This window comes from Leptodactylus fuscus, chromosome 1 (assembly GCF_031893055.1).
Source record: "Leptodactylus fuscus isolate aLepFus1 chromosome 1, aLepFus1.hap2, whole genome shotgun sequence".
Classification (NCBI taxonomy): domain Eukaryota; kingdom Metazoa; phylum Chordata; class Amphibia; order Anura; family Leptodactylidae; genus Leptodactylus; species Leptodactylus fuscus.
Window position 1 is genome coordinate 116,179,329 of NC_134265.1, and position 72,089 is coordinate 116,251,417.

A 72,089-nucleotide genomic window follows, 5' to 3' on the forward strand; every position below is an offset into this window, starting at 1 on the left:
AAACAGATCACAAGTCCCCATTCCCCCGTCACTTTGCAAAGTAATAATTTCCATGTCCAAATCCATTTCTTTTCTACTTGTGAAATCTCTAAGCCATCAGCAAGGAGGATAGTTCACATGAAAACTAATTACATAAAATCAATATTTAATCACAGCACAGCATCCAGATCTGGTGGAAAAAAAATCCTTTTAAAATCTACTGCAATATACAAATTGGCTTCCTCCTCCTTTAATTTACACATGCCAAGGCTTAGATTCTACTTTATTTATTTATTAGGGTTTATTATTTCATTCGAGCACAATTTTATGGATTACAGATTTATGCCTGGCCCTGCTACACTTTAAGTGTACAACAGATAGATTTATTATTAGATTATTTATTTTATAACGCACACATACCCATACACGTATTAACATATAGATATATCTATGTTAATAGCTAGAAATATGTAGATAGATAGATAGATAGATAGATAGATAGATAGATAGATAACAGAAAGATAAATAGAATGGGAGATATGTGCAGACCAAACACACACATAGGACTGTATACATACTAATCTAGTGGATAGATAGATAGATAGATAGATAGATAGATAGATAGATAGATAGATAGAATGGGAGATATGTGCAGACCAAACATATCATATGCACACGACTGTATATATACTAATCTAGAGGATAGATAGATAGATAGATAGATAGATAGATAGATAGATAGATAGATAGATCGATCGATCGATCGATCGATCGATCGATCGATCGATAGATAGATAGATAGAATGGGAGATATGTGCAGACCAAACACACACATAGGACTGTGTATATACTAATCTAGTGGATAGATAGATAGATAGATAGATAGATAGATAGATATGTGCAGACCATACACACACACACACGACTGTATATATAGTAATCTAGAGGACAGATATATAAGATAGATAGACAGATAGATAGATAAATAAATAGGGAGATATGTGCAGAGTCAGACCATACACATACACACACACGACTGTATATATACTAATCTAGAGTATAGATAGATAAATAGATAATGCGTAGAGATATACCTAACATTATATACCTGTCTTTAAGAAATACACACACATCCTGATATATAGACATATATACCTACTATATTACATGCATTGCAACACAAACATAAATGTATCCTGCTACAGAAATGGATCATGAGATAGAAATGATAGATATAAAGATAGATAGACATTGGATTATAGATAACATAATGTTTTTTTTTTGCATGTAACAAAAGATGTTGCGTTGTATAATTGTGCCCTAGAAATGAGTGTGCAGGAATATTACTGTGGTGGTAACTTTGGTGCTTGTCCCTGTATTGTCTGTGCAGTTCCTGCAATGGCGGGTTAGGAATTTATTCTGTCCAGGATTATGAGAATAGATATTCCATAGGAGATTACTGACATGGAGCCAAATTTGTGTATTATACCTGCATGAGTCAGTGACGGTCCTGTAGCCGATACATTCTATATACATACACCTAAACATATAGAAAGCCACATCCCAATACATATACATCTCTCTCTATATATGAGAAAAGTGTTCGAAGTTTAGTCAGAAGAGCACGTCTGTTCCCAGCACACGGACCTGTCATGAGAGTACAGTAAGTGGCATGTTCCTGTGCCCGCTCATTGTGCCAGCTGTATGGTGTGGCAGAGCCGGTAACAAAAGGATACAGGCTCAGCGCTGTTCCCCGGTCGGCCGCCGCAGGACAGGCAGCAGGCAGCGGTGTCCTATCACTCCTTATAGTAGTGTGTAATTGTCTGCCGGCGCTAGGTGTTCGCTGCTCAGCGCGGTATTGCGGCCGGACCACCTTAAGGCCTTGGCCCCGCCCCCTCCGCGCGCCGACATTGGCTGCAGCCGCTGTGAGGGATTCATCGCTGAAATGCAAAACTTGTTGCTGCTCTGTGGGGCTGAGGAGACACACACAGTGCGGAGCTCACACCGGCGGCCGGACACCGCGCAGCAGCAGCTACTACAATGCAGGTGTCACGTCTGAAAGTTGCAGCCAGTTGGATGTGGATTTAGCGGGGAGCGTCCTATGTGTTTTGTGCGGTGCCCTGGACTTGTGTTTTGGTGGGCGCTCTGCAGGAGGAGTGTTTATTTGTGATCTGGCAGGCCGGGCCCTATCACATTACACCATGTGAGCTGAGCCGTGCGGGCTTCACACTCAGCATCCCCGCTCGCTCGCACTCGGCTCCCTCCACAGACTGTGGCTCCCTCTATAGACTGTGGCTCCCTCTATAGACTGTGGCTCCCTCCGTACACTGTGGCTCCTGTGATCACCGGACGGGACTGTCATGACTTATTGATCCGCCCCTGGAATTATGTTTGGGCTGGAGCAGTTTGAGCCACAGATCAATAGCAGAAGCGCTGGCCAGGCAGACAGGAGCTTCCCCCAGCCCGGGCTGAACATGAGCTCTCACTTCAAGAACCCTGCATTCCACTCCGGGGGGACGTCTGCCGCTGTCGACCCCTCCATAGGAGCTATGAACGAGCCTTCCATGATGGGCATGAACCTCAACATCAACGGGGAGCCTTATGGGTACCATGCCAGGGGGCACTCCGACATCCACGCCGGTGGGATGCAGCCGCAGCCTGTCCATGGTTTCTTCAACAACCAGCAGCAGCAGCAGCAGCATCACCACGGGCACCCGAGCAGCCACCCTCACCAGCATCATCCTCACTTCAGTGGCAACTTTGGTGGTGGTCCTGATGCCACAGCATCTTGTTTGCATGGTGGTCGTCTTATGGGTTACAACAATAATCTGGGGAATCAACAAGCCTTTGGTGAAGGCTATGAACAGATGGCAGAGAACCAGACAGGAGAAGGCTTTGCACAGCAGAGAACAGGTAACCTACCTGAATTTCAGCACCCTAACTCCACTGCCTCTAACCATGCTGTCCCTGCACCCTGCCTGCCCCTAGACCAGTCTCCAAACCGAGCTGCCTCCTTTCATGGGCTTCCTTCATCCACCTCTTCTGATTCTCACAGTTTGGAACAAAGGAGGATCCACAGTCAAGGGGGAGTTGATCCACTGGAATACAATTATCCCAGCGATGGTCCAGCAGGACATTTTGAGGTACCCGTGTTTTCTCCTTCTGACTCTGAGGGGCATTATGGTGCTGGGAGACAGGTTTCTGCTGGGTCTTTTCCTGGTGCTTCTGTTTTGCCAAGACCTCCTGGGATAGTGGGCATGTCTAAGGTTCACCCACAGCAGCAGCATGGGGTATTCTTTGAGAGGTTTGGAAGTGCCCGTAAAATGCCTGTGGGCATGGAGCCTGCGGTGAATGCCAGGCATCCCCTTCTGCAACAACAGCAGCAGCAGACAGGTTTACTTGCCAGACAAAACTCATGCCCGCCAGCAATTACCAGGCAGCAGCAAACAGAAGGCAGTACCTCAAACCCAAGTCTGCCAGACAATGGACCAGTAATGCAGAACCAGCATTCACAGTTTGAGTACCCTATTCAAAGACTAGAGAACAGAAATATGCATCCTTATTCTGAGTCAATGTTCAATATGCAGCAGGGACCTCCTCAGCAACCTCCAAATCAAAGATTGCAACACTTTGATGCCCCTTACATGAATGTTACCAAAAGACCCAGGTTTGACTTTCCAAATAACCATGGAGTTGATAACTGTGCCGCCTGGAATAACAACAGCATTCACAATGCTGGCATGGACAGTCACCTTTCTCCTTCCACCTATCCAGGACTACCGGGTGACTATAATCCCCAAGTGCCAGAAAGCTTCCCCCCTGGTCCAGCATTGCAGCATCCTGGCCCAGATCATCAGTCCATACAACAGAGACAAAATGCAGCAATGATGATTAAACAAATGGCTTCCAGAAACCAACAACAGAGAATGAGACAGGCTAATTTACAGCAATTGGGCCATCACGGGGATGTTAATCAAAGCAGCATTGTCCATGGAGGTCAAGTGGGGAGTATGCCGCAGACTAACTTTGATCGTGAAGGGGGAAGGATTGGAAATTTTGACCCCCAGAATCCACATGTGGGCCAGGAAAATGCTTGGTTTCCTGGACCTCACCCACCAGGAGATATTCTGCAAAGGAGGATGGGTGGGTCGAGTATCCCTGCTGATGCTGCTTCCCATGATATAAATTTACAGCAGAGTGGGTCAAACATGCTTTTTAGACCAGGTGTCAATAGGATGGGTCTTCAGGAGTCATTGGGGATGCCGGGAGAGGGGCATGTTCAGGCCTTGCATTCTCCAAGTATGCACTCACAGTTTGGAAACAACATAGCTAACTTATCTCAGATGCAGTCACCGGGTGGTGGGGTGAGCATGAACAGTACTCCAACTGACCGAAGAGGACCCCCAGATTTCACAACACCTGGGATAGGACAGCAGTCAGCATTTCCATTTGTTGGATCAAATAGACAGTCAACACCGCATAATCCGACAGGTGTAAATTCATCTCCAAGTTCTTACCCACCTCAGTCAGATTTCCAATCTAACCAGCGCTCCACAGCTAGCAAACTAGGGGCACTTTCCTTAGGTTCATTTAATAAATCTGGTGCAAAAGAAAATATCTTTGGACAAAGCTGTTTAGCTGCCCTTTCCACAGCATGTCAAAATATGATAGCCAGCTTAGGTGCCCCAAACCTCAATGTAACATTTAATAAAAAAAGCCAAGCTGAGGGGAAAAGAAAGCTGAGCCAAACAGAGAATGAACTGAATAACAACAGTGGAAACAGCACTAGTTCTGAATATTTCCCTGGGGGCTCCTCTCAAGCCAGTCAGGGGCCTGGTGCTTCTAGTAACAACAGCAAACCTGCAGGGCAAAATGGGGCATCTCAACCTACACAGGGGGAAACAAGCCTTTCCCCAAACTACAATATTGAAGTGACTCCTGGCAATGATGGCAAACCAGTGACTGGTGGTGGACGTGGGAGGGGTAGGAGAAAAAGAGACAGTGGACATGTGAGCCCGGGTACTTATTTTGATAAGTATTCCGCAGACAGTGGGGGCGCTGTGGTGAGCCCAGGGCAACAGGGTCCGTCTGCAAATACAGTTGAACCTGGTGGGACTCCACATGACAAGCCTATGACTTCTCCATCTTGGGCTAAAGGTAGTGAGCTACTACTTGGTGACCAACCTGACCTCATGTCATCTTTGGACAGTGGCATTCAAAGTGTGACTAAATCAGATAGTAGCTCACCTCATGTTGACTTCTCTGAAGATGTCAACACTACATATGGCAATGAAGATGAAGTTTCTTCTAGTTCAGATAACAACATATCTAAACCAAGTAACTGTCCTTTGGTAACAGGGTCTCCAAAAATTCAACGGAATGAACATGGACTGCTTAATGGACAAAAACCAATGGGTCTAAATATGCTAAATAACACTACCTCTCTCCCAGACAGTTATGGGCTGAGCAGTACTGGGGCTGGTCACCCTGGGACTCCAGGGATGGAACAGGTCCGCACTCCAACCAGCACATCAACCCAGGATGAGATCCACCCTCTAGAGATACTGCAAGCACAGATACAACTTCAGAGACAGCAGTTCAGCATTTCTGAAGACCAGCCCTTGGGGATGAAGAATAAAAAAACTGACTGTACTGCTCAAAATGTGGACAGTGAATTGAACAGTTGTTGCTCTGACAATGTCAAAAATTCTATGAGTACGATAGACCTTGACTCTCTCATGGCAGAGCATAATTCTACCTGGTACATGCCTAATGAGAAATCATTGATGGAGGGAGAAGAGGACGACAAATCTATCACACCTTGGGATAAATCAAAGAGCCAACAAACCAACAAAGAAGGTATATACATTTAATTATACACGTCTGCTTTCACAGTGTTGTCATGTTCTCATTTTATTTATGCTACAACTAAAGCCTGTCTTCCTTGCCAACGTGAATTCATTTGCCAGTGACCAGGAAATAAATTACCGCCAATTAGTCCTCTAATTTTATATTCCCCCATAAAGTGTGTGCAAGCATTGCTTACTATACATAGTTCATTAAACAGCCTCACATTTACTATCAGGCTGCAAACTTAAGAGGGCAGCATGAAGGCACTACCAGGTAGCTGTATATCTCCTCCAAAATCAGCACATTTGGATGGGCCATGACAGAGTGTGAGGAGCCATTCATCCCACAAGCCACATTTCATAGCAGACAAAAGAGGAACTATTCTTTCCTATTCTGGCCCTGATAAAATGCTATCAGTTAATTAATAGGAGCCGCCTGCAGGGCAAGGACAGAGGGGAATCAATGTTTACAGGTCAATTTAGATATATAGCCCCTCACCCTATACTCTGTAGCAGGGTAGGCTACTTGCACTCATACAGCTCTGCATTGTTTGAGGTTACTTGAGGGCCAATGTGCTTTTTTTTTTTGCTAGTCACCTAAGATGCTATATGATTTATCTCTCTGTTAAGAACCCATGCGGAAGTCTATGTAAATTGTACAGTTTTTATTGTGTGTGTGTTGATATTGTATACATCCATATGTATAGGTGCGCACACATGCAATATGATGTTTCTGGATTCTATGGGATGTGTTATTGAATAATTTTATTCATGTTGAATAGCTTTGTTATTCTAAAAAAAAAAAAAAAAAAAATCTACATGGTTTCAGACAACAAAAAAAAATTCTGTAATGTATTTATTTCTTGCATCAATATATTTTGTATGTTCTTGAAATGGAATCTAATATAACTTTATTTTCACAAATTTCCAAGCTTATTGTCATTTTATTCTTTGCCCAGTGTGAATTGTAGGTAGTGTATAATATACGTTGTCAATGCTGCGTGTGGACTGGTGACTGGTCATTTTAGATTGATTCACTGTTACAAGCGCAAGGTGAAAGAAAAGCATTGCCTTTAATCCAATCTCTTCTATAAATAGGCAACACTTCATTCAATATTGTAATACTATGGGAATCCCAGTTTGCTTTCTAAATAGCTGATTTCTCTTACTGATGGGCTGCAGTCTAGCATTTACTGAAGAAGACCATTAGAGGATCAAAAAGACTTAAGATATTAGGGAATAGGTTAAGGGGAAATAAAAAGAGAGTTTGGCTGGTTTAAAGTGTATCATTTAATAGCCATGGTTTTGGTTGGCTTTACAGCTTTGGGTTTTGAAGCATGAATAGAAGCCCCCGCTGGTTGCCTCTTTGTCCCTGTTTAATGCTCAGCTCAGGAGGGCCACTGTTTGAGGAAGGAATCTTTAGCATGCATAGCACAGCAGACTGGAGCACATCAGCATTCCCCATGCTTTGCTCCCGCAACAGCTTCAATTGGTGAGCTTGGGGCCCTTCATCTTGATTTTTAAGTGGGGCTTCCTATGGCAGTGCCCTCCACTTCAGTCATGGTATGCTATGTATATACATAGATAGAATATATTTTACCTTTTTTTTACTGTTTAATGTGTAATTTAATTTTACAACACACACTTGGTACAATACAAATCAACAACAATCAATAAATGACAACAGAAATGTATTTTAATAATTATTAGATTTTATTAGGGCATCATCTACAGTCATCAAATTATTGCATAGGAGAAAGAAGTTGAACATCAGGTTTTATTTAATAAAGTATACATATTGTTTAATGGCATGTGACAGGCCAAATTATCTGTGCATATATATATATATATATATATATATATATATATATATATATATACACACATATATATATATTTCATATACATATAATTTAGCCTGTCACATGCCATTAAACAATATGTATACTTTCTTAAATTATATATATATATATATATATATATATATATATATATATATATATATATATATATATATTATAAAAAATGGAGGTTGAATGAATGTGGATACAGATTAAGTAACATTAATAAATATTTTGGTCACTGGATAATAATAAATATTTACCACACATTTATTTCTGAATATTTACTATTATTATCCGCTGATTTAAAACGAAATATTATATCCCCTATTAATTTGAGCTAAATATTGATAAATATTTAATAAGCTCCATGGCCAGAAGTGGTCAGGGATACTGAGACACAATTACTATAGAGACACAATGGAGTGCAAGGGTTTCTGGGATGTTACATTTGATAAAATCCACTTTATGCCAGTAACTAGATTGGTCCTTACTTTGTCTATACAAATTGTTAAACCCAGTCAGTGTCCAACAATTGCTCTCTGTTCTTTCTCAAAGCCATTTTCTGTTTATTATGAATGGCCACAAGCATTTAACCTTCCGCCATAACCTTTGCACTTCAGTGGCGTATTTTAATTTAACACAAAATAATTCAACTTTGGGTACAGGGATACACATGAAAACATTAAATAAGATTTGTGTCTTTATCTATATATAATCTCAGTGAATATTGGACATTTCTCCAAATTCTTTCTTTTCCAACACACGTTAGTTAATACCTGCAGGCAATTTTCTATGGAGGAAACCTTCATTCTGCTTCACAAAGAAATGGTTGTTTTTGTCTTGGAGGTGTGTGTATGTGTGGGTCCAGCAGTGTGAGGGTTAAATCCATTATGTTTTTTTTTCCCTTAAAATTCCTAAGGTCTCTGCAAATGCCTTCATTTGACATTTGCTCTGCAGGAACATGTAACTTAAAACCACACAGGTGTTAATCGAGCTGGATGTAAATGGATACAAGTTACACTGGATGTTTATTATCACGTGGATTTTTTGCCTCTTTATTTTCAACTCTTTTGCCTCCTGTGTGTGAATTTCTTTAAATTGGCCCCAAATCTTAAGTAACGGTCCCCTTCACGTGTGCGTTCTGCCTTATACACACAGATCATTTTCTCTAAGCGGCCATAACTTTGTGGATTTCAGTCAGTTCTGGGAGATGTAGAGTATCTTTTTATTGGCTGGAATGTATGCGGAACAATATGTATAAATAGATTTTATGTCACAGATTAGGATGCCCTTCTTTTATTACCCAGATAATAAGCGGTTTTGTGGCTCTTTTAAATGTAAAATAGTCATCTATGAAGGATTTGTGTGCAATAGACTTGATGTCTTTTAATAAATGATGTAGATGAGCTGATTGCAATGATAAAGAGCAGACACAGATAATTCTCCCAGAGCTCAGCGCTGATCTTTTTATGTCATACTGTATGGTGCATGCTAAACTTTTTTTCATAATTAGCCATCTTACCCCATGGGCAATTAAAGTATGTCTAAATTTCAATAGCGGCAGGGCATACTCTGTGACAAATTATAGTCATTAGCAAAAATGCTGTTAAATGTAATTTAAATTGCTTTTTATTTATTGACTTTCAAGACTAAAGTAGCTGAATATTTTTACATATTGTTTCCTGTGAAAAGACAGAAAGGAGAAAAAAATACACCTATGTGGTATAATGATCCTGGACATGGTCTTAAATACATTTATATATTTACAGATTTTTTTTTATAATTTTTTTTTTTTTTTTTTGTAGCAATAGAACGTGCTTATGATTTACCAATAGGAGAATTTGCAGAGAAATAAATATATTCACTGTATTACATGTTTTTATCTTTATTTTTTTATTATTTTTATTTTGCATTGGCGAGACAATTGTGGACTATTGATGTGCTCCATACATGTATTGTGTTTTTGAGAATCCAATGACATGTAATGATACGAAACCCTCAGTAGCAAACTTCCAAACTGTGATTCCTTACAAAGCACCTTGATAGGCGAGATGATATTTTTGATGTATTCATTAATAATTGAAGAAGCTCCAAAACTGGCACTTGTAAATGAATACATATCCCTTGCCGTACCAGGCATCCCTCTTAGATCTGTCAAATAGTAGCTAGATTTTATCACTCAAACAATACAGTATAGTAAATAATATGTTACATATAAATATGTTTAAATACATTCTGTCTATATTTATTTTTGAAGGTAGTAAAATCCCATATTGTCATGGAATCGTATGATACTGAGTATTAATCTAACATTTTTAGAATTTAAATACATATGATTGATGTGTGTATATATATATATATATATATATATATATATATATACACCACACACACGTATATATGAAAATATATATATATATTTATTTATAAATAAATAGATGTAGCTATATGTATACACACACACTTACATTGCAGATGTGATAATGATTACTTAAAATATAATATATCAATATAAAATACAGTATATTTTAATATATATAAATTACATAGCATGCACAACTTTTTAGAGTATGATTATATAATTTATGTTTTTTTAGTCTGAAGCGATTGTGATGATTCTTATTTTACTAAAAGATACTAATATATAAAAATTACCTAAAACCTAACACCACCCCAGAAATACAGGCAGACATGAAATAATAGATAAGATGCCAAATCATAAGAGGTAGGTATCCTTACACGAGTTCCAGTAATTGTCACAGGAATATATTTTCTCCTCTTCACTCAGTGTCCCGCCCACTTATACGTCATTAAAAGCAGAGGTCAAAATTCAATATTCTGATCCTTTGCTTTCTGTATAATGAGCTGTCAAGGATTAGCTGAGAGCAGTTGAAAAAAAATGTTCCATTATACGAGAGCATTTTGAAGACATCAACCCCTTAAAATGCAGTTGTAATGTCATAGCAAGAAGCCCCAAAAAAACAAATAATCTGGTAAAAAAAAAAAGAAGAAGTTTAAGAAGAAATTAGTGTGTAACCTGAACAAGACGTAGATCTGAGCAAGAAAAAAATATATAGCTTGGCTTTCACAATCAATTTTCTAATTTTTTTTTTTTCAAAAACATTTTCTAAAATATGTAACAATTGTTTCCAAGTCGCTGAAATTAAAATGATTTAGAATACTAAGATATGTTTATGGGATAGTATACGATTAGTCCTCAAACTGCATAAATAGGTGTATTGTAATCATTTTCTTAAACTGAGTTTTCATTTCTTATTATAAATAATGTATTTTTTTTTTTAAATATTATAACCTGATATATTATTCAGTAGCATAATATATATTTCATATATCCTGCTTAATTTATTGTGTGGAGTATTTGTGCCCTTTTAGTATAAGAAGCAACCATGAATAGCTAAAATAATTTTTGGAACGTATAGTACAGTATTATATTTATATATTTGAGATGGCGGCTGTATTCAAACGTGAAAATAGAAAAAAAAATCCTGTTTTCGTTACAAAATTGTGTAATAATAGAAAAATAAAAAAAGCAAGCATTAAATTAAAATGCCCTTACGCCTAGTGTAGGTAACATGAGTAAAATGTCAGACTTTTCTGTGTTAGTGTCGAGCCTAGACCTTTCTACTGCTCTTATATAGCTGCAGTAAGTTGTGAAGAGGGGTGAGAGATGGCAGAAGGAGATGTGACCTTCATTATATGTATCATCCATTTCCCAGTCTTTCTGATAATCTATATTGGTTTCCATTAGTATAGGAGTGACTATAATGCACAATAAGGTAACCATTATCCACTCTTCCAGTCAATAGTGTTTGTATGAAGAAGTAATTAGTCTACAGTATTCTATTATGTTCTGACAAAATCTCCAGACCTCACTTTATAGGTGACTGTTCCATTGTCTCTCTATCATTCACCTGCAGCAATATTTCATATCTTGTCCTCTAATCGACTCTGAAGGACTCAAGGACTCAATATATTAATGAACATAAAACATCACAATATTAATTCTATACTTTTTTTTCATTACTCCTCATATAATATGTAAGCTTATTCTTCTAATTCATTACAGCGTCCTGGATTTTTGGGGTAAAATGGCTGTACATAGTAGCAAATGGTGAACGTGTCAATATATGTTATATTGCTAGAACTTTTGCTGACGCTTCAGCAAAAGTAAGAAATGTAACATTTTCGGGTAGTTATTCCTTTTAGTGAAGTAAATGCTGTTAAATAAGATCATCGACGTGACAGCACTGCTTAGGGGGAGAGGTTGTGGTGTCTGAATTACACCAACTATACCTCATTCATTTGTTGATTTTCTTACATTTCAATGTCCTAAAAGCAAATATCACCCAAGTCATTTTTAATAATAAATCAATCAGTTCTCCTATATATTGTGAATAGCTGTTTTCCATACCTGATGAATAAAAATTAAGAATCTCTCCATCATTTTTTTGCCAAGGAAGAGCTACTCCTCCATCCTGGCAGGCGGCCTAGTGACTCCCTTCTACATAATGCAGCAGGCAACACTTGAGTGCTTGTCTATGGTGGAGTCACACCCAATGGCACAGTTTCCAATAAGGTGGAACAGTGCCATTCTTTTGATAGCATAATTTAGAATGCCATTGGTTTCTCACCCAAAAAAGTGACTGATACTTTATTTCCCGTTCGAGATGATCATATCAATAGCAATATGCTCCAATGGTCTAAACGCCAAGTGACGACTATCCAAAAATTAAAAATAGATTGAGACATATCATCATACATTTGGACTTTGCAGTTCAGTGAAGAAACCGTGCCAACACTGTCTTGATTGTAAATAGTTACACAATCGTGTCTTTGCATTAACCATATTGCCTACTCTATGACATATCACAGCAAAGCTAGGAACCCATAGTAATAGCTATACTAAGTTATCACAGGACTTATTTTCTTGTTTAAGTGTCAGTTTGGCTTTCAGTACTTCATGTCGATGTCTATTGAATCTCGATCTCCGTGTAAAGGCAGCAGTGGCACCATTAAAATAACATAAAAAACTGTCACATGCCTCAATGCAAGTACTGAAATGGTGTCCTTGCATCGAGATGCAAGAAAGGAATAAGAGCTGGATGTCAAAAACAAAAGTGACACGGTAAAAGAAGCTTCTATTTCTTCCATATGTGATAAACCTTAATGCATCTTAAAGCACAGCTTATGTAGTGCAGTACGCAGCGCTCCTTTACCGTGGCAAAATCTGCAGATCATTTTCAAGCAGTGGAATAGGTCCGATGAGATTCCTTCTAGAGTCCAGACATAAGGGGTTACACTTGTCTGCGTTGCTGCTGTTCTAGGTTTACTGTAGATCTGCAGACTATATCCATAAATTTTCATGGAAGGATGAATACTCCAGTGCTATCATTTTCCCACCAAGAGGTGACGTGACAAATTATTTCTGTAAAAAACAGAAGAAAACCATGAGATATGAATAGCATAGAACTAGTAAAAGTTACTTGCGTTCTCTTGCCTGTATTTTAGGAAATCATGATCCAGAACTAATGCGCCAATTCGGTTCTATTGCATGTTAATGTCAATGAATTGCATAACAATCTGAGGCGCCTCAGGGTGTATTTACACCGTGCCAAATAATACAGCAGAGAGCCCCACCATTATCTGCCCCCCAAATACATAGTATTCTGCCATCATTTTACAACCGCTATATCTTTTGCCACAGTACTGTAATTGGATTTTCTGCACCATGTAAATGCGCCCTAGGGTGCACCGATTTCTCTAACAGTGCTATGTGTAAGCCTAAATATAACATTGTGTGATTTATTAAAGCCCATATGCACAGAAAATTTGTCTAAAAAAAAACATTTATAAAATACGGTAGATTGTAATATCGAGATGACGGGGTAATATTGGGGTCCATTGGAGTAATAGGAGAAAAAATCTTTGTTTCATCTATGCATTGGGGTAAATTGGGGCAGAGATGTAACTACTTAAATAGTTTTTCAACAATTTTTTTTTTCAATTCTATTTTTTTATTACAGATGTTTGTACTGTAGTGTCCCAGGTTAATAACCCCACATGTGTAATTCTGTGGTATGATGGTGAAAGACATACATGAAATATGAAAGTATTCCATGTGCCTATGCCTTATAATATACAGCACTATATGTCAGGAATTATTAAGGGTAATATTGTATTGATAATTATTTCAGATTAGATTTCTCCAGGATTATTCTGCCATCTGTACTATTTGCGAGGTTTCTGTGAAAATTTGCTGAAATGAAAATTATCATTCAAACTTTAATTTATGGAAATAAACATTGCTAATATATACAGAAAGTATAGAATTATTAGTTAATTATGTCTCGCCAAGAGTTGCAATTGTTGACACATTTTCAGCTCACACTTCACTTGATGGGATTTTATCACCTTTATATATTACTTATAGATGGGATGTTTGGGTAAATAGGTAAAGAAATGACACATTTTAGTGTTACATATGGATGAGGTGTGACATTCAGTGTGACAAGGTGCAGCTCTGAGTGCTTGATAGACATGGCAGACAGCAAAAATTGGTGCTAAAATATAATGCCCTGTGCAGTCTAAGTAATACATACGTTACATGTCTCGCTCATATGATGTGCAGCTAAAATTAGCCATAATGCTTTATTTGACATGAAATTTTGTGGTTTAACTATCGGTAGTCTGGTCAACGTTCCATGGGCATAGAAAGGTGTTTTTTTTTGTTATCAGTAGTAAAGTTGCAGAGAAATTTTCCATTATAAGAGCATGAATACTATAAAATCAATGATTATTTTTACTAGCACATACATGATCATACCCTTTCTGTTGGCTGGTATTGGGGCAAAGCACCAAAGATACGGGCCATGCTTTTGTCTGGCCACTAGTTGCCGCTTCCACATTCACTTCTTTGTGGAGAAGGCAAGTAAGTCTTGCTAAGTTAAAGATGCCTCCAACTCCTTATATCTATATGTTTCAATATCATCTTGATATCGTAGGGTGATAATGTTCTGTCCTTGGATTTGTTACCCCGCTATGTATTTGCTGCCTGCAGCAGTGACGTGTTGTGTGTAGTGAAAATGTAAGTTTATTGCAGTTTGTTTGATTTTTGTAGCATTTAGGAGCAAAAAAACTCCTTATCTATATTTACATGGAGCATCCAAAGTATAACGTCTGTCCACAGAGAAAAATATTACTGCATGCCCAATGATTTCTACATTTGATATACGCTATGTTGTAGTACAGACAGCTGTATCATTTGGTAATAAAGTAGATTTTACATGTTTGTGCTCTATAACTATTTAGAAAGAGGATGATGATAGTTATCCTTGTGTGTACTATAAACATATTTACCCAAATTCTGTTCTGGAATCTTACTCTCTCCCTAAAAGCACTTGTGTATACATCACAGTGTACTTCACAGTCCTTTCATTCACTAACCTGTAGCTTTTCTGTTCTGTAGTTTACCCCACAGATTAGAAAATAGGATTGGTGATTTATTTGGTAATGGGAATGCTAAATTCTTACACTCTATACCCAGCACTGCATATACAGTACATAGAAAGTACAGTACATACATTACATATACAGTACTCAAAATGGGGTTGCTTTGTGGAGCTGGTTCACACTTGCAGGCCCACTCCTTACTTTGTTAATGTTCAGGTGCCTGTGGTGAAAGAAACCTTACACATTTTTATGCCACACATAGGGAAAGTGCACAGGTCTGCCTTCATGGGCCCCACAGCAGCCGCGTGAGTTGACAATATAATATATATTACCTAACATGTACTGACTAACTGATGCTTTTGCGCACTGTTTGTAGTTTGCTGCTGGTATAGGTTTATTCCATTGTTGGGGTTTGGGTATTTTCAGTAACTTTTTAAAAACTTAGTCAAAACATGTAGTCAGATGATTTGGGCATATTTAACCCTTCTTACCGCAGCAAACTTTAAATTTTCCTTCTCCTTCCAAGAGCCATATCAGTTAGGGGGCATTCACACTACCATTGGTGTCCGCACAGCAGTGTCCGTGGCTATTGTCCATGCAAAATTTTAGCAACGGTCACTAGCTGGTCCGTTTGCAATTTTCATTCATTTCAATGGGATTTTATCTTGTGTCCTTTAGTGACCATTTACAACCATGTCCATTTTTTCAAGCGGACAAAAAAATCCTACATGCAGGACTTTTCTGTCCGTTTGAAAAAACAGTAAGTGTCCGTTATTTTTTTTACATTGAGGTCTATGGGCAACGGACATATAATGGACAGTAACTGTCCGTTTGTGTCCGTTATGATAGATGTTTGTTTTTTTTGTTTTTTTTAAACGGACACCTTCTGAGCGGACACCAACAGTAGTCTGAACCCTACATTAGGCTAAGGCCCCACGGGCTGTAATCGCAGCGCTAAAGCGTGATCGCATTGCGGTTCTTTCCGCAGCGTTTTGAAGAGAAAGTTCACAAAGTTTTCCTCTGCGGACTTTCTCTTCCCATTATATCCACGGGAAAGCTGCCGACGTTTCCGTAGATATAATTGACATGCTGCGATTAAGCGCAGCGTCTCCGCTGTGGGCAAATCGCGGCGTTTACGTCCCGTTGGGCCCCGGCCTTACACTTTTTTGTTGACATATGGCGGCTTGTTTTTTGTGTCTACTAGTACCATTTAAATGTTCTCTACAATCTATTATGAAACAGTATCAAATATTTGATTGTTAAGTGAAGTGGTTAAAAACACAATTCCAATATGATTTTTTTTGGTTTAATTTTTTGGGGAATCTGCTTTGAAGTAAAAATACAGTGTTAGCGTGACAATTATGTTTTATTACCTGTAAATAAAAGAAAATTTAACTTTTTTTCTTAAAACAAAGGTTTTTTTCATTGCCATATTCTGAAGCTTGAAACTTTTTTTTTTAAATCTCTGGATACAGAACTGAGTAGGGGAGGACTTATTTTTTGCAGGACTAGCTTGAGTTCTTTTATTGCTTTGGGGTATTTTATCACCTTTTTTTTTATTTACTTCTTTGAGGGGCAGTGAAGCAACCAAAGAACAATTACAGTATTGGAATATTTTTTCCTTTACAGTGTTCACTAATTTTATTAGTTTTGACATTTTGGGAGGAGGCAATACCTAATTTATAAATCTTTTTTTTTCTTTTATATGCAAAATGGGGAAAGTTTGTTATTTAAATGTTTAATATTTAATTTTTGAAATATTTGTAAAAACTTTATTTCATATTTTGAAATGCTTGTTTTTAGGTCTTTAATATGTGATCATTTGATCATTGGATCCTTTGCTGTTATAACAACCATTTGGAGAAGAGGGCCAGATAGAGGACAGAGGGAGCCTGCTCCCTCTGTGAAACTGCTGAGATGTCATTGTCACAATTAACCATGGTATCTGAGGAGTTAAACTTCCTTGCTTTAGTGCTGTAAGTTACTGGCAGTAGTCTTCTGTATGATATACAGCCAGCACCCACCATGTGTGGATTGGACACTGCTCCTGAGTACGTTGTGTACGACTGGACTGAGATGATGAGGTGCATGTATATCAGGAATGGGTTAATAAAGAGAGTCTCTCTGGCCGCATAAAATATTGTTGTGTTTCTTGGACCTTTTAGGGTCAGTGCACACAGAGTTTTTTGGCGCTGATTTTGACACTGAATCCACCTCAAAATCAGCCTCCAAAAAAAGCCTCCCAATAGAGTTCTAAAACACTCTGTGTGCACTGACCCTTAGGACTAGGTTGTCCCAAGCACATCTTCGGTATGGTTCAAGCAAACACACCTTTGATTCCACAACTATGCTTTCTGGGTTTATTTCTGACACTTGTGAATATTTCCTGAATATGTTTGATCATCAGGATGTTACCTGCTAACCAGCCTTGAGGTATGTTCATGGACCCTGCTCTGCACAAAGTTATATATTAGCTGAAAGTCATATGCTATGTATCACTATCTAGAGTTTGTAAGATAAGTAAACCAGTCGATATTCTTACACATTTGCACAAGTCACCACCTAGAGATTGTAGAAAGCAGAAAGTTCTGATGGTTATACTCGCACCTAGATGACTGTGCTGAACACGTCCTGTTAGTAAAGTAGCCCATTAATCTGTAACCCAGTGCAAGGTTGTTTGAGAGAACTCAATGGCAGTTCTTTTATGAATTAGCTGCATTGATTGACATCCGTTTGTAAGAAACTACGTCATTGATCACTGGCACCTACAGTGCAGTCTCTGTCACACAGCAAATAGTTCTTTCCCTCTCTGAATGATACTCAATGTTCATATCTATGAAAAACTGTATTCCTTTCCAGGGACAACTCTTCCAGGTCACTCTGAATGATGCACAGTGTCTTATTTCTGGGTGTATGATACAGATTGGATTGAAATGTTTAATTGAAATGATTAACATAGTTGTTCCTGTTTCTTGGTCTTAACATTGTGTATTACAGATTAAGCCATTTCTGACTATTCCCGTCACTTGGATAAGGAATATGATGATTTTCTTATGATCGGTCAGATCACATGAGCTACGTCTGATAGTCTAGAACAGTGATGGCGAACCTTTTAGAGACCGAGTGCCCAAACTGCAACCCAAAACCCACAAAATTTTCGCGGAGTGCCAACACGACAATATAGACTTAATACTATGCGGATCCACAATTGCGGACAGTTACTGACCAAAAATTACAGTCATGTGGGGCTTTACAGAGCTTTCAATAATACAAAAAACGTTGTACTGAAATGTAAAGGTCTCGGCATTTGGTACTTTGAACAATTAATTTTCACTATTTACATCGCACAGGATCTGTTTTATAGTTACCGTGTAATATTCTTACATCCTGTACTAATATCACGTCTGCTATAAAACAGATACTGTGTGATATAAATAGTGAGGGGACCCCAGACAGTATTATATGCTCTGCAGTTGGCCCACCACACAATATTATATTCTCCACAGTACCACAGTAGCCCCCCAGTGTTATATGCTCCGCAGTAGGTGTCCCCCCCCCCACAGGATTATATGCTCCACAGTGGCATCCACACACAGTATTGTGTGCTTATAAATAGGCCCCCCCCCAGTATTATATGCTCTTTAGTACACCCCCCAGTATTATAAGCCACCCCAGTATTATAAGCCCCCCCAGTATTATACACTCCCTCCAGTATTATAAGCCCCCCCAGTATTATACACTCCCCCCAGTATTATACACCCCACCCAGTGTTATAAGCCCCCCCAGTATTATACACTCCCCCCCAGTATCATACACCCCACCAAGTATTATAAGCGCTCCCCCCAACATCATATACACAGTGAGCCACTCTCATACTCACCCCTGAAGAGCCGCGGGCATCCACCTTCTTGTCACTGGCGGCGCTGATGACGTCATCGCGCCCGCGTCGGGGCAGAGGTCAAACTCTGCAGCCAGTGTAGGCCGCGGTCGCGCGATCCGCGGCCTACCCTGACAGCTTTCAGCTGTATGTGCATTTGCACATACAACTGAAGGCAGTGATCGCTCATCAACGGGGAATCCTGTACCGGATTCCCTGTTGGTGAGCGATCCGGGCGACCGCACGCGTGCCAGCATGGAGGGCTCTGCGTGCCCTCTCTGGCACGCGTGCCATAGGTTCGCCATCACTGGTCTAGAACTACACTGCTTACCTACCACAGTCTTTCCAACTAGGCAGTCAAACACCAATATGTCACACCCTTAGTAACCACTCTACCTCAGATTATTCAGACATTGAACTAAGATCAGTTTTAAAGGACTTGGAACATTGAAATACTTAAAGTGGAATTCCCATGTGAGACATTTATGGTACATCCGCAGTATCTGCTATAAGTGTCTCAGCTCCGAAACCCACACACACGAACAGGAGTCTTTTGATCGCCATCTTTTTAAAGCAGCCCATACACCTTAGATGTGTGTTAGTCAAACCTGCTTGGGTAGGCGCCTACAACCGACTATCTAATGTGTATAGGGTGCTCCCTAAAGGTCCTCCACATGTAGAGGGAGATAAAAATCCTTTCATTCTCTCCTTTCCCATTGGCTGTGTGTGCTTGTCTTTAGGGGAGTCGGAAGAGTTGGCTGACTTAAGGTTCATTTCCCTCAGTATATTTGCAGTAGTTGACTAATAGTCATGTGTTGTCCGTGGTAAAACTGTGGAGCTCACTGCCACCAGATGTGGTGACGACTAATAACTTGTGCCAGTTCAAGAGAGGTCTGGGTGCCTTTCTTGAGAGTAATGATAAACTAGACATTTTTGGGATAGTCCAATTGCCATATTCGTCGTTGGAAAGGAATTTGTCCCTACAATAGAGTAATTCGTGTCTGGTTTGTACGTTTTTTTGTCTTCTTGTGGATTATCTTCATCAATTTATAGGTTGAACTTGATGCACTTGTGTTTTTATACAAACTACTAATCTAATCTGCTATATTACTGTGTAACTATATTACTATATTTCTTACTGGTGGATTAGTAATAAGTATAATCTAATTATTCTGCCCTTACTATAATAGAAATCAGTTCTATAGCCAGCAGCCAATCTGTGGAGGTACAAGGGGCAGGCACAAAGATGCACAGGAGGTTTGTCTCAGACTACCTCAAACATTCTATGGATTTTGTAGCTAAGGGCTCGTTCACATCTGCGCCCGTACTCCGTTCTGCAGGTTTCCGTTTCCTGCACAAAACAGGGGCAGGAGACGGAAACCGGCCATGAGCGCTGGTGAGCGTTTTATGCTCTCCGCTGCGAAACCGTTTTTTTTTAAACCGGACACAGAGTCGGACATGCAGTACTCTGTGTCCGGTTTTGCCGCGAAGAGCTCAAAATGCTCACCGGCACACACGGCCGGACTCGGCATGACAGGTTTCTGTCTTCTGCATGCAGAAGACGGAAACCTGAAAACGGAGTTCAGACGTTGGTGTGAACCCAGCGTAACTTGTAGTCACAGATCCCAGCTCTGCACTAACTGAGTAGAGCACAAACGCAGCCAAACAGCATGCACGGTGAGAAATAAATATGTAATCTACTACAGATACTGACTTCAGTATCATATTTGAGCTCATGGATGGACAGACACTTTAAAGAACGTAGACTGTGATCTTACAAGGTGTTTGGAGCCCTTCAGTGTATTGTATGCATGTAGCTACATCAGAAGAAAATTAGGGAAGATGATAGATATGTCACTGCAAAAACTTTACTTATACCCCAGTTTATGGATTAAAAAAATTCAAAATTTCTGCCTGAGAAACCATAATTCAGAGTTGAGGACTGGCAGCCACCCACTGTAAATGAAGTGGACAGGTAACATGTAGCAATATGTGTCACCTGTAATTGTACTATATATATATATATATATATATAATACTGGTTGGCAAAACTATGTATTACCTAACAAAAGATGACTTTCTCAAAAGCCTTATTTCAACCTCTGTCAGTAGTGCTATAAACGGGAAGTTTTAAGAACTGAAGAAAAAGAAAGTAGCTACCGAAAATGTTATGAAATAAAGTTATTTACATGGTAAATCCTCTGCTGCTCCAGCACCGGTGTCCTGGTGGTCCTTTGCTTACTTTCTTGGAATGATGATGTGCTATATCTGTACAGCATGTCCCTTAGATATGTGATCGACACAGCACATCATCTCTCCGAGTGGAAAAAAAAGGTGGGCGAGGACCATTAGATCTTGTCATTGGAGTGGTGGTGGATCTTACAGGTGAGCAATGTATGTGTTCTTTATATTAGAACATTTCCTCAGCTAGTTTCCTTTCTTAAACTCTCAGGCAATCCCAGAACCTGTTGATGTTCTGACATCTGCAGAGCTAAGACCGTTAGCAGAATTCCCTGATCTGCAGGGTAATAATAGGATCCTTCTCCATTGTAAAAGAATTGAATCTGGTTGTAACTATATACTTGGAATATACTAAATATGCACCGGATTCATACATCTATTCAATATAATGAAATATCAGTCATAGTTGAGATTGTATAGTGAGGCAGTCTTACTCACTCTTAGGCAGAATCAGCCTACGAAAACAATTGGAAGCAGAATCAAGGTTGAATATGCCACCGATTTGGGGGCAGAATCCACCCCAAAATCAACTGAAAATTACTTTTGTGTGAATGGGGCCTAAAAGGTATAAGCAATTATGATCCAAATCTGGCTATAGTTTCAAAAACTTCATAAAAAGTTGAATATGTGTCCCAACCCCTAAATTGTTTAATGCTCCTAATATTGTATTCTAGCATTTGGCCAGACTTTTTTCTTAGTACAGTTTAGTAACTATTATTGTGTTTGTAGAATTTGGAGTGAATCCTGTTCCTTTCTATCTGTGCAGAACTGGTATTTCCTGTTCTTGGTTTATGTAACATGGAGAATAAACATTGAGATAAACCTGCAAATTGATTAGCATAACAATGAAAGGATGTTTTTCTAGAATGGGATAGAAATCCTTTTTCACACCGCCCAGTTTATTAATAATATAGTTTCATTGTTTTTGGTTTGCTTTTTTTATTTTAATATTATGTCCTGGAATATTTCTTACAGAATCAATAACTGCAGGTACATGCACCACACCATAAGTCTTACGTTTAATGTTGTAAAACTTGTTTCACTAGAAAAACAGAGAAATGTAGCAGAGCTACATTTTTTTTATTTATTTGGATCCACAATGCTGTGGTTTTTCTGCAGTCCCATGTAAAACTATAGATACATGTTATACTGTATAAGTGACAAGCTGCATATGACATTTATCACTAGCACTCTTATATGACATCATGAATAGACTTGATTGAGTCAGAGGATAACTAAGAGGAGTAATGAGAGTTTCTTGGCTAATATCTCTCGATTATTCCCTATAAACATGCATGCTTAAATAAGCCAGTAGTCCTGTTTATTTTGAAAGGGTTTTCTGAGACTTCAATATTGATGGCCTACACTTGGAATAAGTCTTCAGCATTAGAATGATAGGGGTCTGACATGGAGCCCAGCTGCAATACCAAGCACAGCCATTAATACAACGTATTGTACTATGCTGGATAAGTAGCAAATAGGCCTCAGAACTTTGCTGAATGCTGTGGCCATTCCAAACAGCTGAGCAGTGGGGGTGCCAGGTGTTGAACCACCACTTATGTGATAGGCCATCAGTATCATAATCCTGGAAAACCTGTTAATGGGGAGAGGGGAGTAAGCCACAGCCAGACACCTCTACTAGTCCTTCTTTCACCAGAAATATACCATTGAGTTAGAGTCTGGTGACCCCTATACAAATTACGCTGGGTTCACACCAGCGTTCGGCAGTCCGTTCTCAGGTTTCGGTCTTCTGCATACAGTCCGGCCGTGAGCACCGGTGAGTGTTTTATGCTCTCCAAGGCGAAACCAGATTTTTTAAACCGGACACAGAGTACTGCATGTCCGACTCTGTGTCCGTTTAAAAAAAAAAAACGTTTTGCCGTGTGGAGCATAAAACGCTCACCGGCGCTGATGGCCGGACACCTTACAAATCAATTCAAATGAATGGGATTGAAAGAGTCCTGCAGCTTTCCGTCTCCTGCTCTGTTTTGTGCAGGAAACGGAAACCTGCAAAACGGATTCCCAGGCACAGATGTGATCTGTCGAAGTTGGTGGGTTCATCCATGTTCTGTCTTAACTCTGCTTATTGAGGTGGATAAGTGTATGCACAAACCATTGACACCAGTGAGAATCCATTGCTAATGTCATAATTTTAGCACTTTATTACATTACAACTATCTGCTTGATTTTATAGTGATGGTGGAATAGATAACCAATACTCTTTCTGTCCTGTTCATGTAGCACATTTAAGGTAAATGTATCACATTAAACTCTATTCATGAGACTCTCTTGTTAAAACAAATATCCGGTTTCATCTCAGAAATTTGCATTGGTAAGCACCTGTTATATGAATTGGCCTTCAGGCAACATAATACAAGAAGTCATATTTCTTGTTATTTCACAGAGCTCTATATACATACCTGTTCATATTGGGAACAAATCACTTAAAAACACACATTTCATGCCAGACTGACCATTCCTTTGTCCCCTCCATTGTGCTTTAGATATGTGTGCGGAGACGCCATTGGCAATGATATACTCCTAATCGTATGACTAGGAATATGCACATGGTTCATACCTGGTTGTTAAGACACAATCTGATATTACATAAAGTCCCAGCTCCACTATAAACCGTCTGGGCCCAGCCAGGGAGATAAGTGCTTGCCATACTTCACTTATCTTTTGGGGACACAAAGGATTGTACCAGGTAAAACCTTCCAATTTTCTATGGGGGGGGGGGTGATAAGTGTCCAATTTTTGGCCGTTCTAGCCTTGCAATAAACAATAGGATTGGATGGGTCGATATGCAAGTTGTCTGACACCTGTTCTCCTGCTGTCATTTACAAATTGGGGTGTTGGCAGGTCCCAACACATTGTAATAAGCAATCAGTGAGATTTGAATCTTGTTTTCTTTTGTACATTCCCTTGCGGCATATAGTGGCTAACCTGAACAGACATGTATGTGGTGGATTCAGGAGAGATGGCTATCTATGACCAGCATAAAGTTGACAATATACTTTAGATAGCTGTGAGACCACAGCTATCCCTTCTGACCCTGCAATACACATGCATACTTGGCTTACTTAATTGTGCATATGCTCTGAATGGGGATATAGGTGAAAGCCATTGCCATATACATCTGCCATTGGTTTAATTGCCCGGAGAACAAGAAGGCCGGGCATTTTGAAGTTCAGTAGCTCAAACTTCTTCACCCCTCCACACAACATATACCATCAGGGAAAAGATGAGAAATCATGTTACAGATTAATTGTTAAATCATGCATTTAGGTGAATGGTTTCCTCCATTTTTATTAGAATGTCGCTGGATCCTAACTGGCTAGGGTGAATTTTGTGGATCCAGGACTAGGGAAGGTAGAGTAGCGTCTTATAGGATGAGGTCTGTTTGTTGTTGTCAAATGGACTCACACGGTTTGATCAAAATGCACAGTAAGAATCTAAACTGTATATGTATAGTAAATATAGAAGTAATACAATTCATAATAATTTATAAATTCATGCCTGTGGAGTCATAAATCCTCTATTATTCCACAGACGGACTCCAACTCCTTTACAAAAGGCTGATAGCTACTGTCAACCATAACATTTTTTATTTCATTCAAAAGCTTGTGATTGAATTCTTAAAGTACACATGCCACAAACTATACACCTAATTAATTATATAATATTAATAATAACAGTATTCTGCTTTATCTTCTGTGTTTGTTGGTACACATGTTAAATGAGTAACCAGTTCCATAAATGGGGTCAGCCAGCTTTAATCTAGTGTATATGGCCAGACTAAGGCTGTTATCTTTGACAATGGATTTAGTATATTCCTTGAAGCTGAAAAGTGTCCTTTTTTTTTGGAATAATATAAGGGGGCATTCACACGGAGTAACGCGGCACTGATTCTGGCACGATAACTCGCGTAAGAATCAGCGTTGCAAAACAGAATCCCATTGACTTAAATGGGTTCCGTTTAATGTGCGTAACACATTGAAATCAATGGGGGACTTTTTAACCCATTGATTTCAATGAGTTACGTGCGTTAAACGAAACGCATTGAAGTCAGTGGGATTCTGTTTTGCAGTGCTGATTCTTACGCGAGTTATCGTGCCAGAATCAGCGCTGCGTTACTCTGTGTGAATGCCCCCTTAGAGGAAAATATTTACAAGAAACAGGTGCCATTCAACAGTGACCAGATAGTGTTTTGCAAGCTTTCATGTGGTTCAGTGTGAAATGCGCTCTTAGTAGTACTGGTAAGTGGGTACTCCCTGTGTATCTTCATTGGATATGTTACAAATATGTAATTCACCCTGCTGAGAGAATTGTGAGCCTGATATTCAGATTTCTCATATCCCTCTGTAACTAAGAATATCCCACCACAGTCCATAAAGCTAACTTGCAATAACAGCTTATTGCGGTACTATTGGGACGACCTCTTGAAATGGTCATGCATGCTGTTAATAAGTATGGGCCAGACAGTTGGTTCACAGTTATTAACAGCCCTGCCATACTTACTGAAGATATAAGTAAGGCACCTTCCTGCTCTAATCTCCCCTTCACGCTGCCAACTAAACAGGGTCTGATCATTCACAGTATATAAAGTATGAGTTTTGTGAATAGTGAGGCCTGGTTCACATCTGCGTCGGTAATCCATTCAGGGGAGTCCGCATGGGGACCCCCTCCTCCTCCCGAAAGGATTACCGAACACATTTGCAAGCGGTGTGCAGTGAAGACACACGGATCCCCATAGACTATAACGGGGTCCGTGTGCTTGCCTCGAGATCTCTGCACAGAACATGCCGGCAGGAAAGTACTTCACAATCTACTTTTCTGTTCACATGACTCGTGCGGAGATATTGCGGCAAGCACATGGACCCCATTATAGTCTATGGGGATTCGTGTGTTTTCACTTGCAAATGCGTTCGGGAGGTCCCCATGCGGACTTCACGAATGGATTACCAAATGCAAATGTGAACCAAGAATGAGTGTGTGAGAACATTCTGGAAATTGGAATAGTCATGTGTTTTCAATGACAGTGGCTAACTAAGAATTCCTTGCAGAAGACAATGGTCTTGGCCTTTTTTATACACAATAAAAAAATCCAATTTGATTATTATTTGATTTAGAAGCATTATGAGAAAGGTGAAATTCTATAGCTGACCCCTATATTTTACATTACAATCTGAGCTCTTACTTTAAGACAACCTGAATGTTTCTTTTTTCTACTTAACATTCTATCATACTTCTTAGCTAGGGGAAGATTCGCCTCTCAGATGATAGTGAGTCAGGACCATGACCACATTCTATAAGAATAGCTGTGGAATCTTTATTTGTGACCTTTTCCGAGCTTTTTGCCCATGGATTTTAGCCAGGGACCTAATGAGACTGGGCCACTGGTTGGCAATTGCACATAATCAGTGAGCTACAGGTGAGCTCCTTATATTCACCCAAAGGCGTCATCTGCTCTTTCGCCTCCGCTAGACAGCGGCTTAGAACCGAATTTGCATTTTAAATATTTCAAGCAGAAGAAATGTAATATTTGTGTGAAAGTCACGATCAGCGCAAGAACAGGCAACGCTCTGTTTTACCTCCATTTCCATATCATTTTATATATGAGTGTATCTTGTGTCTAGCTTAATGTATTATGTGACCCAATTAATTGGTAGATTATATGGGCCAGAGATTAAAAACTGGGAGAAAAAACAGAAAGAAGACATCTTATTTCTACTTGGATTATCTGAAGCAAACACACAGCATACCACTATAGTCTCACATATAGGAGTGCCTAATACATACAAAGACGATGGTGTGAACACCAGTGATATTTGGTGCTGTAATATAAATGGAAATCAGGTAGTGGCCATTAATTACTGGGAATGGCCCCACATGTACCCATTTTCCCAAGAGAGGGTCAGGTTTTGCTCCAGAGGTATTTAAATTACAGGGCATATTTCCCATCAGCTGAGCTCCTAAAGGACCCAAATTAACTGGAAAAGCGAGGACGATTCTATTAACATTTGTGCTTTATTGGGACGCAGGAGAATAGATTTAGCGGCTGGGCTAGCACCCTCTCACAATGAATGATGCAGTTTTTCATTATTATTTTTTATGATCCAGTCCCTGACTCTCGAACATCAAGTGTCTTCTTTTTGACACTTACAAATATGTATATGGCAGCCGTGAATAGATAATTGGTGACAGCGTATGTGGCCCTTTGTTTTCCCGATTTTAATACTTTAATCTGTGAAAGTGGAAATAGTCAGAGTGTGAAATATATGGGATATAGCAAATTTATGTTCAAATAGTAAAAGATAGTATACCTAAAATTTATGGTAATTTCTTTCCCTGTAGAAAAGCTGGCAGCTGATAGATTGGAATAGGCCTCAGTAGATCACATGCAGTAGGGATCATTTGGTAATGTATTTATAACACAAAAATGAAAGCTACTAGTGCCATAAGTGATAAGGGGTACAGATGGTATATGGAACATATATGGGAAGACCAGTCGTATCAGTGATTTGGACCTGTTACAGTTTTTCTGTGGAAACCATGAGTTTCAAGTTAAAGTAGAATTCCCATATTGACATGACATGTCACTATAGCATCAGTTTAAGATCTTGGGGTACTGACCTCTGGGTTCCTACCGATCCTGAGGATGAATGGGCTGTAGCACTGCTGCTTCTGGTCAATTAGCTGTGTAGGGAAGAACATTCCCATTTGGTTAAATAGAACTGTGCTTCAGTTCCTCTGCACATAGAGTGGCGGGGATACCACTGTGCACAGTATTGCCCCAGCTCAGCAGCCACTTTATTCTTAGGGCTTGTTCACACGGGGCAAGAGGGGGCGGATTCTGATGCCGAATCCAGCTCAGAATCCGCCCCCTCATAATAGAGGTCTATGTAGACCGCTAGATTCCTTTTTTACGTGAGCAATATGTTCCGGCTTATGTAAAAAGAAACCAGCTATCCTTTCTTAGGGCAGATTCCGCGGCTGAGTCAGCCCTGGCATCCGCCTCGCGAAAGCACCCTCTGGACTAGGTCCATTCATTTGAGCCTACTCCGAAGGGGTAAACTGCAACTGTCGGAAGCCGTGACAGTCGTGGCAGGCGCATTTTGGTTCAATTCTGATGCGGGAAGCCGCATCACAATCAGGACCAAAATGCGCGGAGCTTATCCCCCTGTGAACTAGCCCTTAGGATCAGTGGAGGTTGCAGAAGTGAGTCCTCTACCAATTTTAAAGCCATGCTCTATTCTGTCAGTAATGCCATCACTGCATAAGATGGAGACATCTTTTTAAGCCTCTGCTTGCTACCTTACAGAACAACTTTACATTTTATTGAGATATTTTGTCTAACTAGTTTGGGGATTAATACCATTACCCTGACCATAATGGATAGTGTGACAGGCAGTAGCCGTAGTCTATGGACAGAAGTTTGGTAGTAATGCACTTTGGCATTGTGGCTTTTCTCTGTTCTACATTGCATAGTAAAGTGCCATATAGAGTATCAGCATCTAAGTTACATCAGCTCTCACCCTGTTTATACAACGCACTACGAGCTCTGTTATCGCTAGAAATTTAGTGTGCACTTGAGATAATGCTCTCAAGTGAAGTCTGGAGAGATACTACTAGACAAGAATAATGAAAAGATACAGTCGCAGATATATCATGTACAGGGTAGCAGGATACATGATGTTTGATGTGAAGAATGAATGGCTTAGTGGTTGGTGGTAGTGCTGGTATGTTTGGTGTTTGGTTCTGTGGCTGTCCTACATAGGCTGCATTCATACCTATGCACACAACTTTTTCATCTGGGATGCAATGGATCTCATTATAGTCAGTAGGGTCCATCGGTCTCTACATGTCTGCTGTTTTTTTAGGGGCCTGTTGATTGATCTGGTCCTCCAATAGACCAGAACAAAAGACAGTGTAAACCTAGTGATAGAAAAACATGCAGCACTGGACATGTATATGTTACGTGTTTCCCTTGCAATAATTTATTCATGCACAGATTATTTTGTTCATAATTTCTTTCATGGTTTTAAAACCAATATAAACTGAATACAACAGCTCTGAATTCACTGTTTTGTCTCTTCAAGTTTGTCCCTGAAATGGACAGCAGAAGACGCAGACATTGTTGCAGCGTGAGATATGCCTTCTCTGCATATGTGCATTCATACATATGTATGACATGTCTTTGTCTTTGAGTGTAAACACAAAGATGAGTGGAAGCAAAGACGCTTTCTCTCTCTGTGGGTTTGGAAATGATGGGAATACTAAGGGAAATCACAGATTGCATATTGCAGTAACCATTATTTGCATCTAAAAGGAACATGTAAGAAACCTCCAGTTTTCAAGCTGTCATGGTATAACAGGTCCTGGCACATTGTGATTTGTTGTTCCAAATAAAACAAACAGTCACAAGATGCCTGCTAGGAGTGATCTGATGGTACTTGTAGTGCTACAGCATCTGGTAAACTACACCATGTTACTTTGTATTCAGATAGGATTACTGCTGTGCCAGTCTTGATGGCAGTGTTTGACTGTAAAATATCAAGTCTTTTACAATGAATTTAACATGATAGAAAATGTGTGGATGTAAAGCTGATAAATATCATTATCTATCTATCTATCTATCTATCTATCTATCTATCTATCTGTCTATCTCCTATCTATCTATCTATCTATCTATCTCCTATCTATCTATCTATCTATCTATCTATCTATCTATCTATCCATTTATCTGTTTGTCTCAGCCGAGCAAAATTAAGTAAAAGGGTTTTGATGGCAAGTCATGTCAGCTTGTACCAATTCGCAGTACTGGAGTCAGTGGATATGTTATATAGCCTTGTGTATATATATCTGTATTTAGGAATTTCTGAGTCCCTGATTTCACACTGAGGCACACACCTTTATATGCAATGTGTGAAAAATAAATAAGTAATAATAATCATCATACCTATAATGGGGATATTCACATGGGGACAATATATGCTGAAAAACTGAATGCTAGCAGATTTTTAAGGCTAAGACCCCATGTAGCGAAATGCAGCACAAAAACAAATAAACGCTGCACATCCCATTTTTTTTTTCACAGCCTTTTTCATTGCAAGTTTTCCTCTGTGGACATTCTGTCCTAATTATACCTATACAGGAAAATTCTGGCGTTTCCGCAGGCATAATTGTCATGCTGCGATTTTCAGAAACACAGACATTTTTGAAAATGTAGCTTTTCTGCTGCAGATTTTTTCAGCAATATGTGATTGGGATTAGCCAGGTTCTCGTTCATTTTGCAGGTACTATAAAACACAGTTTTTTTGTTTCCACTGCGTTTTTGCAATTTTTTTCCAGCCCGAAATAGCACAGCAGTACTGTCCACTGCATTACTTGAATAGAAGCAGCGTGTACTCTCTACATGTCCACTGCAACAGCTGAAGGGTTAGGTTGGGTTGTCGGGCCACTAAAAATCACATACTGATGACCTTATTCTGTGGATAGGTCATCAGTATGAAAACTCCACTTGGGACCAGAAAACGCCTTTAATTGAAAGCAGTTTTTAGCATATGGCTTTGCTGTGTATGGCCCTTACAATGGTGTACTTAATAGGAACATCTGAAATAGTTTCATCTAAAGATTATAATTTACAGTTTGTCATTTCAATTCAACCCGGGAAAAAACTGTTTATTTATGTTGTTTTTTATAAATTTCGGCATTATTTATAATGAGTAAGCACACACTAAAGTATGTATAGGATACTTTTCATATATACATGGCTTGGTAGTATGCTGCAGTAAAGTATTTCTATGGACTCTTCACCATACTACCTTATACATTCTCTTGTGGCGGAATATTTGGGGCCCGGTTATTATTGCACCTCCAAATCTCCTTTTACATACAAAAGAGTTGATCCCCAAAGCATAATTGTTAATAATAAATCCCTGAACCAAATGCTGTCCAGATATGAAGATAGTCCCTAATACTTGTTTGTTAGGACTGTTCCTATTGTATTCTGCATGTGTTAAACGTTTGAGACAGAGGGGTTTACTTTCTAGTACTTGGTATTCCTGGAATGCCACAAAATTTCCAAAACGACACCACAATGCAGCCGCAATCTTTAAAAAATATACGAAGATCAACAGGGAAGTGTATCTACTTTCACAGGTTTCCTGATCCCTAGCATCCCCTCCTGCCCAAAGGTGCTGCCGCTGTCCTGACCACAACATTTTCTAAAATGATCTGCTGGAAGTAGTTTAAGAGAGATTGTTTTGTTCCAGCAGCTTTTCTTGCTGGCTGCCTTGTCTGTGAGCAGTGTGTATATGTCTGCTGGAGACAAGCAGAGTGGAAATGTCAAGGGTCAGGCAGAAGGAGGAGGATCAGGTCATAGGCAGCTACTACCCCAGTGTGAGAAACCTGAAACGTGTTCTGCAGCTTAACTGTTTCTTCTCCGGCCGCACCGCCGAGCCAGACATCAGCTGCGCAGGCTGGATAATATGCAAAGTTAAATGTCCTGATAGATTCTCTTTCTGCATATTATTACCGCTTTGGTTTTACAAGCCGAAGCCATTTTCCTTTTAACAACAAATATAATATCACATTATGGTTCTTTCAAGCTGTTATTAATATTCAAAAGTAATAAAATGAATGCGATAAAACCAAATGTCTGTGACCTCCTTGCAGTTATGTTCTGAATAGCTAAACAGATCATCTTCCAAGAATAGATACTAAGTGATACTGGGAGCATTTGTCGCTGCTTTAAAACACTCATGAATAGCTTCAATTGGATGAATAATCCAAAATCTATTGAAAAGTAATGTCTGTTTATGTGCTCGTGTCCATAAAGACAACAGTTTGTGGTCACATTTATATGACAGTAGCAAACAATTATGAGAAGGAGATTGTAGTGTAATCTGAACACTGGGTGAGGTTACTGGCAAAGGACTCAGTACAGGAGACAGTACTCAGTGCTTGGACTTTACTGTCACGTACTTTACTGCGAATCTATGAATAACGTGTGCGAATCTATTAACAACGTACTGCCAGGTGTGCGAGTATTACTAGGTATAGTGGCACATTATGTAGAAATAACGCATCAATAACGTATTAGGCTAAAGCCACACAGGACGATACGCACTGCTAAAGCGCTGCGGGAAATACCGCGCCGGGAACGCATCACGGTTCTTCCCGCAGCACTTTAAGCCGCCGGCATTTCCGTAGATATAACTGACATGCTGCCATTTCAAAAACTGGTTTTGGAAATCACAGCGTGTCCACGCTGCGGTTTTTACCACAGAGTGGGCATGGGATTCGCAAGACTCCCATCCACTTTGCAATTACTGTAAAACGCCACGATTTTTCCCGTGGTGTTTCTGCTGCAAGCAAATCGTGGTGTTTCCGGGGGTCCCGGCCTTAAAGTGTTTCTATGAAAATGTGTTACACAGTGTGTGTGAGCTTTTAAGCTGCTGGGCTTTGGCTTTAGGTAGTGATGTGGACATATGAGTTCCTAATCTGCTTTATCAATGCTTTTATCCTATGACTCGGGTAATAATGAGAATTTCAAGAGCTAATGAAACGGAAATGAATCTAAACATTTGTTTTTAACGATAGAATTTTGGGTACAATGATAATATTAGAATGTAAATCATCCATAGCCATTATTTTCAATGAACTGCAATTTGTGACCGTTGTAATTGAAATACAATCTAACATACTAAACGTTGTGTACGGGAACCCCAGATCTGACGATTGCCTCATCTAAATGAAACAATTCTTAGTAGTCAGAAGTGTCACACAGACATGTTACTTGGCTAGGACACACATATATGGCCGTCTCTGTGTCAGACATATGGACCAAGCACCCCTATTTTGGGGATTGATAGTGTTCATCCACAGGGACTGCTCCAATCTAAACGCTTTTAGGCTATGGCCCCACATAGCAAAACGCAGCAAAAAGTTTTATAGTCTATGGGGTCCGTGTGCTTCCACTGCACACCGCTTGCAGTGCGTTTGGTATTCCGTTCAGGGGGTCTCCATGCGGGCTACCCGAACAGATTACCAAACGCAGATGTGAACTAATGGTAAACTGACTACTAAATGTCCCCCTGATGGGACACCCAACAGTCAGCTGTAATTTGTGGGGGTATTTGTTGTCCTTTTTCTCTGCCAGATGGGAATTGAGGCATTGTACAGTGCCCATTCACAGGCTAGGAAAAGTCCTCAAAAGCAAGAGACACTCATGGTAACTGCTCGTCACTTTGGCCAAGATATTTGGATCCTGATCTCCCTCCCCCAAAATGTTTGAAGGAGTTAAAGAGCAGAAGGAATACATTGCTGGTTGGGAATGCATGGAGACTGAGTCGGAAACATAAACTTAGTTTCAGTATTTAGAAACAAAGATAAATATTCAGATGACTATTATAGATGCACATATATATATATATATATATATATATATATATATATATATGTGTAGTAATGTGCACTGACTGTACTTTTACTCAAACCGTGATAATTGATGACTTTTACCAAGCACCTTGGCCCTGCAATGTTACATTTTTATATAATTGTGTATATAATTTTCATATAATGGCATATAAACAGCAATAAACACTGTTGAGATTTATATAGGTACCAAACTAATGAAACATAACCTGCCATAAACAAGTTACTAATCCCATTAAATGTATCTGCCATCTTGCAACTTTTATATGAAAGTGTTTTTTTTTATGCTTTGTACTTATGAAATGATTTAAAACATTGTTCTATCCTTATAAACTGCAGAGCAGTATCTAGCAATAATAGGCATGCTGTGATTTACAAAAACACAAGTGTTTCTGAAGTCACAGCATTTCTGCAGCAAATTTTATTCTGCAACGTGTGGATGGATTTAGCCAGATCCACTCTGCAGGTACTGTACAACGCAGCGTTTTTTGCCATGGTGTTTCCTTGGTTGTTTTATGTAGTATTTGTTCACAATTTATGGTTACAAAATAATTTTCTGCGTTGTTTTTTGAATTGGAGCAGTTAAATTATAATCGGTCAGAAGAATGCCAAAAGTTTAAGCAGTAACAATGCGGCAATTACAGTCTATGGGGTCAGCGGATTTCTGCGGGTAACCGCTTTTTTAAGCGGATTAGGTTCAGGGGGTTACCCAATGGAAATCTGAACGCAGATGTGAAACTAGCTTTAGAGGAATTCTAAAATGCGCTGGATATATTTATGTTGTTTGCTACAATTTTTGAGCAAAATACTGGTCTAAAGTAAGCCAATGAACACGTGTTGAAAAAAAGTGGAGAAATTCATGTCCAACATGTTTATTACACTACTTGCACCACTGTGTCACATTCATCACATGCTTTTCTTGACTGGTTTTAAGATCAGTTTATCTATGGTAACTTACTACTCATTAATATTCATTACAGTCATATCTATAAGACACCCATGTCCTCATTTAGGTGAAAACTGCCCTGTGTCTCGCTTTTCTTGCTGAAGGCAACAGGCACTTTAGAACATCTGAAATGCTTGTTAACAACTACAGGGATTTTCCAACATGTTGGAAATTATTCACGGTATGAGGCTGCATGCACTGCCGGTGAGATCCTTGAAATGTCACGAATAGCACATAGGGTTCCTGAAGATTTTAATGGTGGTCAGATGTGTTTCTCCCCATCAATGTCAATGAGAGGTCTGGCCATGTATGACCAGCTTTAGCTTAGAAGTAGCCATGCCATGATTTTTTAAGTGCATTGTATCCCGGCGTATGCTCCGAAAATAAAACATGCTGCAATATACAGTTGATATGGCTGAATTTAAGGGAGGCAGAAATGAAAAGCAGTTAACTATATCCTGGGTGAAGGCACATAGAAGTCAATAGATATAAGTCACTTGAAGGTGTAAAACCTCCTCAAGCAGAACAAAAAGTCATCCTTTCTCCATGAAAACATTGCAGATAGTCTGCTTCTATTCGAGTATAGACAATTTATAGCACTTAAGATGTGGAATAGTGCTAGCGTTCTATACACATCTCCAAGATCAATGCCAGTGTTAACCCACTGCAGTGCAGTACAACATGTCCTTGCGCACTAAATCCTTCTGCAAATGAATGCTAATACATGGTATTTATCTAGGAAGAAGTCCATGTTAGTGGGACAAGACATCATTTTAATTGTCCCATCCCGCTGTGTCTGTTGTGGCGTTATCACTACACTACATATGCTGTTATTTTAGCCATTGACTATTATGTATTATATTATGAGACATCAGATTATTGTGTCTTTGTATCAAGGCACGGAAAAGCTGTTTTTGCAGCTGGTTCAGATAGAGGAAAATCTCTTCTTACATTTGACACAGATCATTAAGCAGCGAGTTTAGGCCCATTACGAGCACAATAACACATGTGTGTTAACTCCTCCTGTTGACACTGCTTGGATTATAATGTAATATATGTGAAGTGTGTAATGTGACATATACACCTATGCGGACCTCGTGTAAAATGTTATCTCAGGAGTAATTCCTTGTACTGACATATTATTTAGATTTGTTAACCGATACGGCCTCTATATGATCTCCGCATGCACAATATTACTTTGAAACATTCGAGCACTTGTGTTTCTATGACTGACACGTGAATGCCTCGCTTTCCTGATACGTATAGATTTTGCACATCATTATTAAGACAACGGAGACGCCATTGTGCCTCACTTGTTTATCATTAGTCATTCTATGATGTCCTCGGTGCTGGAGTAAAAATTCAGCCAGAAGACAAATAGCAAAGGGAAGACTATTAACCCTTATGCTTCCTGGCCATTTTTTTTTACAACTTCCTCATTGTGAAGGATGGTCAGATGCTGGAAAACAATTGACTGTCAGTTCTCTAAAAAGACTGAATCTTTTGTCAAGACAGACAAGTGATGTTTCTGTATAAACCAATATGTGCCTAAAAGTGTCCATACACAATAGATCAAATTCTAGTAAAATAGACAGTTCAGAAAAATAAGGCAAATACTTGACTAAAGTTTTAAATACAATAGGTCTTTCCTGATAAGAGGTCTGAACTGCTTAAAAATGGGAAAATGACCAGATATGTTTATTATATAGATAGCAGCTGTTTATGGATATGGAATGTAATTGTTGAGTCCACCACCACCAAAACTGCTTATAAACCACTTATCTGCTGTTATAGGGCCAATTAGTGAACATACCTTTTTTGGTGTCTAAGTGCGGTCTTGCTGCTAAGAAATTCAACTTTAATCCTATATGTAAATGAGCTATTTGCAAGTGCACCTTTCTTCTGTGATGTCAACCCATTACTGGGACCCCCACTCATCATAAAACTAGTCTTATATTCCCTGCTTGAATAACGCAACCACTGTATGCATGTACAACTGATTCATTGGAGGATTATAAGGCTAATGAAGACAGCTGAGGACTGTGCTTAGAGAGTAGAGATGAGCGAGTAGTATTCGATGGAATACCTCCCTTGCATAGATATTGGTGTACTGCATAGTTATTGGAATACCATGTGGTAAACGCAGTAAAAATTCGATTCCCCTCCCACCTTCCCTGGCGCTTTTTTACACCAATAACTATGCAGGGGAGGTATTCCATCGAATACTACTCGCTTATCTCTAATAGAGAGTGAATGGAGTGACTGCACACATGTACGTCTTTAACTACATTCAAATGGGAACATAGCATACCCACTGTTGGTATTAAAGAGCAGCTTTCACCTGCTGGGGCACATGAGATGTAACACACTGTTAGAAAGCTGACAGTGCGCTGAATTCAGCACACTATCGACTTTCACGCTCTGTGTCCTCGGTGAAGAGCTATCAGTGCCGGTACAGTAGCTCTTCACTGTCAGAAGGGCATTTCTGACAGTCAGTCAGGAACGCCCTTCCTCACAGCATCGTCTATAGCGCTGTACTGTGAGAGGGGCTGTTGCTTACCGTCCAGCCAGGATGCTGAGCGATGAAGAACGCCCCTCCCCAGTACTTGTCTATGGACGAGTACTATCAGGAAGGGAGGGAGGCGTTCCTCACTGCTCTCACTGTACAGCACAATAGACGCTACTGTGAGGAAGGGCGTTCCTGACTGTCAGAAACGCCCTTCTGACTGTGAAGAGCTACAGTACTGGCACCGATAGCTCTTCACCGGGGGCACAGAACGTGAAAGCCAATAGTGTGCTGAATTCAGCGCACTGTTGGCTTTCTATTGGTATATAAAACTTCATGTGCCCCAGGAGGTGAAAGGTCCTCTTTAAGGGTCCATTGGTGAGGAATTTGGTGTGGAATTTCAGGGAGGCTTTTTTTCAGCGCTGAAATTCCACACCAAATTCCTCACCATTTTCCTCTGTGTGAATGGACCCTAAGCGATCAGACCCTTACTAACTTTATGTCAATAAGTGATAGGTTGTGGAGCATCCTCTTTCATAGAAAACTTTCCAAAATAGTTTTTTTTTGCACTTGTGCTAGTTTGATTATATTAACAGTTCCTGCTGTAAAAAAAAGGAAAAAAAAAGAAAAGAAATCTATGCCCAGCCGCAATAATAATGTATAGACTCTCCCATAAAATAGTGAAAAAAAAGAAGCTTTAAAAAAATATAATAAAAAAATAAAGTAAATAAAAGTTCTAAATCCCTCCTTTCCCTAGAATACATATAAAAGTAGAAAATGACTGTGAAACACATACACATTAGGTATCCCTGTGTCTGAAAGTGCCCGGTCTTCTGAATATAGGGTATCTGCAGTGCAGTGCTCCTGTTCCGTCAGGAAGGGGTTAATAGGAGCACTGCAGATACCCTATAGTCAGCCAGGCTGAATTCCAAGTGGGGGAAGAAAAAAAACCTCAGTCCTCAATCTCAGGGAAGGGGCAGACAGACAACCAAATCACCCCCTCCTCTTTCCGAGCACCCAGCAACTACTGCACCCAAAAACTCCGGCCATTTTAATTCTTGAAAATTTTCCAGTAGCTGCTGCATTCCCCCCCCCCCCCCCTCGGCTTATACTCGAGTCAATAAGTTTTCCCAGTTTTTTGTGGTAAAATTAGGGGCCTTGGCTTATATTTGGGTCGGCTTATACTCGAGTATATACGGTATCATATAGTTGGTGTTGCAATCTCAGAAAAACAAGGGTTCTTTGAGGCTTGCTCAGTCAAGTAAGGTGACCATTGTATACAGGCAGAGATAGACGTTTACTCAGGCGTTTCCATAAATGTTCATAATTTCCATAGACTTGAATAGAGAGAGTCTTGCATATTTGTAGCCACCTCTACACTAAATGGCAGCCTAGAGACCCTGATTTTCCTTATATATAAAAATCCCAGATGTGGAATAATTACTTATTATGCAACTGCATGTTGATATTTTATACATGTCTATGTTGGAAAATATCCTTTAGGCTAAGGCCCCACATAGCAAGTCACAGCCGAAAAACACTGCGGAAAAGACACATTGCATTTTTCACCCCAGCGTTTTTCAAAGAAAGTTCACAGATTTTTGTTCTGTGGACATCTGTTTTTATTGCACCGATATGGGTTAGCTAGAATCTCATCCACTTTGCAGAAAATAATATACGCACCATTTTTTGGAATGCTGTGTTTCTGCAATGTGGGGCCCCGGTCATAGACCACTTTACATGGTCAGTTTTTTTTTTTTTTTTTTTTTTTTTTTTTTATGTAGATTGCGAGCCCCATGTAGGGATCAAAATGTACATTTTTTTTCCCTATCGGTATGTCTTTGGAGTATGGGAGAAAATCCACACAAACACGGGGAGAACATACAAACTCCTTGCAGATGTTTTGTCCTTGGCAAGATTCAAACCCAGAACTCCAGCACTGCAAGGCTGTAGTGCTAACCACTGAGCCACCATGTTGCCCATTTACATGGTCTGTATTTGGCATCAGTGTAAACCAAAACCAGGAATAGAACATATAGAGATAAACTATAATGGAAAGACTTGTATCTCAAAGTACTGAGTGAAATATGACCATGTGAAATTTACCTTAATGTGTGTGGCTAAGCTTAAAAGAGCTTATTCCTGAACCCGATATTGGACCCAGAACGGTTTTCCCTGAGTCTCTTGAGGGTTGTGCAAAAGAATTGTTCTCGCTGGTAACATAAGCTAGGCCGGGCTGAACACATCTAACCATCTGACCTCAGGGCTACCACATCTATTAAAACCTTTTTTGTGTTATAAGCTCACATGCATGCTGTATCTTTGTGAAAAAAAAACATAACAGGGAGTGAAGTCAACTCATGGATACGCCATGTCATATTCTCAGTCTATATGTAGGATTGTTATCATTTTAAGCCATAGCAAGACCAAGGAAAAAAAATAAATCTAATTTAGCATTGAATATATTAATGAAAGTGTTTGAACTGCGGTAGTCAAGGTAGATAGCAGTCAGATATCAAATAAATATATGAGAAATGACATTTCTAAAGATTAGATATTAAAGGAAAATTCACTTTAAAAATAAGGCTTTTTATATAGGCCATAATTGCAAACGTTTTTTAATCTTGTCAATTACAGGTTTAGCAGTACAAGTAGTCCGCAGAAATAACATGCCGCTATGAAAAAGAGAAATAAAACTTTATTAGAATAACCACAATCACCTTGAACAGTCAGATTAAAATATCACAACATCTGCATCTCGATATTACATCAGGGAAAATGAATTTGTGATGGGAATCTCTGCTTGTAGTATAAGTACAGTTATATATTTCTCCTGCTGTGCTGACTGGTAAAATTGATTGAACTCCTTTTAATTTTAGGGAAGAACATTTGCTAGGGTTCTGTGTAGCTGCTAGCTGGAGTTTGCTACTTCTGGGAATACAAATTACAAGGATGCCCTAAAGACGATTGAGAGATAATTCAAGGTAACCAAAAATAAACAGCAATAAGATGGTGTTGATTTTATTGCTGATAGAGGTAGCACCTGATCCTGTGACTGTTCTGGTATTGTCTTTGTCAAGGTATTTTGATGCTTTTCCGAACAAAAGCCTTCCTGGGTAATGCAACTGCCACGATGGTATGGTTTATATAGAATGAAACAAAATATATTTAAGGGAAAGATCAATAGATAGACCGTTCACTCTTTGACATTCCAAAAATTGAGATCGGCACCTTGCAAAGCAATATAATAAAAATTAAACAGCCCATTCCATTTCCTGTAGAGCTATACTGCATGATGATAATAATCGATTCCATAGCATGCACAATATGCCATGCTGTCAGGAAATCCTAGACTTATATAGTGTCAACGCTTATTTCATATTACCACCATATTTGATAACCAAGTCTGCTGGAACCTGTTACTATCCTTTAAATAAATCATACCTACAATGATTTTCTGTCAGGCTATGGAAAATAGAAAGAACTTGTGTTATTTTTGAGACCTAGATCAGACTTCTCAAAATCTAAGCATCCGTTGCATTTAATTTGCGCCTACATAGTTTCCGTTTATCTCTTAGTCAATGAATATGTTGTATCAAAGATCTATAAACTCACACTCATCGTATTTGGGATCTTCTCGTTCTTAAGAGCAAATCCTTTGGAAAGGCCACATTTTCAGTATTAGAATCTTGTCTGCCAAAACCAATATGTCAAAATGTCATGTTGAAGATTTGTCGAAAAAAAAAAAAAGAACCCACATGCAGACATATTGCTACATCCTGTCCTAAGGCAGTGGAAAGACATTAACCACACTTCCTTGCTTCATTCTTGGTACGGTTTGTAATTTCTGTAAATGAAGTAAATGGAGATGGGAGAGTAACTGTATTAATTGCTATCTGAGACCAGGCTGGTTCCTGATAAACCATTCTAGATATATGATCCAAATGAACTGATGTTACCTTAACAAGATCTCGAGCTGTGGGATTCACGGTTGGCTGCCTCTTGGGGATGGCTTTAGCATACTGGTCTCATGCTGTGTGAGGGTATGGGCAGCCATGGAGCAGTAGCTGATGGTTTGTCAGAGCCTTTGAAGAAGTGTAAGGGACAAGCCCCCAGGCAAGTAGCCTTTCTAGGGATCCTCACCTCCTGTTTGTCACTTTAATCTTGTGAGCAGGCTGGAAGAAGGGAGCTGATTCTTCACCAGACCTTTACATGGCAATAGTCTTTCCAAAGTCCTGTCCTTTGATTCAGATTTCTTGTGACAAAAACAGTGCACAGAGACAAAATCTTGTGTTTATCTTCACATTTTCAGATATTGTAAAGTAACACTATCTATCTATCTATCTATCTATCTATCTATCTATCTATCTATCTATATGTGTGTGCGTGTATATTATGTGTGTGTGTGTGTATATTGTGTGTATATATATATATATATATATATATATATATATATATATATATATATATTATATTTGTCCTGAATGTTTCTTTTCCCCTGGTTAAAATGATGTCTTTATATGGTCACACACACAGCTCAATTATGAATTATGAATATTTAGTGTCCACACCACTCTATATGTCTTCTTTGTCTTGTTAAGTTTGGACCTCTCCGTTTTATACAAATGTCCAGTTCTTGTGCACATGGTTTTCTATAAGTTCAAGATTTTTGGTGCAGATAACATACTTTGCACCATGTAAACCATATAGTTCTCAAGTAAAAGATAGAATATGATCAGTTTCTGTAGGGAATATTGTATGGGAGCTATATCATACATTGTTTATTAGCTGCTACTACAATGGGTGGCATTCTGACTTGTGAATACTGTTCAGTTACCAATGCATTTGTATTCTTACAGGTCTTACTGTTGGTTATTGCTGAGCATATGTGCCCTGATTCTAGGGCCGAATCTCATAGCCCAGGAAAAAAATCAGGTCACAAATAAGAGGGATGGCAATGGCTTCAGGCACTTGGAAGTGCTTATTATCACACAAGGACTTTTAACAATATGTTGGACTTTGCCAGTGCAGACAGTATTATGTTGTGCTCTTACTCTACCACTGAGATCAATGAGATCTTTGCAGCATTTTATGGGAGGCTTATGGATGATTGGTACCATATAGACATCTGCTCTCTGACATTGGACAGGTCAAATAACTAAACATCCATTGGCATTATTGAAGAAAAGTGTCTCTACTTACTTGTACCTGCTGCTGAAACCATTTTGTAAGGAGCCATAAATCTGCAATAGAGGTACAATGCACCTCTACTATATTTGTGTATGCGACCATTGCAAAAGTCCTTATACAGAAGTTTTTTCTGCTGGATTATAGTCAAATACAGAAAACAAATCATGCCATGGTCCGTGTAAAAGGTATATTAACTCTAACCCTATTCCTTCACTTCTTCTCTGGTCCTCTGGTTAGCATAATATTGTTAAAAAATTTAGGTATGTTCATTTTAACCCCCAAACTCCCTAAGTGTTAGATGATAAGACACAATGTGAGATTACAAGATTTTCTCGAAGGAGCTTCTTTGATGTTTGTTCTGATGTTTTTAATTGTTTTGACGAACACTTAAGGCTGAGGTTCTTTCTGCAGATACTTTGGTGTACGTTGGGTAAATGTGGGGTGGATGGGTTATAACTATATGACAGAGTATTCTGGATAGTATTAATAGTATTATAAAACAGTCCTTGTGTCATCACAATAGTTGTATTGTGTTGTAAGGAAGCCAGTGAGGGTTAACTTTCTGGTTGCTGCACCTCACTAGGGGGACACCTTTATTATCCATGCTCTGATTAACAATGTACACTTGGGGCGAATTTACACGTCTCCCGAAGTGAAGACATAACAACTTTTATTTTTTTTCTATTTAGCTCATTCACCTATTGCTCTCCCGAATAATACATTTCAATACATTGTATATAACTCCTGTTTTGAACATTTTTTACATACTTAAATATAATAGTTGGAAACAAAGCGTACATTCCGTTGCTTCCAAAGTTTTTAAGGTCTTTTGTGTGAAAGATAAAAAACAGATACATCTATAAACCAACGTATTAACCTTTCTAAGTATGTTCTAAACTGATTATTTTATTAGCATATTTTCTATCTATCTGTTGATCTGTCTGTTATGCGTGCGTGTTTTTTTTGTTTTTTTCCCAGCACATTACACAGACCTTTTTTTTTTTCGTGTGTGTGTTTCTCATAGCCTCACTATTTTTATGTGGCACCGTAATCATATAAGTTCATCTTGTTAAACAAAATATGACTGAAGTACACATCCCAAGGTTTTTCTGGAATCCTTATTTCACTAAGTTCACTGGAGCAGAAAAGCAGAAGTACTTATGCTATCTCTCACTGTAAAGCTGTTATCTTCGGCTTCCCTTCCCCTTTGCAGTTCCATGCTACATTACATGCCATGCATATTTAAAAGATGCGGTAAAATGAATTTATCACTGCTGCCTCTGAGATAACAAATGTTTTAAACCCACATATATATTAACTGTTTAATGGCTCCAAGTGCTGCTCTAGTATCTCAGATTAGCAGATTTTATTTGTAAAAACAGCCCCAGTTAGCTCTCAAGATGGATAGAAGCAAAGTATATATTTCACATTGTCAGGTTTTTCTTAGGTTTGTTAGCCAAGTATATTAAGTTTTCATGATATAATGTAAGAAATTGACACTGTAATATTTTTTATGTGTTCTTTACTCTTGTACAGGCTATACCTTTATATTCAGCATAGAGATAAAATGTCACCTTAATGTTCATGCCGTTAAGAGAAGTCCGCTGAAATATCTAGCTTAATTTACTCTGGTGTAAACGCTGAGCAATATTAAATGGCTAAGTTGTAATTATGCAGCTTCCGTATATTTTATAACATAGTGAAAGTGGACAAGACATCTAAGATAACAATTAGAGTCCCATCATGGAAGGACATTTATGGCAACCATAAACCTTACAAATGCTACAGAATAGCTGCTGTACAGTTCCCTGTTGGGCTCTACCTTTGACCTGTATGAAACCTTAACCACTAACCTCCTTCACATCTGTGAACCTTGTTGTCCATACTAATGGGTTTTGGATGAATTATACAAGGCTCTGATGCCTTTGCCCTAGGCAAGTTATTGTATGACGCTTACAGAAAATATATATTAGGGTACTCATTAAAACATACTATTTCAATTGTGGAGAAGTTAGCTCGGTAGAAGCAGCGGTGCGGACCCAAACAGTCAAGACACAAAATGTGCAGCAAATTGGTTTATTTAAAACAAACAAACAAAAAAATCAGGAAAATAAATAAACCTTGACTTCAGACAGAAAAGGAGCAAAACAAAATACAGCCTTAACTTCAGGAAAAAACAAAATAAAAACCTGCTTGTCTGAGCCACTAGCTAAACAGAATGGATAACCTAACTATACATGTGGCTTACTTCCAGCCACACAAACAAAACAGGTGCAGTATAGTCTCACTGGACTCAGGGTTATAGGACAGAACCGTATACCTCCTTTCACCTCATGGAACTGCCCTGCAATGCAGGAGCTGCAGCCTTTTCTGGACCAGTAATGAGCCCAGGATCTACACCTGGGCTGAGGCCTACTCCAGATCCACCCTGGACCACACATATGTGAGAAACCTGGGGCTGATATATCTGGACTCCAGCACTCTGCCTGTCACCTTCTCACACAGTGTATAGTATAATGAGCTATGAAAAGGAGAGACTTACTGATAATTGTATTGGCTACCTTTGATATTGGCCCCATGTTAAAGCGTTGTCCAGCTAAAAGCTTTAAACAAATTTTTAAAAGCTATAAAAACATTTTCATTGTTATTTCAACAGTTACAGGAAATGACTGCTCAGCCAATCAGTGGCCATAACAGTGACCTACCTCAGTCAGGGATTGGCTGAGCAGTCTACAGGAATCAGATAGTAGAGACCAGCAGTGGCTCAGAAGGTGTTGGAACAGTAGGGTTGGGGGATCGGTAAGATTACTTTATTTTGCCAATCTGACCTTTTTATTTTTAATAAATTTTACCAATCTGACAAACCACTTTGATGTGTGATAAAGGCATTAGATTATGAGCCACACTGGGCCCAGGAGTGATGCATTCCCGAAGCTGGACAATGCTATGGTTCTGTGATTATTTATGTATTTATCGTAGTACAGTACCCAATGTGTGGTTATTGTATACAATTGTTATATGTATACAGTTCAGTGTAGGAATCAGGTCCAAGTGTATTGCACAGGCTCATCTAAGTAGGGTGAATATAGGATAGGGCACTTGGCGTGATGCATTATTTTGAGTTAACTGTTTCAGCTCAGTAATAAAAGTGTATGGGCTATTGTTTTATAACTCTGTTGGAATGCTGTTATTTTATGTCTGTATAAATCCTCTAGGTTGATGGTATAAAAGGACGTAAATTGATATTTAAGAAAATACTTTCTTGAGAGATATTATACACTTTTGGACACCTTCAGTTGTTGAAGCAAACATTCTAGTCTTTTGGACACCTTCAGTTGTTGAAGCAAACATTCTAGGCTTCTAAGAATTCATTATTCTCATCTTCATTATATTCATAGGAAATGTTGCAACATTTCTGCATCATTATTAAGGCAGTCACACTCATTTAATAGCAGTTGGACCAAACTATTCCTGTTGACATACACATGCACACTCGGGTTAGCCAAGTTTGCATGTGTTCTGAGTGGGGTGAGATAAGCCATTGCTAAACACCTTTCAGATCAGCTTGCCTCTATTGGGAACAAAGGATCAGGCATGTTTAACTTCAATATGTCTGGTCCTTTTTTCATTCAGCAAAGGCTAAACATCAGTGGAAAGACAAATACATATTTGATAAGTCCAATATTCATTGGCACGGTTTAGATTATTGAGGTTTGGATACAATTATCTTGCAAAGGTATTCAACTCCTTTATGGACTGTTCTGTTTGATATAAAGATTGCAATTGAAATACGTGAAGGTTCACAGAATTTTCATGATATTTACTGACACTATTTGCATACATGAGAGACCATGTCCCCAATGTCGCTGTAAATGCAGCATAACACTCTAAATGTACTTTGAGATTCCTATTGTGTTATTTATAGCAAAGCTATTGCAGTATGAAACTTTTATAACTAAAGTCTTTTTTTCTTTTGCCTTGCAGCCCATGATCTTCCCCAGAACAAGACCTCAGCAGCGGCACAGAATGGAAGCCATTTGCAGTGCCTCTCAGTTCACTGCACAGATGATATTGGGGAGTCAAAGGGTAGGACTCCTGTTCCTACGTGGAGATCCCTTCATTCTGATATCTCCAACAGATTTGGGACTTTTGTTGCTGCCCTAACTTGAAAAACGGAAAGAAAACCCACATTCTTTTTACTTTCCTAAGAGGCCGCTAATGATAGGTGGACTAATTTTTTTTTAGATTGGTACCTGCTTTAGTGGCTTTTGGACTTGCAAGGGTTAGTTTGAAATAAACCTCATATTTTTGGATCTTTTTGCCACAGTATGATACCAGTGTTAATTCTTCTTCATCCGGCACACTTTACTCATTTTTCATACTATTATTTACATCATTTCCCTGTTTCTCTGTAAACCTGATGTATGGTTTATCTGGGCTAGAGAAGGGCTTTTGTATGTCAAAATTATATATGTATTTACTTTTGTTTTTCTCTTTTTTTTTAGAGCTACATAAAAAATATTATTTCTTTTGTAAGAAAAAAGTTGACATTTCTATTAATCTTTTGTATCATAATAGACCACAGCCAATCCATGGAAAAAAGAAATAATATTGTTGGGACCTTCTTCATTATTTGTGATCCCTATATTAACCACAAAAAATGAAAATATTACGCGGCCTTTTTTATTTATTTATTACTTTACCCCGCCCCCCATCCCGGACTCTAGTTCAAGCTCTAAATGGATGCTCACAGCTATTTTGCACATGAGGTTATATGTCAGCTTATATTTTTGGGTGATTCGTTGCAAGATAAATTACATAGAAGATATTTTATGCGTACAGAGGTAAAATGTAAGAATTCCTGCACTCCATGCTTAAAAATCTGAATGAACAAATGGACATTTATTTTGTTTTTTATTTGTCCCCATTGGCATGTTAGTGGGTTATCAGTATCTGACTCCTGACTGGTCAGGTTGTCTACATTTGAAGGTACTTCTTTTTGGTGAGCTTGATATGTAGGCCTAAATTTATCAAACCATGAAGAAAGTGTGTTGCACAAGTAATACTTGATGTCTGCTATCAATATCTACATTAATATCATCTACATGTTACATGATATTATTGTGCAGAACTGTACAGTGTTTCACTTCTAGGAATGTCATAGATTACAACAGGTTACACGTTTCATGGTTACTTGTTGGGGTTTTGTGATCTTCTTGTGTTGAGCAAGGCTCAAGACTCATTCATTTCCATACAACTTGTTATTTGCAGAATCTCAATGCCAACAGATTAACTTTAATAAAAATGAACTGTATAATCTTATTTCATCTGGTATTTCTATTGAGTTCTTCCAATTATTTAACAGTTTTAGATACGGCTGGATAAGCAGAACGGATGTATTTTGACAGAGTATGTTTTTCTCTACTGGATTGTTGATAATGAAGAGAGTATATGTATTTGTAGTGTAGAACGTATGGCCCAGGAATTTGAAGGCTCTTCACATTGTTAGACGTTCTCAAAGCAGAAAGTACCCAAAATCTCTGAAGAAACATTTCGGCATCCTCTAAATATTTCAGGAGTTAAGGTAGGGTTCACACTACCGTTGATGTCCGCTCAGTAGGTGCCCATTTACAAAAAAAACCCAAAACAGACACCTATTATAACGGACACAAACGGACAGTAACTGATGGCTATTGGTTACTGTCCGTTATATCTCCGTTGCCCATAGACCTCAATGTTAAAAGAATAACGGACACTTGCTGTTTGCTTTTTCAAATGGACAGAAAAGTCCTGCATGTAGGATTTTTTGTCCGCTTGAAAAACAGACATGGTCGTAAATGGGCACTAAAGGACACAAGATAAAATCCCATTGAAATGAATGTAAATTGCAAACGGACCAGCTAGTGTCCATTGCTAAAATCTTTTATGGGCAATAGCCACGGACACTGGTGAGCGGATGCCAACAGTAGTGTGAACACACCCTAAGAAGTTATGAACTACCTTAAAATATAAATACAGCAGACAGGTAGTCAGCAGCAACTATGTCTAGAATGAGCTATAGTCAAAAACTTAGATGAGTGAAGGAAAGAAAACCATTACTTAAGTAAGAAATGGGAGAGTTGTGTCTACCATTGTACTTGTTTTTTTCCAACCAAAACTACATTACAGACTAACCATTCAAGACATATGTCAACTTCTTGTTCTGTCTGTGGGACAGCAGAAAACATCTATTTAATGCATTACAGACTACCCATATGGCTTATGTATGCTTTGTGTCTGAATAACATAACTGGCTTAGTAAAAGAATTGAATATTATGGTGGTCATACGCATTCAGTAAATCCCCTGAAAATGAAAAGATAAGGCGTATAAAATTCAATGTGCCCAATGTTTCTTGCAAAATCTGGATACCTCCATACACATCCGATACATGGCTGGCATTTATAATATGTATGGGGCCTTCAGAGCTGTACTCACAATTTTTGTCTGATCTGGATTTCGAGTATAAATATATAGCGCTGATAAATAATGTCCAAATAGGCCACAAATCCATAAGGTAGTATTTTTAGACAGCAAATAACAGCAGACAAACCAGATTCCTAATAAAACAACAATTGTAAATTAAATATTGGAGTAGAACAGCCCCTTATTACATGGCCATAGTTCCTTATTTACATCAAATGAGATATATATAAGCATGTAGGATTCAGAGGTATTGGGAACCTTTATTTGTGTCCAAGATCCAGTACTGCAATCTGACATGTCATAATAAGAATAGGGTTCGATGCATCAAATTCAGTGTTTAGGGGAAGCTCAGCATGTCAGAATTCTTGCCTGTAAGTCGTCATTGAAGTCTCGCTCCATTCTTATCTGTGATGTAGAGTCACTGTGAAGATCTAGCATAATAGCAAAGGACATTTCTTTTATGAAGTGGACTATGTACATGATGGGTGAACGAAGAGATGCTCTTCTATTCCTTCTACATGTGACCCGGTTGCATATCGAATCAGTTTTTCATCAATGTATACAAAAAACTCAACACCATTCCATTTCATCTAGTTCCATCCAATCCACAGTTTATTTTCCTTCCCGCCTATGTAAAGAGAATATACATGCCTAGAATTGTATTATACATGCTAATGAAACCAAAAAAAACGGAAAAAAAAAATTATCAAAGCTTAACATGCCATCATGTTCTATTTCTATATAAAGTGTATTTTTTTCTACAAAGAACTGTCGAAAAATTAATCTTTGCGCTTTAAAAAATATATTTACTGCAGTTCTGTTTCCATTAAAGTTGTTATTCTTTTCAGAATTTTTGGCCATGCGCCATGTATACAGTTATAATTTGGAAATATTAGTATTCCTGAAGCCTAGTAATATTTTGAGTGTGATGACCCTTCATTAAAGAGACAAAAAGAGATATAAAATTGTAGTATTCATCATGCTTAAATGAATTTTCCAGGACTCATATGACCTTTCATTTTAAGGGAGTTGTATCAAGTATGGATAGGATAGGCAATAACTTCATTATCTATGGGGGTCTGACTGTTGGGATTCCTATTGAGGGTCTGGCTCTCCTGTCCTAATATTCCCAGTGGGAATAACGGAGATAGGCGAGCACTGTACTCGACAAACGGCTGATCATCGGGACTGTTCTGTGAAATGAGGTTTGGAACCTTGTACCTCTGCCAGTCAACCGATTGAAATGTGTATATGTATATTTGAAGCTGTACCACAGCTCAGCCCATTGACTGCTGATCGGCCTAGGGTCCCACCAGTCAGACCTCCGCCAATTAAAGCATTAATGGCCTATCCTAAGAATAGAATGACAGAAACCCCTTTAACGTTGCAGTGTGTATCTGTAAAGTGGTCTAAATAAACTGAATGTCCCCTTGTTATCGAATATATGACTACCGGGTTTATTTTGTATATGTGGCTACAGTAATCCATGAAATTATATCCAGCTGCAAGTCAATGCCTAGATTTTTTAGCATGTTTTCTTTTGCGGTTTTATTTTTCAAAATATCTGAACACAATTCTAATAATAATTCTAATAATCTTTTTCTGCGATTATAGTGGCATTTGTGTAAGCAATGCTACACCTTGAAGATTAAAATATGTATAACTCACACCAAAGTTCTTAATGTATTCTAAGTTTTTTTGTACTAGTTTTGTAAAGGGTTCTGATTTTCACATAGAGACAGTCACTTTCAGTAAAGCTGGCCATATTCATTAGATTGCAGGCAGCTTTCATGTGGTTGTCCAATCAGTGATGGGATCCCATCAGTACCATCAACAACTAAACTACCTTATGAGGGTGCTATTGACTCTGCCCACATTGGATGATGGTTGGCCAAGAGCAGCCCATCATGCCAAATATTAATATTTTCAACAGACAGCTGGCTGACAGGTTAGAGGTTGCAGTCTGTATGTAGGTTCACAGCCTAACCATACCTGTTTGTCCATGAAAATGGCTGAAAATCTAATGTCTTTGGCCAGCTTTAGGCTTGTGTGCATGGATATCTTGCATGCATGGAGACATACAGCTGTGAGTGGAGCGCACTGTAAGTCCTTAATACCGACCCATACTGTGCTCCGTGGTACCTCCATGATGCAAATATTCTCCAATAGAATGTCATGGACATGAGGCCTAGTATAAAAATGGGGAAAATATTTAACAAATTGTAGTAGGCTAAAATGTGTTTAACTTCTTGATGCATTGGTATATGTCTGCCTACTAACATATAACTGGAATTACATTTTATTCAGCATTACTAAAATCTGTGGATTTCCCTTAACTATCCCAGGTGGCAAGCATGAATAAATAAGAAATACATAAGAAAACAACTAATATGAGGGTAAAATGAAATGATCTTTTACTATTAGTGTAACACAGACAATTGAATTATACAATAGGTGAAGATCAACTGGCTTTGGTGCACATTCTACTCCATAAAAAATCTGTATTTCTAATCTGATAAACAGTTCACGAGTGGTTATCTGGATAAACCTTTCTATTGTATGTCATTGAGTTGTCAACAGGGGATCCCAATGCAGAATGTATAACAGCCTCCATCTACCATATGCCATTCCTAATACTGATGTCTCAGTGGCAGAACTGGTTTAGGCCATTTTCATACTTTATCAATACTGTATTGGGCAACAAAGCCTTGCCCGTAGTAGCCAGAGTGAGTTTTAACAGTCCTATGGAAACATAACATGTCTATTTTTTTCTGTAAGACATTTTTTTTAGAAGCATGGTGCTCTTCTATCAGCATATTACAGATTTTGTACCCAAAAATAGATTTCAGATATTTTAGATATTTCAAAGAATTGTAAGTTGACAAAATCATATATTTACAGTGCAGATAATGTTAGTTCATATGGAAAGGGTGGGAAGCAGCAGTAGTATAGATGTTTGATTAGAAGTGAAAGGCAAGCCATTGTTCTGATACAATCCACACAATATGTCATGTCCACCAAGATGTCTAAAATAGAGATTTCCCAATAAGTCTGCTATGAGTGACTAAAGTATGTGCTGAGGATAAGCAGAATCGCCAAATGAAGTAATCATCTAAATGTTCCATACATTTGGTTTGAATAAGCTGCTTGAACCCTTACATATTATTCCTCTTAGGTGCCTATGTATGTTCTTTTCTATTTTAGGTATAGTGTTTATCAATGTTGACAATCGGTTTTACAAAAAAAAAAAAAAGGGTTTCTAACACTTTTCATGTGAATCATATATATGAATGTCATACCTTTGGTCATTGCTACTTTGTAGCATTCACGCTGATCAGAATGCTTGCTTTTTATGTTACTCACAAGAATACGGCAAAGATTTTTTCATAAAGGTTCATCAGGTAATACAGAAAACATATGATTCATTGTTTCTATTTGCATCCTATAAGATAAAATGTGATTTCATTAATGAACCATTTTAATATTAAATTCAGATAAATGTCCAGATTGTAACCAATTGCTCAAGAACGTTGCTTTTCTTCTGTACCTTTTTTTTTTGTTAATGAATCCCTCATTTTGCGAGACAGGAGAGTCTGTGAATGAATCTTTATGTAAACAAGTATTACTCCTCACAAACAGTACAGCTTTAAAATATATGTGAGAGCAATTCATGTTTCATAACATTTGCTTTATGGAACGGGGGAAAACACTGGTGATCAGTACTGCATAGCAAACTCTTCTTAAAATGTTATTGCACATGTAAAATATGGAAATGTTACTCTGCTGTGTGTTAAGCAATCTGTAATCTTTTATTGACTATTGTTAAATTCATTTTTAAATGCTTGTTTGGAAGACTGTGACACTAGCTCATAAAACCGAGTGTTATTTTTCTTTTTTTTTTTTTTTTCTTTTTTCTTTTTTTTTTAAAAACCTGTAAAGTGCAGTCTTCTGTATTCATGCATATTGTATATATCTGTATATGTTTTACCAACAAACTAAATAACAATAAATATGATGTTAATGGTGATGTGTGTGTTTGTTTTATATCGAGAAAATTGCAGTGCTAATAAATTAGTGTGGTCAGAAACCCAATAAAAATTGAGAATAAAAACAAAAAAAGAAACCTTAAAGCTCAGTTTACACTGGGATCACACATATTACACTCAGATCACCACATATTTACAGAACTCTTGCTATTAGCTTTTAATGTGTATATATATATATATATATATATATATATATATATATATATTATATAATATATAATAGTGTAGTGGTGTATAGTAATATAGTAATAGTGTAGTAGTGGTGCGAACCCTAACAGTCAAAGACAGGGACACAAAGTATGGTTTATTAGGGCCACGGTGGCTCAGTGGTTAGCACTGCAGTCTTGCAGCGCTGAGTCCTGGTGTTCAAATCCTGCCAGGGGCAAAAAACCATCTGCAAGGAGTTTGTATGTTCTCCCCATGTTTGCATGGATTTCCATCCCATATTCAAAAAAGACATACTGATGGGGAAAAAAAATGTACATTGTGAGCTCTATGTGGGGCTCACAATCTACAAAAAAACAAAACAAAATATGGTTTATTTAGGAAAAACAGGTAAATAAATAAACCTTGACTTCAGGCACAAATCACAAATCACGGCCACAAAATAGCGCCGTGTATATGATCCCGGCTCCCATTGAAATCAATGGGAGCGTATACGGCCCGCAAAAGCTCCCATGATGTAGACGTGCCAGATTACGAGCCAAAATACATTGTGTGAATGCACCCTAAGAAAGAAAATCCTGCTCGTCTGAACAACTAACTAAGCAATAATAAACTAACTATACGTGTGGCTTGCTTTAGCCTATGACCCACACCTGGGATGAAGCCTACTCCAGACCGGCCCTGGACCACAGAAACCTGGGGCTAATGTAACGGGAATCTAGAACCTTGCCTGTATAAATATTGGATGTATGCTTATAATGACCATTGAAGAACTAATAGACATCCAGTGCACTTACAAGTGTAAATCAGGGGTGGGGAAGTATTGGCATGCGAACTTGTTGGAGTATATATATATATATATATATATATATATATACTCACCGGCCACTTTGTTAGGTACACCATGCTAGTAACGGGTTGGACCCCCTTTTGCCTTCAGAACTGCCTCAATTCTTTGTGGCATAGATTCAACAAGGTGCTGGAAGCATTCCTCAGAGATTTTGGTCCATATTGACATGATGGCATCACACAGTTGCCGCAGATTTGTCGGCTGCACATCCATGATGCGAATCTCCCGTTCCACCACATCCCAAAGATGCTCTATTGGATTGAGATCTGGTGACTGTGGAGGCCATTGGAGTACAGTGAACTCATTGTCATGTTCAAGAAACCAGTCTGAGATGATTCCAGCTTTATGACATGGCATTGCATTATCCTGCTGAAAGTAGCCATCAGATGTTGGGTACATTGTGGTCATAAAGGGATGGACATGGTCAGCAACAATACTCAGGTAGGCTTTGGCGTTGCAACGATGCTCAATTAGTACCAAGGGGCCCAAAGAGTGCCAAGAAAATATTCCCCACACCATGACACCACCACCACCAGCCTGAACCGTTGATACAAGGCAGGATGGATCCATGCTTTCATGTTGTTGACGCCAAATTCTGACCCTACCATCCGAATGTCGCAACAGAAATCGAGACTCATCAGACCAGGCAACGTTTTTCCAATCTTCAATTGTCCAATTTCGATGAGCTTGTGCAAATTGTAGTCTCAGTTTCCTGTTCTTAGCTGAAAGGAGTGGCACCCGGTGTGGTCTTCTGCTGCTGTAGCCCATCTGCCTCAAAGTTCGACGTACTGTGCGTTCAGAGATGCTCCTCTGGCTACCTTGGTTGTAACGGGTGGCTATTTGAGTCACTGTTGCCTTTCTATCAGCTCGAACCAGTCTGGCCATTCTCCTCTGACCTCTGGCATCAACAACGCATTTCCGCCCACAGAACTGCCGCTCACTGGATGTTTTTTCTTTTTCGGACCATTCTCTGTAAACCCTAGAGATGGTTGTGTGTGAAAATCCCAGTAGATCAGCAGTTTCTGAAATACTCAGACCAGCCCTTCTGGCACCAACAACCATGCCACGTTCAAAGGCACTCAAATCACCTTTCTTCCCCATACTGATGCTCGGTTTGAACTGCAGGAGATTGTCTTGACCATGTCTACATGCCTAAATGCACTGAGTTGCCGCCATGTGATTGGCTGATTAGAAATTAAGTGTTAACGAGCAGTTAGACAGGTGTACCTAATAAAGTGGCCGGTGAGTGTATATGTATATATTGTTCAAGCAAAATGAGTAGAATATGCAGGGCCAAACTTTTACTAGAGAAGACCTGTCCTTAGTCCACATGTCGATGTATTTCCAGTGTAATCTATTAAAAACCTTATTCAAAGCTTTTTATATACTTCTGTGTAATAGCAACCACAATGTTCTGCTGGATCATATTTTCAATACCATTTAGATATAATAGAGTTTTGTAGTAGCTCTTATGTTTTGTGAGCTAAAGTAGCATTGCCCTGAGTGCTACATCATTCTCTCTATAAGGAATTGCTGAAATATGCTGTTATCTGACAAATGTGATACGAGCCTTAAAGTTCTCCATAATTTGGCAGTGATGTCCTACCCATGTTTATATAGATAGGGAAAATATTTGTGCCACTTTATAACATTTTCATCAGTCATAATAGAAAATAATACAATACACTATCACTAACCAGTGGTAGAATTGTATAAATATTACTGAATATTTCAGTCCATTATAATTGTGGATCCATTTGTAAATCTCCAGGTTTTATTATTGTAGGAGCTTTACCTTCAGACAACGCCAGTGCCCTTTTCACAACGTCTCCTGTAACCCAGCAGAAACAGTAATACCCACAAAGTGTCTCTAAAAGTGCTGGTTGAAAGCAGTTAGTTCACTCTTCACGTCAATGATGGTGCTCTTTTCTTCATTGATTCCTTTTCTTCAATCAGTAGCACTAATTCCCTACACAAACCATGACACCATGACACTTCAATGCCTTTATGCTCCTAAAGAGTCAACAGTAATTTTGGGAGTCCCAGGGTGGTATCATGTGATCCTTGTCTGTGCAACTGAGGGAAGAAAACCTTCATTACCATAAGTGCCATGCTGGCTTCTTCAGCACTTCAATTAGAACTTTAAGGTGACAAGGAATGAATACTTTTCCACCCACTAGGTTTAATTAGAGTATTATAGATGTCAACTATAGCAGATGTATAGCACCAAGATTAGGGGCGTAACTAGCAAATACTAGGCCCCATAGCATACTTTACACTTAGGGCCCCCTTTACAGCGCAGTGCGCCCTTTCTTATCTCCTGCACAATATAACGCCCCATTTAAACACACTATAATGTTCAAAAGTAGCCTCCAGACTGTATAATATCCCACAGCTTCCCCTCCTCACAGTATAATGTCCCATTGAAGCCTCTCCATACAGTATAATGTCCCATATTTGCCTCTACACACAGTATAATGTACATAGTGTCTCCTGAACACAGTATAATGCACATAGTGGCACCTGCACTCATTCTAATTTCATATAGCAGACTATCCACCTAGTATAATTTACCATAACAGCCTCTCCCCACAGTATAATGTCATATAGTGGCCCCTACATTCAATATGATGTCCCATAGCAGCCCCTCTACACAGTATTATATTCATTAATGGCCCCTGCACACAGTATAATATCACATAGTAGCCCCTCCACACAGTATCATGTCCCATAGAAGCCCCTCCATACAGTATAATGTCCTGTAGAAGCCCCTCCATACAGTATAATGTCACATAGTGTCCCCTGCACACAGTATAATGTCACATAGTGGCCCCGTCACACAGTATAATGTCCTATAGCAGACCCTCCACACAGTATATTGTTTCATAACCACCCCTGCACACAGTGTAATGTTCCATAGCGGTCTCTATACAGTATAATGTCCCACAGTGGCCCCTCTATGCAGTATTATGTCACATTGGGGCCCCAGTGGTGCTCATTGCAAATATTGGAAAATATTTCAGGTTTAGCAGAATCCAATATTTTGGGGGTAACACCACTCACAAACTATTATTATACTGTGGGGGGGGGGGGTTTCAGACCCCAGAGTTTAATGATTGACAAAATTAAAAACCAGTGGTACCCTCTCCTGGGCTCAACTCCCTGCTGTTTTTGGCCCTTTGCAATGACATCACACGCATGGGTTACGTTGGTGTCATTATGTGTCGCAATGCTGGCCTTACCCACGTGACGTCTGTGCCCAGAGACAGCATGGAGTCACACTGGAACCCAGCAGAGTTGAGTAATACTGGCTTTTATGTTCACTCTCATCCCCTGGACCTCCGATGATTATACTGTGACAGTGATCATTACATACCTGGCCACACCTGTTTCCCTGCATTTTAGAGGCAATTGTGACTGTAACACTATTTTAGTAAGTGTCTAAGCAGTCAGTGACAGTGCATCAATTTGGGTGAAAATGGCTTTTTACTGATAAGGATCAGCGGAGAATAGTAAAAATTGTCATGACAGGAAGGGGATAATAATTGAAATACTTATATGTTACAACAGTGGTATGCAGAAAGGAATCTCTGAATACAGAGTATACAGTATGACATGTTGAGAGGAATGTGCCACACCCAACATGACCACTACTGATTCAACAGATATATACTAAGAACAGGAACCTGAGATTGTAATGGATGCAGACAAAACCGGATAGTTGATCAATGGTAAATTTGACCATGAGCTTGGGTGCTTTATCCTTCCCAGTGTTTCCTTTTTTAGCAAATGTAGTGTAATTTTAGTGCTTTCCAATTGTCCACTTGACAAATATTTGCCCCATGACTATCAATGACCAGTGTTCTGGATATAATTCTGATTGATAACTTTTAGTTATACAGCTTTGTAAAAAAAAAAACAAAAAAAAAAAACTGTACAGTCAGTGACATAACTAGCATAGACCGGGCCCCCCAGCAAACTTTTGTTTTGGGGCCCTCCACGGCATATCCCTTTCCTGGCCCCCACACAGTATAATATCACATTTACACACACTATAATGTCCCATAGAGACCCCTCCAAACAGTATAATGTCCCATAATGGCCCCTCCAAACAGTATAATGTCCCACCGATCCCCCTGCACAAAGTATAATGTCCCACCGTGGCCCCTGCACACAATATAATGCCCCACCAAGGCCTCTCCACACACACTATTATGCCTCAAAGTGGACCACCCATGAACAATTATTATGCTCTAGGGTCTCTCCAGACTCCAGAGTATAATGATCGGAGACCCAGGGGAGGTGAAAAACATGAAAAACAATGTTACTTACTCCTCCTGGGCTCCAGCGCAATCCCTGCTGCTTTCTGCACTCTTCCATGTTGGCACAGATGTCATGTGACCCAGACCGGCATTGCGACGCATAATAAAGCCAGCCTGGCCCACATGACGTCTGAGATGTCACCAAAGAGGCCCAAAGACTGCCAGAGTGCAGGAGAGGTAAATAACAGTGTTTTGTATGTTCCCTCACCTCCCCTTGTACTCCGATCATTATACCTGGGGTGTATTAAATAAAGAAGCATTTTATCAGAAGAACTCGCTGGACTTCACTTTTTCACTTTTCCTATGGATATAATGTCCTGGCTGGAGGACTTTCTTTGAAGCCCATATGCTGGATCCTGCTTAAAGGGATGTGAGTTCTCTGAGTTTACTTCTCTTATTGGATTGATACGGGTGGGCTGTATATAATAATAATAATAATAATAATAATATTAATAAATTTTATTTATATAGCGCCAACATATTCCGCAGCGCTGTACAATTTGTAGGGTTCAAATACAGACAGAAAGATACATTACAAAGAAAGTCATTTCACACAATGGGACTGAGGGCCCTGCTCGCAAGAGCTTACAATCTATGAGGTAGAGGGGGTGACACAAGAGGTAGCAGGGGCGGTATTGCTTATACAGTATTCAGACAATTTTGTAATAGAGGTTATTGTCATTACACAAACAAAACTTTATGAGCCATCACTAGGGGTGTCCTGTAACATGTGGATGGAGCTTGGACAAATAAAGTTAGCCTGAAAAGACATCATATCATGTGGAGTAATGTGGGAGCGGGGACAGAGGATGGTTAAATTTTGGGTATTCTAATTATAGTACGGAAGGGTTTACGTTAGAAATTGTGATAGACCTGTCTGAAAAGATGCGTCTTTAGTTTGCGTTTGAAACTGTAGAAATTGGGAGTTAATCTGATTGTCCGGGGTAGAGTATTCCAGAGAAGTGGTGCAGCTCGGGAGAAGTCTTGTATACGAGCGTGGGAGGTTCCGATAATAAAGGATGTTAGTCTGAGGTCATTGAGTGAGCGGAGAGCACGGGTTGGGCGGTAGACAGAGATGAGGGATGAAATGTAGGGAGGTGCGGCATTATGGAGAGCCTTGTGGATGAGAGTGATAACTTTATATTTTATTCTATAATGAATAGGCAGCCAATGTATTTTCCCTTCTCTCCTTTTTTTCCTTTTCTACAATTGTTTGAAGCAAAATATTGAGCATGTTGAAATTACTCTGGTCGGTTTTTACCCCAATATCTGAAACTGGAGGGAGTCAAAATGCACATGACGCTGGGTTCACACTAGCACTCGGACTCTGTTTTCAGGTTTCCGTCTTCTGCATGCAGAAGACGGAAACCTGTCAGGCTGGGTCCGGCCGTGAGCGCCGATGAGCGTTTTATGCTCTCCACCGCGAAACCGTTTTTTAAAAAACCGGACACATAGTACTGCATGTCCGACTCTGTGTCCGGTTTAAAAAAAAATGGTTTCGCGGTGGAGACCATAAAACGCTCACCAGCGCTCACGGCCGGACATCTTTCAAACACATTCAAATGAATGGGTGTGAAAGAGTCCTGCACCTTTCCGTCTCCTGCCTCTGTTTTGTGCAGGAAACAGATACCTGCAAAACGGACTCCCGGGTGCAGATGTGAACGAGCCCTTAGACAGTCAGCTTTTCCTGCCAAAATGGCCGGTTTGGTCAAATTTTCATGGGTCTCAAAAGACACTGCAATTTTTGTGTCAAGATAACTCCAATGAGGAACTTTTTGTGGTTCCAAGATTTTCTCATAACTTTGTGACGCACACAGACGCAGCAAAGGAAAATCTTTCTCTTCTTCTTAAGTGAATGTTTCATTAGTAAATGTATGATAATTGCATTTCAAAAATTAGCATAGCACAAAACCATCAAAATGACATTTCCATCACCTAGAGGTAGTATTCACTTGTTAATGGATGTAGTAAAGGGGCTGCAAACACATTCAGCTAAGTAATTGCCCTAATTACTGGCACAAAGTTAAGACAAGTCCACATTCCCATTAATGAACATACGGATCAATAGATTAAGTAGAACCAATAACAATTTCATTAGTATATTCTTATAGTGTAAAGGCACAATGGGAAACATCATAATAGCTCTTTGCTATGGTATAACCTAAGTGAATTAGATTTAATGTGTCCTGTTGATATTCCAGTAAGTTAATGATACAGTTAGTAATGACAATTGTTAAAGTTTTTTCCATCATTAGCTAATGATGTCCTGTCATCCAGATTGGCCATTTATGTGGGCCCCTGCACAACATGAAGGTGAAGGGGGCTGGACTTCATTACCAAAATTTTAACCCAACCCACTAAATCTTTGGACATATTTGGGACATATCTGTTTTTATGTCTGTTTGAAATGTATATTGCTTTCCAGTGGTGTAACTAAAGTCTTGTGGGTCCTGGTGCAATCTTTTGTCCTGGGCCCCCAACCTCATCCCTACAGCAAATTCTTGATAGTTATGGTTTTGGGAGCTAAGGAGTTAATGAACCTTAGTGTGGTTAGGGTAATCTGTGGGTCTCCTTGGCTTATGGGCCAGATGGAAGTTTCAATCTCAATACTGATGCCAGTGCTTATGGGACCCCTAAGGTTCCTGGGCCCAGTGCAACTGCACCCTCTGTACCCCCTCAAGTTATGCCCCTCTTATTTTCTCTTTGTGTCAAAAGAGACAGATACAAGACACATGTTTTTTTTTTTTTTTTTTTAAGGGACTGATTTTTCTGTCACATATTTTAAAATGGTTGTGTGAAAAATGTTTTAAAAAACAACAACTGCGACATGACTGTTTTTCAATGTTGTGTGAATAAGCCCTTACTTCTAGACCGATGATAATGTCATAACTTGCCAAATGGTGTTAAAGGAAAACTATGTGATGAAGAATAAAACGTTGGGAGTTCTAATTTTCAGCGTGGTCTTTTACTGTGTGAAAGCCTGTTTTCCATGTGGGAAGGCCTCTGCTTATCCTCATGAAATAACTAAACACTCCAATATGTTTGGGTTAGTCAGCAGGGGGTTAATGAAAAGCCCAACCCCATGGTCTTCCACCTTATCTGAAATCATGAATTTATTGAAGAATGTGTTAATGTGGTTGATTTTATTCATCCGAGGTCAAGGCTTTTCAAATTCCTTCTATGTCTCCTCCCTCCCCCCTTTTTCCTTTCACAGCGAACATACAATGATGTTTAAACAAAGGTTTCCCAACACAAAGAACAAATTTACACAGTAAAGTTTTTTTTTTTCCCTTCACAAACTCAAAGCCCCGTCTGGAAACATTCCAGATTTATAAAGAGAGAGAGAGGAGAGAAGGGGGATTGTATTTTATACAGAACAGAAAAAAATTCCCACCTTCTGGAGAGCAAAGATCAGAAAATCCCCCACAATTTCATTGATGGAACATGGGAAGATTTAAAGAACATTCCTTTTGAAACCTTTTCTGTTAGGAAAATGCAAAATCTTAACATAAAAGCCTTTAACACAAAACATTGTAGCCCACCTATAAAACCACTGGACAAATCCAGTTCCACTATGAAAGAAGACAACGGAACCCGTTTCCAATTTGTCGTATGTAACATTATGCATTGTGTTATCTTTAGTATTGTGTCACAGAAGTGATATAAACTTCTTTCCCAAGCAGTGACTCTTTTTTTTGGGGGGGGGGGGGGGGTTTGCATATATACACTGTCTACCAATAAGTGTTTGGACACCCATGCAAATGAAGATACCTGCGGTCGTGATGTACGTCACGCCTTCCGCCGTTAAATAGGAAACAGCATTGGCATTAGTCACATGCAAAATGCCACGAAGTGCAGAGTTGTCCAATTTCAAGAAAGAGGTAATTGTGGGGTACCACAGAAATGGTCGATCCTTAAGGGACACAGCAAGTGAACTGAATTACCCAAAATTAACAGTGGCCTATGCGATTACGAAGTGGAAGGTGAACGGTGATTGTCAGAACGTGCCCCGAGTCGGCAGACCCCCGAAACTGGGAGATAGAGACTGACGAGTGCTGGCCAGAGAAACCGCACCCAACCAATGGCTCCCATACACATACACAACAGGCATCCAGAAGTATTGTGTCGATGAATACCATCCGTAAGGAAGCATCTGCTGGGTTCTACCAACTATTGAATATGAATAAATGTTGTTCTATTCTACCAAAGGTGTCCAAATACTTATTGGTAGACAATTTATAATTTGAGTCATTTCAAAAGGTTTTTACACTGTTGCTTAATACCAGCTTATATATCTGACCGTGGTGTTTACCCGAAAATTCACACAATCTGGCTTTTAGGTACCAAAAAGCACCAAACATTAGATGATACTGATTAATTGTTGCTGTGGGCCACCAACCTTCATTTTTAAAGTTTTTATTTACATTAAACCCAAAAGTAACAGATTTTTTTTTTATTTCTATCATATCCTGCATGTTAAATAATGTTTTACATTGGTCACTCGATTGTTATTTTTACATAATTTTTTTTCATTTTTCTACCCTGGTGACTCACTGATGATTAACGCTAAGGCAGCAAAGCACAGTAAAAACTGCAGCGGAATTGCGTCATGTTTCTGGTGCATTTTTCATTGTGATTTAGCAGGATTTTCCTATGCAGAATTTCTGCCCCTATTATGCCTATACAGAAAACGCTAGCATTTTCTCAGGTATAATTGACATTAGGTGATTTTCAAAAATGTGAGCGTTTTTTAAAACGCAGCTTTTTTGCTGTGGATTTTTTCCTACAATGTGTGGATGGGATTAGCTGGAATCCCATCCACTTTACTGTTACTGTACAATGCAGCATTTTCACAACGTGGGGCTTCAGTCTAAAAGAGAGAAAATACTTTTGTGCTACTTCCACTGTACTGAAGTAAACATCTGGCGCCTTGTAGGAAAGGTAAGGAAGGCTACATCTTCAACAATAGTAGAAAGTGGAGTAGCTCCCCTTAACAACAACTGGGTAACAGCTCTCATCTTCTCAAGTACGTTTGGAAAGTAATAATAATAATAATAATAATAATTTTATTTATACAGCGCCAACATATTTGGCTTCACTTTACAAATCAGAGGACACATGAACAGACAATATGAGACATTATAATGTGACAAAGAAATAAACCTATCAAACAGTGGGAGTGAGGGCTCTGCTCGCAAGAGCTTACATTCTATGAGGAGATAGGGGGACACAAGAATTCAGAGGGCTTGTTTGATACAGTGGTCCAGCCATCTTTTAATATAATAGGATATGTAACTGAAGCTGTATTAGCTGTCACCAGCCGGTATCTGAGAATAAACAGATACTAAGTGCAAGGAGTGCTGTGTAACTCCCAGATGGAGGGGACAGGATCTGAGGAACAAAGGAGAAAGGATAAAAAAGTGTTATTGTTCTACATCTCCACACACTACACTGTGATCAGGTCATGTGATAAAGCCTGACCAAATAACTATGATTTTAGGGCACTTTTGAAGATGCTGTAGTTGGGTATTAATTGGATTGTTCGGGGTAAAGCATTCCAGAGCACCAGTGCAGCTTGAGAAAAGTCTAGGAGATGAGAGTGGGATGTTTGGATAACAAAGGATGCAAGTCTAAGGCCATTGGCAGAACGTAGAGGTCAGTTAGGGTGGTAGACAGTGATCAGGAGGGGTTATAAGGGGTTGCAGCGCTATGGATGGTTTTGTGGGTGAGCATGATTTTATATTGTATTCTGCGATCGATGATGGAAATTTGTGGAAATACTGATGATGGAATACTGGTTGCTATGAATCACTTTTTTCTGCAATAGGCCCCATTAAGATAGCAGTATTCTGGGCACCATTTTACATAAGAATTTGTAAGCCAAAACTAGGAATGAAATGTAAACATTGAAGAGGTGCAAATCTGTCCATTCTACTCTTTCACTGTTTTTATTTATTCTAAATGTCTAAATTGATACTTTTTACACATCTGGGAAAGAGAGAAATCCATTTCTGTAATGCTTAATCTGCTTGAATAAACCACAATACCATTGGGATTTATGAACTTCATTCACAGTCTCTGGTATATATTTACTTTAAACAATGGGGGAAGATGGAGGGGGCATTAAACTAGGGGGCAGCTGGTGTCGGACATTAAATTAAAGAGGAGCTGTTGGATGGGGCATTAAACAGGGGCCAATTGCAGGGGACTTTAAAATATAGGGGCAGCTGGAGGGGGACATTAAACAGGGGGCAGCTGGAAGGGGACATTAAACTGGGTGTGGAAGTTGGAAGGGGACATTAAACTGTGGGGGCAGCTAGAGGGAAATATTAAACTGTCAGGATAACTGGAGAGGGACAATATACTGTGGGGGCATATGGATGGGGACACTATGCTGTGGGGTGCAGATGAACAGACATAATGCTGTGGGGATAGATGGACAGGGACATTAAACTATGGGGATAGCTGGAGGGGTACATTAAACTGTAAGGTTGTTGGAGGGGGACATATTGTATGGGGCCACTAGGAAGGCATTATACTGTGTGAGGGCCATTAAGGGGGCATTCAAATTTGTGCAAGTCAGGTATTTCTAAGTGGTGGTGATGGACTCCCCGATCGGATTACCAAACGCAAAAAATCAAGTGTCAAAAACATTGTGTTTTAGGCTTCCTACACATGACCATAGTGGATACATGATTTGCAAATACTAATCCGCAATCTGCATAAAAACATTCGCCTTGCATCAGTATGTCATCTGCAATCACAAATCCTGTATGATTCCATACACTGGTCTGTGCAGCAAATGGGGCCAAAAATAAGGCACAATTTATAATTTGTGGTCTTTAAATACAGCTCCAACACACGGCTGCAAAAATTGCAGTCATGTGTCTGGGCCATAGATATGAATAAGACCATACTTTTATCCACAATTATGGATCCACAAAAACCTACAGTCCCAGCAAAGCAACTGAGATTTCATTTGCTCTCATCTACACATTGCAGAAAAAAATATTGTGGACGATGCTCTTATGTTCTTCCCCATCAATTTATAAGGGGTGATGGAAAAACATAAACGTAGTTTTATTTGCAGAACAGAAGATGGTACCGGTAAGTAAACAGTGTGCTGAATTTTCTCCCGCGCAGCATTTTTTCCCTGCAGCAGTTTTCCTTGCGTTTTGTAATGTGTGGCCTTAAAAGTCATGTAGAATCCAACTAGTAAATACGATTGTTATATTTATTTGAGCATTTATCTATTAATTACTGGGATAGATACATATTAGCACAGAAAACATGGCTGAAAACTGTATATTGTACTATAGTCTACTCTCTGCTGAATGGGGAATGAACTTTGCTCAGCCTGTAAAAAATCTGTGCATTATTTGCTTGTAGAAATAACTTGGGATCAATTAATTGTCTATAGAAATGTAGGAGAATATAAAGCTCCATTCAGAGCCAGTGAAAACATGCCTTTCTGGGAAAGGTTAAAGCAGTACACTTCATGGGCTTATTTTTCCAGGAGTGTTTTTTTTTCTTTAATAAGACAAAATAATGCTTACACAATCCAAAAAGAATTTGTCTGTAAACTGAAGTTAAGAAAAATATAGAATTTTGGAAAGGTTACACAACCGCACACGTTATCAATTTGGTCTTACAAAAAGTGGATACAAACAGTTATAAAAATCAAGCTGGAGGTCTGTTTAATCACTATTCTTCATGTGCCAAGAAAAGTTTCTAGTTTCCTAGTTGAAGACACTTTTCTTTGTTTGTATGCTTGTGTTTCTTCATGTTTGTTTCATTGTCTGGTGTCTCCTTGGTGACACGAGTTAAAGGAGCCTGGTATTGCATATAAACCTGTCTCCTGTAGGAACGCTATCATGAAAATGGGAACATATGTTATTACTTGTTAAGTAATGCTACAGAAATAACATGTCGGGTTAATATTTTACCTTCTCTTTGAACGAGGTGGAGTTATTAAACACGCAGATTGTGCTTGTGACTCTCTCAGAAGCTTGCGTAGTAGTTAGCCTACCCTCCATAGAGTCTATAGTCTCCACTGCTGTGTCTACCAACTAATGGTCATTTCCTATTACAGAACTAGTATATTCAACTGTAAACTTTCTAACAGAATCCCTCACCTACCACATTAAAACCAGGACAGCAACACGTTGCGATCACAGAAAGTCCTCAGAGGTTTCCTCTGCAGACTGTCTGCTTTAGTTATACCTATAGGTAAACTGTTGGCGTTTCCGTAGGTATAACTGACATGCTGCAATTTCCAAAAACGCAACAGTGTCCGCTGCATGTATTTTCCAGCAAAGTGGGGATGGGATTTGCTGTGACGGTAAAATGCATTTTTTTTCCATGGCATACCCACCACAGGCAGACTAAGACGTTTACGCCACATGAAACTCCATCCTTTCTATCTTCTGACACATAGTAGAAGGGCAGCAACTCACCCCATAGTTAGGCTGCTGTCCATCTTCATATATTAACATATACATAAATATTTATCAATATTGAGGACAATATTTAGTGTATACCAGTCATCGTCCTTAACACATTAATGCCGAAACATTGCTATTTTTGTTGCAGAGCTGTTATTATGGTACCAGTGATGCGAAAGACATTTTAGTAAATCTTATCCTCAAGCTGCAAAAAATAAAAAATAAATAAAAAAATCTGCAGCATAAGTTGGATCTATGATATGGATTTTAAGCCTACAGCATATCAGTTTATGCTATGGGTTTCCATTGTCCCTTTGCAATACAAATACTCAAAGCTGTGGCAAATTCTGCTGCGGAAAATTAGCAGTAACCACAAGAATAGGAGACTACAATGAAAAAATTGGTGCAAATTATTCCTTCTATGTCAAAGGGATTCACTAGAACTCAGTATCAACACATTTACGCAGGTATGTAGGTTAGGTTTACCTGAATCAGTATTTTCCCCTTGTGAATCGGCATCTCAGTGTTTTTGTCCATATGCAAACTAGTTTTTTGGAGCAACAAGGGCATTGCCATTGTTGCTTATAGGTAAGCGCCAAGGCACTCGTTGTCCCAAAATAGCTGATATTGATCAAAGGTCGATTTGCCGGCAATGGAGGCAATGATTCACAATGGAAAATGCCATTTGATTCAGGTAACCCTAAACTATGTAGGTTTGGGGCTGGGTTGATATTCTCGGTCCTGATGATAGCGGAAGTAGAAGTGGTGCTTGAAGAATTGATAGGTGGGGTTATGGGTGTTGGGCTCCCACTGATCTAATATTGATAACCTGTTCTATGGTTAGATCATCAATATTTAAATCCTGGACACTAACACAAGTTTTTTTGACCCAAACTCAGGAATGGCTTGAAAAGCAATGGGAACAATAAAGAAAGCCCTTACTGTAGATGTTTCCTTTCTGTTAAATCCATTCTTGAGTTTGGCTAAAAAAAAAAATGCAGCAAAGACTGCAGCAAAAGACGCTGCTTTTCTGCATCGTGGGGCGTTAACCAAAGAAAGAAAAACTGAAATATGATTGGTTGCAAAATTTTAATAAATGAGGCCTATTGCAAGTTTTACATTTGAGGGACTTGGAGCACTTTTTTGTCATAGGCTTGACAGTAAATAGAGACACACCTGATAAACATGGGAAATGGAAGAAAAACACTTGAATCTGGCCGAGCTAAAGTTTTCCTAAATGACATTAATGTCTGTATGCACTAGCAGACTGAACCGTAAATAACTTTCCCTGTCCTGTGCAACCTTAGCCATTTAAGAGCTGGAGAAGCACAGCATGAGGTATAGTGCCAAATCCCCAGATAACACATGTCCAGGAATCTCCGGCTGCATTGGAATGGCATTGCTAAAACTACTTGGATTGAAAACTGATTGACAAAGAGTTGAATAAATGTTTTATTGCTTGGTAAATGGGGCATAGAAGGCCTAGAGCCAAAAAAGGCGTTCAGTGTGTGCAAATTAAAAATATGGAAAACCTTGTTTGAACATGTTTATAGGATGGGATTTTATACCCCAGAAGATTAAAAAAACAGCTAAAAAAGTGACAAAAGCTGTTTTAGGCCAGGGCTCCACATGGCAGAAACGCCGCGGAAGACACTTACAGTCACAGCAAGGTGAATGGGATTCTAGCGAATCCCATCCCCACTTTGCAGGAAATACACGGTTTGGATACACAGCGATTTCCAAAAAATGCTGCAGCGGAAACGCATTCTGTTTTCTTTGCAGCTTTTTTCACCGAAACTCTGCAAAGTTTTTCTCTGCAGACTTTCTGCCTCTATTATACCTATAGGGAAAGGTAATAAAACAAACAAAAAAATGTATATAGGCCCCATGATGGTACTGATGGACAACATAAAGGTAAGGGAGCGTTCACACTACCGTCTGTGTCCGACAGGTAGTGTCCGCTCCTAGTGTCCGCTCAAAATCTGGCACGGACATTAGGAGCGGACACTATCTGTGTCCGTGACACCTCTCATTTATTTAAATGGCGATCGGGTGTGTTCTTTTGCACTCCGTGCCCTTCCTTCACATCCGCATGTAAAGATGTCCGACTTTTCAAGCGGACAGAAAAACCCGACATGTGAACATAACCAGCCTTAATTAAAGAGATATTCCGGAATAATTTATCACTTCTCTACTGCTATTGTCTGTGCAGTGGCTAGGTGATAAAGGCTTCTGACTGGAACACTCCTTGAAATCATGAGGAGTGTGGCTTTGCAGAAAAGGTGTAGTTTAGTAGAAAGGGGAGTGGCCTAATTTGTGATGCCGTGGTAAAAATATGCGCCAAAATTTTGGATAATTTTTTAATTGAAGCTGTTAAGTTAGCGTAGACAATCTAAGAATACAGATGTTTTATCAAATAGCATCAGACACTTTGATAAATCTGGCACTGTATAAGACTATCTAGTCTAATTTTGCACTAACTTTTTGACAGTATTAGTAAATCTTCCCCATAGTGCACACATTAAAAGTATTGCTATCATTGTAATACTGTCTGTGGAGACCTTAAGATGTGCTCAAGGAAGGACTATGGTGAGACATTGATGATGCTCCTTCTTTATGAGTGTACTGATGGAAACTGTCCATCAAGTTCTCAGAACGGTTATTTTAAACCACCAATTCTTCAAAGTTCCTTCAGAAAATTATATTGTGAAAATGGCCTGTGGGCTTCATTCACACCTTCCAGCATGATGATTAGTTATTGTGTCATAAATGGAAACATGGGGTAATGGGATCATTGGCTCTACATCGAGCCTTCCTACGTGGCCCTCTATTAACATTCATGGCCACAGCCCTCTCTGGGCAGAGACGTGATACCTGCAGTGTTTCACTTTCTGGCAGTAGACATATAGACATCCTGACATCCTAAATATGGGCACTTTTATCTGATATCCCTAAACAGTGTCCACTGAAAACAATGGGACCTGTTCAGATGTCAGTTTATGTCTAACTTTTTACAGAGAAATATGTAAATCTGTTTTCCATGATGTAATTAGGAAAACAATGTCTCTGCTTCCTAATTACACCCTGGAAAACAGATTTGCATATTCCCCAGAATCTCCCAGTGGAACGAAAATGGCTTGTAAGTCTTCAAAGAGTCCTCCTTAAAGAGTTTTCTTAGTCCTTAACTTTTTACAGTTAAAGATGGAAGAAGATAACATCAGGTACATATAGGTGAGAAGTATTCTTCACCTTATTACTGTGCACTTCCAAGAAGTGCTATTTATCCCTATAAGCTCTTCAGACTACCATATTATTATGGATGTCCTGTTGTGCTTGTGGTCTCCTAGGGTCACCTATGATGACTTCATGTATGAAAACCATCTCCGAGAAAAAGTTGCCTGTAGAACCCAGAGTCTTGCACTGAAAACATGGAAACGTGATCTCTGCCCCCCCAAAAAATTGCATATGTTAAGGTTCAAATATATGATGTTCCCTGATCTAACCACTGAAAGACTGACAATTTGCATCACCATAGTGAAGATAAGGGCATCCATGGCCATCATCAAGGTTATTACAACTGTAAAATAAGTGTATGTGTTTTTTGCCTTGTTGCCTTAGTGTTCTTTGCTCATGTTTATCAGTATACAGCTAATGACTAATTGTATAATGAAATAATAGCGCCGGATAATATTGTTTAGTGAGCAGTTAAATGTATCTGCACCGCAGAGTTAAGCAATGTTAAAGCTAAGTCAACTGTCTTGGTAGTGAGAGTCTACTTATCCACTGACTTGTATAACAAGGCCAAACATAATTATAATGATTTGAGTCAGACCATGCTTAGTATGTTACTAAATGAAAAATAATTAGTGCCAATACCCAGGTGGCATTTTAAGGTAAAATATCCTTAAAAAGGTCTCTTGCAGCTGTTAAAAAAAAGTACTTAATAAAAAGTACCTTTTACACCCATTAAAGATAATTGAATTCCCTTGTCGCCTGCAAAGTTGTTGAGTTTCACAATAATGCTAATAAAATACATTGTGGATAATGTGCTGTTAAATCAGCTATACCTCCGCACTCAATTCTCACTTCTTTATTCTGCTATGCACGCCGTCATAAAATTTGCATATATACATGGAATGCACTCATATGTTACAAGTATATAGTTAGAGGAAGTCTTTCACCTGGAAACTCCACCCAGCCACAGCGCATTTCAGGGGACATTATGCTGAGCACCATTATACCTTTTATTCCCATAGCTGATCATTTGTTCCACATCTGTTATTGGGCTCATCATCTGGTGGTCCCAGGAATGATGATGGTACTATGTTTTTTAATAAGCTTAGCAAGTATATAGTTATTAGCCCACAGTTGTCTCCCCCAAAAAAACACAAACAATTGTGCAAATTTATATTAGTGGGGCAAGAGCTATAAGCCACTACTGGCCACCTATAAAAATCCACCTTGTTCATTTCTTTCTTTCAACATCCACTGTGATCCAGTAAGTTGTCCCTATACACATTAGATTGGTAACCAGAGTTCTATCTAGTACAGCGATTGCGAACCTAGGACAGGTGACACGCCAAGACATTTTGGATTACAAATATCGGCAGCTACGTATTGTGTTATTTCAATAAACAGCTGTTGATACCTTTACTCCTCAGTCCATGCTCCTTTCCTGGTCTCCTTCCTCTGCCTCCTTAGGTGGCGCTACACTGACATCATGAAGTTAGCCTTCATCAGTGTTGGCAACAGCACACCTTGGAGGTGGCAGCAGAGGGTGTCCAAGTCTGGAACGTGGACAGGTGAGTAGTAAAAAGTATTGCCACTACTCTGTGAGGGGGGGGGGGAGATAACAGGGGGTCATATACTGTGTGGGGATATAAAAGGTGTCATAAACTGTGTGAGAATCATAGATATGGGGATCATATGCTGTGTGTGTGTATGTAAAACAAAGGGGTTGATATACTGTGGGGGGCAGAAAATGGGGTAAAACATGGGGTCACCATGTGAGGGCTAAAAAAGGTGGTTATATACTGTGTTATTGGCCAGAAAAAAGGGGATCATATACCGTATGATGGGGCTGAAAAGGGGGGTTGTATACTGTGTGATTGGCCAGAAAAAGGAGATCCTATACCATGTTATTAGCCAGAAAAAGGGGTTCCTATATCGTGTGATGGACCAGAAAAAGGGGGCCGTATACTGTGTGATCGGCCAGAAAAGGGGTTCCTATACATTGTGATTGGTCAGAAAAAAGGGATCATATACCATGTGATGGGCCAGAAAAAGGGGGCCGTATACCATGTTGTTGTCCAGAAAAAGGGGGTCTTATACTGTGTGATGGGCCAGAAAAAGGGAGTCCTATGCCATGCGATGGGGCCAGGAAAAGGGAGTCTTATACTGTGTGATGGGCCAGAAATAGATAATATAAATTAATCTATCAAAAATATAACTCTTT

At 39.1% G+C, this 72,089-nt stretch overlaps 1 protein-coding gene across 2 annotated transcripts; it reads left to right on the forward strand.

Annotated features, from left to right (window-relative positions):
• Positions 1-1,928: 1,928 nt before the first annotated feature.
• Positions 1,929-52,834, forward strand: MN1 (MN1 proto-oncogene, transcriptional regulator). 2 transcript variants are annotated; one of them, XR_012716531.1, is made up of 3 exons: positions 1,929-5,838; positions 40,033-40,137; positions 46,328-46,418. XR_012716531.1 is itself a non-coding variant. In XM_075276538.1 (2 exons), exons 1-2 carry the CDS (start codon positions 2,367-2,369, stop codon positions 46,510-46,512), a joined length of 3,657 nt encoding a protein of 1,218 aa, XP_075132639.1. In that variant the 5' UTR covers positions 1,929-2,366; the 3' UTR covers positions 46,513-52,834. The 2 variants fall into 2 exon arrangements, 1 of the variants encoding a protein (XP_075132639.1); XM_075276538.1 differs by lacking the exon at positions 40,033-40,137 and having other exon boundaries at positions 46,328-52,834.
• The last annotated feature ends 19,255 nt before the right edge of the window (positions 52,835-72,089 follow it).

Bases quoted from the DNA above. Each gene is read 5' to 3' on its own strand.
- MN1 (XM_075276538.1), top strand. From the start codon at position 2,367: ATGTTTGGGCTGGAGCAGTTTGAGCCACAGATCAATAGCAGAAGCGCT. The intron at 5,839-46,327 runs GTATATACATTT...TTTGCCTTGCAG, and splicing joins CCAACAAACCAACAAAGAAG to CCCATGATCTTCCCCAGAAC.